Raw genomic sequence first — 72,089 nt, 5'->3', positions numbered from 1 at the left:
TAAAAAAGCAAAGATCTGTCATGATGAACTGAAAATTGAAGGGAACTGTGAATATTCAACAGGCTGGTTGCAGATATTTTTTAGATATAGTATTACATTTTTAAAGATTTGTAATAATAAAGCATGTGCTGATCATGAAGCAGTGAATAAATTCATTAACAAATTTGCCAAGGTCATCACTGATGATGACCTTCGTCATTACTGATGAAAATCTTATGCCAGAACAAGCCTATGATGCTGATGAAGCATCACTGTTTTGGCATTATTGCCCTGGAACTACACTGAGTAGAACTGATGATACAGTTCCTACAGAGAATAAGGATGCCAAAGGCAGAATAATTGAGCTGGGATGTGCTAATGCAGCAGGCACACGTAAGTGTAAACATACTGTGATAGGCAACAGCTTGCATCTTCACTGTTTTTAAGGAGTGAATTTCTTACCAGTCCATTATTATGCTAACAAAAAGGCATGGATCACCAGGAACATCTTTCTGATTGGTTTCACAAACATTTTGTACCAGCTGCTCAGGCTCACTGCAGGGAAACTGGACTAAATGACTATTGAAAGATTTTGTTATTCCCTGACAACTTTCTGCTCATTCTTCAGCTGGAATTCTCATTAAAAATAATGTTTATGCCATATACTTTCCCCCAAATACGACTTCATTAATTTAGCCATGGGACCAGAGCATCCTTCGATCAATGAAAAGTAAATATAAAAACACTTTTTGAAAAGCATGCTAGCAGCAGTGAGCACAGGTATGAATATGGAAGGTTTCAAAAGGAGTTTAGCATGAAGGATGTCATATATACTATTGCCAATGCTTGGTACACAGACTAAAGACACAGTTGTGTATGCCTGTCACAACCTCCAGCCTGTGACTGTGTTCAGTGATGATGAAGAAGATGGTGACTTTAAAAACTTTGTATGTCAAGTGAGAAAAACTAAAACCCAACTTCCTTACTTTTGCCAAAAATATACCTTCAGAGTCTATCAGCAAGCTGGAAGAAATGGATATCAAAGAAATTATTCACACCAATAATGAGGCTCCAGTTGTTCATTCATTGACTGATGGGTTCTGAATCAAGGTGATTGTAGTAATAGTAATGATGAAGATGAAGTTGACACTGCAGAAAAAGTGTCTATAGACAACATGGTGAAAAATGTGTGATGAGATTATTGAAGGACGAGAGCAGTGTGTATTCACAACAGAACAATAAATAATGTCAGTTTATAAAATCAAAGAGAGACTTCTAAGGCAAAAACCATTGTTAATGAGGCAAATGACTCTGGAGAAAACAACTTAAAAAGCCATCTAGCAAAATATCTCCTCTTCCTTAGAAGGCCCACTTCCTCGTCCCTCAATTGCTTCTGATGTTTTTTCTTACCTTAGAAATAAAATTCAGTGTACATTAAACCTTTTAATCAAAATACATCATAGGTGTATAGGACCTGAAAGCCTGCTGTTATTTGCTGTTGCTGTTGTTGAACAGTGGATACAGGTGTTCTGGTGATGCTACTGTGCTACTGAATTACCCTGAACACACTGAGTTTTCACTGCATTAATGGTATATCACTATATTAATGGTAAGTCATGTTGTTTACTGTTAAATACTTATGTGTGAATAATTGTAAGAAAGTGATTGCTTGGTAGCATATAAATTCAGAGTCAGGAGTAATGCTGATGCCAAACAACCACAGATCATCCATATGGATGGCTGAGATAGTGACGCCTTTGCTTTCTAATGGTTCAAGGTAACAAACTTTGTTTCATGCACAAAAATTATTAAGAATATTGTGTAAAATTACCTCTAGGCTATGTGTATAAGGTGTATCTGAAACATAAATAATTTGTGTTTAGACTTGGATCCCATCACCAAGATATCTCATTGTGTATATGCAAATATTCCAAAATTCTAAGAACATCTGAAGTTTGAAACACTTCAGATCCTAAGCATTTTAGATAAGGGATATTAACCTGTAGTCCCTCATACACATACACTTCACCACTCCCAACTTATGTGCAAATGAGCTCTGGCACTGAGTGCAATTTAAGAGGAGTGTTCAACCAATCTGATGAGGAGGACACTACTGTGCTTCCATTCCTAGAATATATGCTTTGAGTTGCTTTGCCATTCTGAGTGATGGATGGGTTTGCAATCAGCTATCCACATTCTTTGGCCCAAGAGTTAACACAATTGACTATGAGCACAAATGTATAGGCAGCAGCCACAGGTTAGAACTATGATCTGTGGTTATGCCTCAGGGTAAGGCTCATGTATCCTCCTGGGATACATCTAATCAATATGTCAGTGAGCAATTCTTCTGCTCAGTTTTTTCTGAAATACCTCTTTGATCGCTTCATTGCACTAGTCAAAACACTTCCATGGTCACAGGATAACAGATCAATATACAGCAGTAAAATGTATTCCTATATGCTGTAGCAAAGAATTAAAAAATGGAATTTACAAAACACTATTTACAGTAACATCAAAAAAGCATCAAATACTTCGGAGTAAATCTTTAAAAAGACATTCAAGACCTAAAAATTGTAAAATATTGCCTAGAGAAATTAAAGGGAACCTAAATATGTGGAGTAATATATCATGTTTGTGACTTAGAAGATTCAATATTGTTAAGATGCCAGTTCTCTCAAAATTACTCTACAGACTCAATGAAATTCCAATAAAAGTTTAGAGTTAAGGCTAGTCTGAAAATAGTGAGTTATCTCAATTGATTGTTCACGGTCACAGATTGAATTCCTTGTTCCCCCTTCTTACTAATATACTTGACTATTCTGAAAGATAAAAGAAATATTAGAGTTGATTCCAAAGTTTATATAGAAGTGTGATATAAATACACTTGGTAAATGTTTGGATGCGAATAGCCAAAAGAATTTTGAAAATTGGTGACAAGTTTTGGGACTCACATTACCTGAATCCAAGATAAATTACAGTGCCATAAAAATCAAGCCAGTTTGGAAGTGGTGTAAAACTAGATAAAATATATCAATAGGATAGAATTAAGAGTGTAGAGATAGATCCAAACATATACAGTCAATTAACTTTCAACAAAATATGCAAGTGATTCAATGGGGAAAGGTAAGTCTTTTTAACAAGTAATGCTGGAAACTGGATAACCCCATGGAAGAAGAAAACAACAAATAATAAACCTCTACCCCTACCTTATACCACACACAGAAGCTAATTATACGTGAATCACAAATGTAAACATAAAGCTAAAACTATAAAACTTCCAGAAGAAAACCTAGGAGAACATCTCTGAACTTGAGGGTAGGTAAAGATTACATAGGATCCAAAAATCTGTACTCTTACCAAAGTAATGTTGCACTTCATCAAAATTAAAATTTCTGTTTACCCAAAGTCACCATTATAGAAATTAAGAGGCAAACCACAAACTGGTTAATACTATTTGCTTTACATATATCTAATAAAGAATTTGAAACCAGAATGTATAAAGAACTCCTACAGATAGAGACATAAAAAAACCTTCAAAAAATCAATGACTCCAGGAGATGGTTTTTTGAAAAGATCAACAAAATTGATAGACCACTAGCAAGACTAATAAAGAAGAAAAGAGAGAAGAATCAAATAGATGCAATAAAAAATGATAAAGGGGTTATCACCACCGATCCCACAGAAATACAAACTACCATCAGAGAATACTATAAACACCTCTACGCAGATAAACTAGAAAATCTAGAAGAAATGGATAAATTCCTGGACACATACATCCTCCCAAGACTAAACCAGGAAGAAGTTGAATCCCTGAATAGACCAATAACAGGCTTGGAAATTGAGGCGATAATTAATAGCCTACCAACCAAAAAAAGTCCAGGACCAGACAGATTCACAGCCGAATTCTACCAGAGGTACAAGGAGGAGCTGGTACCATTCCTTCTGAAACTATTCCAATCAATAGAAAAAGAGGGAATCCTCCCTAACTCATTTTACGAGGTCAGCATCATCCTGATACCAAAGCCTGGCAGAGACACAACAAAAAAAGAGAATTTCAGACCAATATCCCTAATGAGCATTGATGCAAAAATTCTCAATAAAATACTGGCAAACCAAATCCAGCAGCACATCAAAAACTTATCCACCATGATCAAGTGGGCTTCATCCCGAGGATGCAAGGCTGGTTCAACATACGCAAATCAATAAACATAATTCATCGCATAAACAGAACCAACAATAAAAACCACATGATTATCTCAATAGATGCAGAAAAGGCCTTTGACAAAATTCAACAGCCCTTCATGCTAAAAACTCTCAATAAATTAGGTATTGGTGGGACATATCTCAAAATAATAAGAGCTATTTATGACAAACCCACAGCCAATATCATACTGAATGGGCAAAAACTGGAAGCATTCCCTTTGAAAACTGGCACAAGACAGGGATGCCCTCTCTCACCACTCCTATTCAACATAGTGTTGGAAGTTCTGGTCAGGGCAATCAGGCAGGAGAGAGAAATAAAGGGTGTTCAATTAGGAAAAGAGGAAGTTAAATTGTCCCTGTTTGCAGATGACGTGATTGTATATTTAGAAAATCCCATTGTCTCAGCCCAAAATCTCCTTAAGCTGATAAGCCACTTCAGTAAAGTCACAGGATACAAAATCAGTTGCAAAAATCACAAGCATTCCTATACACCAATAACAGACACACAGAGAGCCAAATCATGAGTGAACTCCCATTCACAATTGCTTCAAAGAGAATAAAATACCTAGGAATCCAACTTACAAGGGATGTGAAGGACCTCTTCAAGGAGAACTACAATCCACTGCTCAACAAAACAAAAGAGGACACAAACAAATGGAAGAACATTCCATGCTCCTGGATAGGAAGAATCAATATTGTGAAAATGGCCATACTGCCCAAGGTAATTTATAGATTCAATGCCATCCCCATCAAGCTACCAATGACTTTCTTCACAGAATTGGAAAAAAACTACTTTAACGTTCATATGGAACCAAAAAACAGCCCACATTGGCAAGACAATCCTAAGCCAAAAGAACAAAGCTGGAGGCATCACGCTACCTGACTTCAAACTATACTACAAGGCTACAGTAACCAAAACAGCATGGTACTGGTACCAAAACAGAGATATAGACCAATGGAACAGAATAGAGCCCTCAGAAATAACACCACACATCTACAACCATCTGATCTTTGACAAACTTGACAAAAACAAGAAATGGGGAAAGGATTCCCTATTTAATGGTGCTGGGAAAACTGGCTAGCCATATGTAGAAAGCTGAAACTGGATCCTTTCCTTACACCTTATACAAAAATTAATTCAAGATGGATTAGAGATTTAAATGTTAGACCTAAAACCATAAAAACCCTAGAAGAAAACCTAGGCAATACCATTCAGGACATAGGCATGGGCAAGGACTTCATGTCTGAAACACCAAAAGCAATGGCAACAAAAGCCAAAATTGACAAATGGGATCTAATTAAACTAAAGAGCTTCTGCACAGCAAAAGAAACTACTATCAGAGTAAACAGGCAATCTACAGAATGGGAGAAAATTTTTGCAACCTACTCATCTGACAAAGGGCTAATATCCAGAATCTACAAAGAACTCAAACAAATTTACAAGAAAAAATCAAACAACCCCATCAAAAAGTGGGCAAAGGATATGAACAGACACTTCTCAAAAGAAGACATTTATGCAGCCAAAAGACACATGAAAAAATGCTCATCATCACTGGCCATCAGAGAAATGCAAATCAAAACCACAATGAGATACCATCTCACACCAGTTAGAATGGCGATCATTAAAAAGTCAGGAAACAACAGGTGCTGGAGAGTATGTGGAGAAATAGGAACACTTTTACACCGTTGGTGGGACTGTAAACTAGTTCAACCATTGTGGAAGACAGTGTGGCGATTCCTCAAGAATCTAGAACTAGAAATACCATTTGACCCAGCCATCCCATTACTGGGTTTATACCCAAAGGATTATAAATCATGCTGCTATAAAGACACATGCACACGTATGTTTATTGCAGCACTATTCACAATAGCAAAGACTTGGAACCAACCCAAATGCCCATCAGTGGTAGACTGGATTAAGAAAATGTAGCATATATATACCATGGAACACTCTGCAGCCATAAAAAATGATGAGTTCATGTCCTTTGCAGGGACATGGATGAAGCTGGAAACCATCATTCTCAGCCAACTATCACAAGGACAGAAAACCAAACACCGCATGTTCTCACTCATAGGTGGGACCTGAACAATGAGAACACTTGGACACAGGAAGAGGAACATCACATACCGGGGCCTGTCGTGGGGTGAGGGGAGTGGGGAGGGATAGCATTAGGAGATATACCTAAAGTAAATGACGAGTTAATGGGTGCAGCAAACCAACATGGCACGTGTATACCTATGTAACAAACCTGCACGGTGTGCACATGTACCTTAGAACTTAAAGTATAATAAAAAAAAGAAGAAAAAAAAGAACTCCTACAACTCAATCGGAAAAGACAACCCAATAAAAATGACCACAAGTCTTAGACACTTAACAACAACAACAAATTCTATGTGAATGACTAATAAGCCCATGAAAAGATACACATTGCCATTAATCATGAGGGTAATGAAAACTAAAAGCATGATGAGATACCACTTCACACCCACTAAAGTGACTAAAATTAAAAAGACTGACAACACCAAATGTTAGCAAGGATGAGAAGCAATAAGAACTCCATATTGCTCTTGGGAGTGTAAAGCAGTTCAACCACTTCGGGAAAAACTGCAGTTTCTTACAAATTACACCTAATCTTTGACCAGTAATTCCATTTTTTAGTTATTTATCCAAGAGAAATAAAAGCATATGTTCACAGAAAGATTACACAGAATGTTTATGCCAGCTTTATAATTAACAGCCCCAAACTAGAAACAACTAAATGTTCATCAACATCAGAGAGGATGAATAAATCACGGTACAGTCTTACAATGAAATACTAGTCAGCAATTAAAAAAACAAACTACTGGCATATGCAAAACATGAATGACCCTCAAAAGAATCATGGTGAATGAAAAAAGGTTGACATAAAAGAATATTTACTGTATGCTTCCATTTGCATGAAGTTCCAGAACTGACAAAGCTTATTTACGGTGATGGAAAACACAGCAGTGGTTCTCTGTTGGGAAGTGACGATTGACTGGAAGGGGTATGAGGTGATAGAAAAATGCTCTCTGTTTTGTTTAGAGAGCTGGTTAGATGGGTATATATCTTCGTCAAAACTTAGAATTTTATACTTCAGATCTGTGCTTTTGACTGTTCACAAATTTTTCCTCCAGTTAAAAGCATAGTCTTTGAAATCAGACAGACCTCAGTTCAAATCTTGAATTTGTCACTGACTAGCTGTGTGATCCTGGAAAAATTCCTTAATCCCTCTAAGTATTAGTTTCCTCACCTGTAAAACGGAAATAATTTCGATTTCACAGGAAAGATATAAGTATAAAAATGGGAGTATGTTTTAAAGAGATGAGCACAGTGTGCACATTCAATACATTCTATCTATAGCTATTTTTACACACGATAAAAATCAAACTTTTCAGCTTTGCATTTAAGAGCTTCATAAATATGGCCTCCATCCATCTTGCCACTCTTTCTCCCACTATTCTACTAACTTCATTGTATTTAGCTACTTTGTATTAGTCTGAATATTTTTGCCCAACCAAACTACAAGGTAGTAGAGGATAGAATGCATCTCCCCAATTATTTCAGTGCTTCTCTTATTAATTCTAGAAAAACAATTTAAACTCTATGAATTTCAGAGTTCTCACTTTTAAATTAGGGTCATAGTTCCAACCCCATAGAATTGTTCTGGGATTAAATTAGAGTATATATATATTCTATGATATATATATAGAATTCTATATATGTATCTCATACACACACTCATGATTTGATTATTTAAAGAATAAATCATCTGAGCATGACTCATTAGCTATTGACTTCATGCAGGTGTCTAAGAATCTAATTAAAAGTTTAATATATTAATGTACATGTCCCTGTATGTGAATGCTACATATAAATATATATATATATATTTCACATATCCAATAAAATGCAAACATCACTTAGGAAAAGCTGAAAAATAATTTTATCAATAAAATAATGCAACTTTCTGTTTGAAAATATGAAGCAGGCCTATCTAGGTACTTCAACATTGTAGTAACTAGTATACTAATGGAACACAAATAAAATATTCTTCTTAGTTTAACACAAATAAGAGTCACCCAAGAGATATATGTGCTTTATTGGGTGTGTGAAGTTTATATATAGTGATATATACTTTATATATATATATATGTATATATATATGTGTGTGTGTATATATATGTATATATGTGTGTGTATATATATATATACACGTGTGTATATATATATATACACGTGTGTATATATATATATATACACGTGTGTATATATATATATGTGTGTGTATATATATATGTTTGTTTAAAACAAATAAGAGTATTTTAGATAGTCCTGGAGGTGATAACCCTGGTAAAAAGAACACTAGTGGGAAGTTAAGAAACCTTTTTCAATGTTCTGGCCCTGCTACTAACTAGTAATAGTAACTTAAACAAGCCTCTCACTCTCCCTGGACATCAGTTTCTTTAGAGGTTGCATGAATTGGTCTTCCACCCTTAACATTTTCATGATAGAACTTCCACTCCACTGATAATGAATAAGTGTTGAAGGACTGATATAAATTAGATCAAGTTGTTTTATCACAGCAAAATTAAGTAAGAAATTATAACACATTACTAGAGAAAGACTATACAGTTGGAAATTAAGTAATGTATAGGCCAAAGAGGAAATAAAGAGGTAAAAGTTTAAAATATTTAGAATGAAACAATAAGTAAAACATTATTTTTAAGTATAATGAGATGTAAAGTGATTTGGGGAAAAATTTATAGCATTAAACTTATTCATTATAAAGCCAACTATTCAAAAGTTAATGAGCTAAACATTGAAATTAAGAATTAGAAAAATAAAATCAATGAAGACAAAGAAAACAGAAGAAAGAAAATTATAAAGAGCAGAAATGAAGGGAGAATCTACACAGCAAAAATTTAGTACTTGAAAAGACTACAAAATCAACAAATCATCAGCAAGACTGATCCATAAAAAAGAGAGAAAGTACATAAAGGAGCCAAAGCATTTATCTGATAGAGATTAAAAAGATAAGAAGATATGGAGAACTTTTTGTATCAAAAATTTGACATTTAGAAAAAATGGACAAATCCCTAGAAAAATATAATTTACCAAAACCTACTTAAGAGAAATAAAAAACCTGGCCAATAACCAAAAAGCCATCTTAAAAAAAATCTTCCCATGCAGATAAAGCAAGCTGAAAAAGTTCTACTAAACATTAAAAGAAAAAACTAATTAGAAACATTTGCAAACTAGTTGAGAGCACAGAAAAGAGGAAATACTCCCCAACTCAGTTTATGAGGCTAGCATAATCTTGAGGGTTAACTGATGACAATATGAGAAAAATGAAACTATGGGTCGGTCTCATTCATGCAGTTAGTTCCAAGAAATCCTAAGTAAAACACTGAAAATACTGGCAAACTAAATTTAGCCATGTTTAACAATGCTTAAAAAGATGATATATTAAGATCAAGTCTGGTTTTTCCTATTTACTGGATAGGGTCGGCTAACTGCTGCACTAAATTCTAAAACGTATACTGACTCACATGATAAAAGTTTACTTTTTGCTCATGAAAAGTCCAAAATGGGTGAGCCATGTAGAGAGACTGAGAGACCCAGGTATCTGTCATCTTCTGGCTTTACTACCTTCAGTAAGTAGCATCCAAGTCCTGTGCTCATGCACATCCGCTGTGGAAGAAGAACAAGGAGCTAGGACCGCACATAGGAGGTAATTAGCCCAAGCCTGGAAGTGGAGTACATCGCTCACAGTCCCCCGGCCTGAACTCAGTTGCGTGTGCCACTTGACTGCAAGAGCAGCCAGGAAGTACAGCTTTGCTGTGTGCCCAGGGGAAAACGGAATGTATTGGGAAAACAGCTAGCCAGTATTTGCAGCATCCCAATAACAGGGTGTAATTTCTCACATTAGCCTGTGAAAGGAGAGAATGCATCAATCATCTCAACAGATAGAGAAAACAATCAGGTAAGATTTATCACACACTCATGAAAAAAATTTATCAAACGAGGAAGGAAACTGTCTTAACCTGATATAGAGTGACAGCAACAAAACTAATTGCAAACATAATACTTAATGGTAAAACACGAAAGCTTTCCCTGTAAGATCAGGAGGACCAAGCCAAGATAAGAATTATTATTACTATTTACATTCAGTGCTATATTGGAGGTCATAGTTGATATGCAAATAACACAAAATTAAATAAATGTAAAACATGTAAAATATTAGAAAGTAACAACACTACCATTTTTTCACAATTGATGTAACTGGCTATATAAAAAACCCAAGGGAAACTAGAGAAAAACATTACAATTAATAAAATTAGCAGGCTTTATAGATAAAAAACTAATATAAAAAATCAATTGTATTTTAATATACCTTCTATACAGATCAAAATACATAACTGAAAATGCCATTTGTAAAATCTTCAAATATAAAAAATGCCTAGGGATAAATCTAAGGAACAAGGTAAGAACTTTGTGGAAAAAATTATAAACTTTATTAAAAGCTAAACAATTAGATCAGGAATACTCACTGTGGCAAAGATGTCATTTCTCCTTAGTGTATCTGTATAGATTTAATGCAATTCCAATTAAAATCCCAATAGGATTTTCATAAACCTTGAGAATATGATTGTAAAATTCAAATGGAAATACAAAAAGCCAAGAAGTTGCAAAAAGTCCTATGGAAGAAGAATGTGGTATGGAGAGGGATTACCCTACTCTATAAAGGTATAAATTGTATAAATGTATGAAATTTAAGACAGGGTGGTATTGACCAAGCAAGAGACAAACAGTTCAATGGAGAGGTCCCAGAAGCAGCCTTGCATGTATAGGTCCTCCTTACATATAACAGAAGGGTCACTGCAAACCAGTAAGGAAAGGAGAGACTTGTCAGTAAATGGTGCAGACAGTGAATTATACTTATGGAAAAGAATGCAACTGAATTACTACCTAACCTAATCAGTTCTAAATTGATTAATGCATGAAGGTAAATGGTAAGTGCATTTAAAGCTAAATTGATAAATGCATTAGGCAAAATATAAAGGCAAAATAAAAAATTTTAGAGTGATATCTAAGAGAATATACCCTCAGTTTAGAGAAGGACTTCCTATGATACATACCAACTGTAAAAGAAGATTGATAAATTCAATTATGTTAAAGTTAAGAATTTTGTTCCTTAATGAAAAGAATGTCTTTTCCATTCATGAAAAGACAACACAAAGGGAATAAAAAGAAAATCCAGAAGCTGCAGCATATCACCAGTGAAGGATTATTATTCACAAAATATATAAGGAATTGCTAAATTTCTTACATCAGAATTAAACAAATGATGCAATGAAAATGGGAGAAAACAAATGGTAAATAGGCATGCAACTATTTTCATCCTCCTCAGTAAAACCACAATGAGATATCATTTTATTCCCACCAGTTTGGAAAATATTAAGAAGCCTGAGAATACACAATTGGTAAGATCAAGGAACAATGGCAACCCCTACACACTGTCGTAGGAGTTTAAATTGGCACTATCATCCTGGAACATGCCTGGCATTATCCAGTAAAGTTGAGCATGTCCTACTGAAGCCTGACAATGTCACTACCAGGACTAAGACCTAGAAAAATGCTCATATGCATCAGAAGACATGAAGAAGAATGTTCAATACTGCACTGTTTATAATGGAAAATATGGAAAACAACCCAAAGTTTTACCAACAGAAGGACAGTAACCGAACTGTGGTCAGACAATGCAATGCTGCACAGAATCGAAAATATCTGGAGTGAGATGATGTGCAGCCGTATACATAAATCTCACAAATGTAAAACTGGACCAAACAAGCAGGTTGCAGAATAACACACTCAGCATCAGTTCACTTATAGCAAGTCAAATAATATTATCATATGTGGTTTTAAGAAAAGCCCTGGGAAAGACAAATACAATGTTCACCAGAGAGGTTAACTCTGGGGAGGGAGAGGAATTAATCAGGGAGGGCTTAATAACCTACTGCTAAATATTTCATTCTTACACTGTGGTGATGTGTTCAGATGTTCATTTTTGTCTTTTTAAAAATACTTCACTTACATGCTATTAATATTCTTTTGTATGTGTAAATATTTAATTTAAATATTTTTAAAATTCTCTACTTCTCTATGCTTATTAAGAGCTAGAGATGTAAAAGAGGTCACCTAGCTCCTGCCCTACAGTTTTATAATAAAAAAGAATATTCTTCTCAGCATATCTCTCTGATAATTAAATTTATTTTCCTTTCCCTTCTTGCTTTGACAAGGGATAAAATAAATATCCTTTAGGGAAAACAAAAAATCATTCTGAATATCACCTCTATATTTTGAGACATATTTGCTCTTTATTTAAATAACAAATCAGCAGTAGCTATTGGGCCTTTCTTTGATCTAAAGAAAGTAGATTGCAAAAAGAAGAATCAAGTCCCAGTCATGAAAACCAAAGACCAGCTCTGAAATGTCTCTTACTTTTGCAAGAGCTTTTACCCCATTAAAGCAACTATTATTATGCACATTTTACCACTGAGGTTTATGAGAAACAGGGAAGAGAAATGACTTGGATAGAATTAACAGATTTTTATGAGAGCATCAAGACAAGATTTGATTTTCTGATTGCCAGTTGTGCGTCCTGGATTTTTTTTTTTCATTACCACGTTTATTGGTACAAGAAGGATAAATTCTCCAATGGTAAAACAATTTTGGGCAGCTGACAGGCCAATGAGAGATATTTTTGGATGAGAGATATTTGCCAAGAGTACCCATATGTAACCATTCTCATTATCTCCCTCCCTCCACCTCTTCCTTCTACACACCCTCTCCACCTGTTTCTCTCTGTCTCTCTCTCTCTCTCATGCACACACACACACACACACACACAAGGTATCTATCTGTTCACACATCATTTTGGCATAGAAAAATTAAACTTTAACTAGACATAAGAGGTTGTTTCAATTTCCAGAACTAAAAGATTGGCACAGCATGGCCCATGAAGGTCCTTGTGATTGGGCCCCTGCTTATATCTGCCACAAGAAGGCCAGATCCACCTTATTTCAGCAGACCTTTCCAACACGGTCTCATAATCTTTTACTCTAGTCTTCTCTCCCAGCTAATGCTTTTCTCCTGTCCTTCCCTGGAAAAGTAATTTGGTATAAGCCTCAGTTTCATCTTCTGAAAAATAAAAATACTACCTACTAATATCAAAATTTTGTTAAAAATGTTAAAGGACATTGAGTGTCTCCAAAGGAGCAACTAGAGACCATAGACAAAAAAAAAAAAAAAAAAAATCTGAAAAGAGAGTTTGGGATGAGGTACAAGGGAAATATCAAGGGTGATGAAAATGTTCTGTATGTTGAGCGTGGTGGTAGCTACACAGTCACATAAATTTTCAAATGCACACTTAAATACACACTTAAAGTGGGTTCATTGGATTGCATATAAATTGCACCTAAATGAAGCTAAAAGAGACTAGAAGGGCATACCTCTAATTATTGAAGTAATCCATCACCCTTTCTCCCCTAACTCCTAGCTTTCTAAAGGGAAGCAGGACTGGCATAAGAAAATCCAACCGTTAGCATTGTATCTCATTATCCCCCTTGGTCTATGCAAAGAGGATGGGGGAAAAGGAAGAGAAAAGAGAGGGAGAGTCAAGTCTGTGGCCTTCTGTGCAATCAGTGGTTAGGAACAGGGAAGGGTAGGGAGGTGTACTTCCCCCCAAAGGCAAGGGAAACATTGATGTTGTAAGAGAATCACTCACAGATATGAGAGTACCTACAAAAAGAGGAAGCTGGTATCTTATCACCTTGCTACATTCTTGCTGAAATGCAAAATCTACAGTCCACCTGGTATTGCCACAAGAATTAAGCAGAGCACAATGAGGAAGGGTTTGCCATATATACCCTGAAGTGTTGAGATCTAAATAAACATAGAAACTGGTGCTACTTCTTTCTGGAGATTTCTGAAGGAGGTAGGCTTCCTAGGGAGCCTGCCTCAGCAAGGTAAGAAGGGATCCTGGTTTACTACACCAGGGAAGAAGATGGAGGAAGCCTTCAATCTATCCTGTTTGACCACTGGAGCACAGGAATGATGACCCCTATGGTTCTCCGGACCTACTAGAAGGGGTCCATGGCTTAGAGGAGAACACAGGAGTCATATAGTGGCCAAATAAGGCAAAGCCCTACGTGGAGAAAGGGTTGGGAATGTGGACATACGGGAAGGGCAGATAGGAAGCATGGGTCCCCTCTCTGAGGGGTCCTTGATCATGAAGAGTCAAGGTGAAGTGTTTACACTGGCCCATCCCACCCCCATATTGCTACTCTACAGCAGAGTCAGTAGGAGCAGACAGAACCAGAACAAACTACCGCAGGGCCTAGGACACTTGGCCACCACCCTATGGCCAATTACAGAAGATCACATCTCAATTTCCCTCATCATCTGCCCCCATTCCTACCAGAAGAGCTAGCCCTTGAAAAGGAGGTGGTGGGGAATCATCTTAGAGCTGGGCCATGCCCTGCCTGCCCCACCTTATCCCCAGGTGGCCTATGCTAGAGGAAAAGGAGAAAGTGAGCTTCAAACTGAGTTTGTTTCAGATTTGAAACTAGACAGACATTTTAATAACAAAGAGCAACCCAAAAATATACCTCGTGCCCAAAATATCATTGAGGAATTGGAAGAAATGGCCACCGAGCCCTGTTAAAACAGTGACTTTAAAATAATAATAAATTCATTTCATGTTTATAGCCTACTGAGATGACATGAGACTATTACATAAGGAGAAGAGATAATGCTTGGCAAGTCCTTAACCAAGTGCCTGGCATGTCTGTAATAACCAGCATTTACCCAGGTACAGAGGAGTCATCAAAAATGATTATTTATTAATTTTTTATTAAGTAGTTGTCAAAATGTTTTCATATTTTTCTTATCTTGTTCATGAATTTAAGGCCCATTTGTTCTTCCATTTATCCAGCAAGTATTTAGTGAGCACACAGTGGGTTCTGGGACAATAAGACGATGTGGCCCCTTCCTCGGGGAGCAGGCTGTGTCCCTGGCCCCATGAGGACTCATGCTGACAGTTTTCAGCAGCATCATTTGCACCCTTGCGGCACCTCTCAGACCTTTGCCCTCCTTCCTATCCCGCCCTTGGGATTCCTTCTAGCCCACCTTTCTTTGCCCAGTAAAAGTCTCAGCCTTCTCAGTAAGACAATTCTCCTCTCATTTTATTTTATTTACTTTTTATTTTTATTTCTTCTTTAGAGACAGGGTCTCACTATGTTGCACAGGCTAGTCTCAAACTTTTGGTCTCAAGCAATCCTCCTGCCTTTGCCTCCCAGAGTGCTGGGATTACAGGCATGAACCACTGCACTCAGTCTTTCTCATTTTAAACAATGCTTTGGAAACATACATCTTCCCCCATGTATTGAGAAGGGTACAAAATTTCAAGTTACACTGGGCTGTCAGTGGGAACTCTGAGTTCTTGCCCCAGCTCCACCTCTTCCCAGTTGCTGACTTGGCTGTGGGCAGGCACCTCTGCTCAGAACCTCGTGTTCCTGGGGAGAAGAACGTCTCCACCTCATGGGGAGCTGTGAGCATTAAATGGGATAATGTATATAGAACACTTAAGCACTCCATAAATGATACTTACTATTATCATAATACAGGTAAATTTGAGCAAATCATTTAACCTCACTGAACCTGGTGCCTTTGCTTTTAAAACAAAATTATTAATAACAGACTTGTCTACCTCATAAGGTTGGTGTCAGATCCATTGAGATAACAGATGTGAAAGACGTTTTAAATGTTACAAAGCGCTATTCAACGGTAAGCTGTTGTTAGTGTTTTCTATGATACACTGAGCTGAAAGCATCTTTTAAAAAAGACTCAAAAGAAAAATGAAAAAAAGAGGGATTACAGCCATGTTGTTGCCTCTGCCTTTCTGTGACATTTATAAGGAATCTGGAAACCATCCAACTCCATGAGTTAATTTGATTCTGCTTTGAATCACACAACTGTGGGTTGGCACATTCTGGCTTGCCCTTCACGTCTCAGTCCTTGCTTGACGTGCCCAGAGTTCATCAAGAAGGTGTCATGTTTGCAGGGGGCTTGAGCCCCTCCATTTATGCCGTGTAGCAGGACCTGTGTTGGCTTTCTTTGGACCTCACCCTAGAAAGTTCCATCTCCTTCCAAGAGTTTCAAATTTTCTCATGTGAGAAACATCAGCTCTCATGAAATGAGGCCAGAGTGTAAGTATTGTTCTACTGGATACGGGAACTGATCCCACAACAGCAGTCTCATGCTCTCAGCCTGGAAATTGTCATGTGGTTGATTGCTTGAGAGAGAAGTGATTATCTGCTATGGGAAAACACTCTTCCCTGGCTGGGCCTCCTGTCCACTAGAAACATGTTTTTCAGGAGGTGGCAGGAGGTGCTCAGCCTGTGTTGCATTCCTAAAGGCTCCGGGAAATGAGGCTCCGTTGCTTATTTACCCAGGCACTGCCAAGGTCTAAACTTGTTAATTCCCAGGTTAACAGACCAATCCTTTAGCCTCTATGGTCCCAGCGTGAGTGGAGGTAATATTTGCCCTATGTACAAGGTGTCAGTGTCAAAAGATGTGTCAAGTGCTTAGAAGAATGCCTGATGCGTTATAGTTAGGGTGATCACATAATTTATCATCTACTATAATTTTTTTTTTTTTTTTTGAGACAGGGTCTCACTCTGTAGCCCAGACTGGAGTGCAGTGGTACAATCATGGCTCACTACAGCCTCAAGCTCCTGGACACAAGGGATCCTCCCACCTCAGCCTCCCAGTAGCTGCGACTACAGGCACATGCCACCATGCCTGGCTATTTTTTCTTTTTTTCTGCTAGATAGATATGGGGTCTCACTAGTTGCCCAGACTGGTCTTAAACTTCTGGCCTCAAGCAATCCCTCCATCTCGGCCTCCCAAAATGCTGGAATTACAGGCATGAGCCACTGTACCCAGCCACATCTTCTGTAATTTAATAGAAAACTTTTTAAAGTGAAAGAGGCACTGCCAAGATGAATGGCACTGTCAGGACATGATATTAGCTAATATTGTTCAGCAGTTGGATATGCAGACACCAATGACAGGGAATCTGTTGCTGTTGGTGTGCCTGGGACTGGTTCCTTGTGTCACCAGAGTCGGTGAGCACTGCCTGAGACACGTGTGGAGGTGGGTCTCTGCTGAGTCTCCTGGCCTCATAGGGACAGTGGAAAGAACAGTTTGAAGTGTGGGCTCTTTCTGTGGTTGTAGGGGAGTCATCCTGCAGCATGAGCTCCATCACAGGCATCCCTAAGGACTGGAGCTTAGAGAGCTTCAGTATCACAGAGTTCCTCTTCCCCCCACTGGTATTCCACAAGGACAGGCCAGAGAAAATATTCTCTTCTGCCTAGGCCATTTGTCGACTGGTTGGGGTGAGCATGAGAAATAAATACATCCTGATCCAGATATGGCATCTTCCCCTACTCATTATATCCCACCAAATTGGGAAGCTGGCGTGCGGAGCAGGTGAGAAGGCCACCTTCTATGTCCCCCAAACCATTCTCCATGACAGTCACAGCCTTGAAAGGACACCAAGCATTCGGCATGGACACCTCCTCTTGCAATCTACTGCCCTCCCACCCACCATTTTCATTCACTCTTTCAGCAATTAAGTATTTAAGAACTTCTAAATGCCAGCATTTGTTCCAGGCACTGGGGATATAGTAGTGAATAAGATTTTTTTTAAAGTTCTTACTGTATGAGACTTACAATCTAGAGTTGTGCTGTCCAGTATGGTAGCTACTAGCTAATGTAGCTATTTAAATTTCAAGTAATTAAAATTAAACAAAATTAAAAGCACAGTTTTCTCAGAGCCACAACCTAGGTGCTCAGTAGTCACATGTGGCCATGGCTACCCTATTGGGCAGCTCAGAAATAGAACATTTCCATCATCACAGACACTGTCTTTGGATAGCAGTCTTCTAGAAAGAGGAGAAGTATAGAAAAGTAATGAGAAAATAAATAGAAAAATATATTATAACTTGGATGGCAATAAAAAGTGCTTTAGAGAAATATTAAGTAGAATAAGGAACCCAGAGAGTACTCTGGGATAAGGGGGATGAGACCAGAGTGGTGGAGACACCACCCTGATCATCAGAGCTGATCACCACACTTACTGTTGAAATATTAAAATATATCCTTACCGACTGTTAGACAAGCATGGCCTGAAGCCACTCTACTGCTGCCCTCTCCACCACGCTGGCTGTCCTGGCTCCTGTTTTGGAATACTTCCCCCAGCTCAGCCATGAAAAGATAAATTCCTGGCTCAGGAGAGGACAGCCAGGTCCCCGATCCTGCTCTGTACCCTTGGCTGTTGTGATTGGTCAGTCCTCATGCCAAAATGTTTAAAAGATACTACAAATATCACTCTTGCTGGCATGTCATTTAAGCAGGTCTCCAAGGAAGTGAGGCCAGAAGCCATGGGGGTACGTGGAGCAAAGTATTCCAGGCAGAGGAAACAGCAAATGCAATGGCCCAGAGGCTGGAGTGTGCTTGGTGTAGTCCAGGAAGAGCAAGAGGCCGCTATGGCTCCAGCATGGTGACCAAGCCTTCTGGAATGTAGCAGATAAAGTCAGAGTTGTAAGGAGAGTTGTGGATCACATAAGGCCTTATAGGCCATTTATATCCATTATTTCTTGCCACAATAATTCTGTATTAAAAAAAAAAAAAACAAGCAGCTTAAATCAATAAGCATCTTCTACTGCTCTTAAGACTATCTATGGTTCAGCTGAACTCTGATGATCTTAACAAGGCTCAGCTTACCTCAGCTGGTCTTGCACATTGAGGATCAGGTGTTGGCTTGGCTCAAAGCTGGCTAGTCTGGGGTGGCCTCGTTCCCATATCTGACTGTTGACTGGCTGCCAGCTAGGACATGTGACTAGACCACATGTCTCTCATCATCCTGAAGGCTAGCCCAGGCTTGTTTACATGGGGACAGCAGGGTTCCAAGATGCCCAGAGGTGGCACATTGTCATTTATGCTGCATTCTGCAGGTCAAAGAAAATCACAGGGCCCGCCCAGATTCAAGGGGTGAGGAATAGACTCCACGTTTTGCTGGGAGGGGCTATACAGTGGCTTTGCAGGGGAGGCAGATATAGGAAGGGGTGGATAATTGCAGCCGTTTATGCAATAATTTACTCTACCATTGTAAAGACTTTGACTTTTATCCCAAGTATTAAAGGATGCCATTAAAATTTGGAGGAAAAGTGGGTTGTCATATGATTCGATTTATATGTAAAGTGATTCCTCTGGCAATTGTGTTGAGCATAGACTATAGGTGGTAGGGACAGAGGCAGGGACACAGGTTAGGAAGTGTTGTGACAAACTGGGAGGGAGAATGGTGACCTGGAAAGTGATGCTAGTGGTGGAGTTGATAAGAAGTAGCATATTTTGGATTAGGTTACAGTTGAGCCAATGACTTATGTGTTAATTAGAGAAAGAGAGGCGTCAAGGATGGCTCTAGGGCTTTTGGCCTGAGCAGCTAGTAAAGTAGAGTGGCTGTCAACTGAAATGGAGAAAGTGATGGGCAAAGTAGGCTTGTGAGGAAAAACTCAGAGCTTCTTTGAGACATACAGAACTTCGTATATCTATTAAACATCAAAGCGGCAATGTCAGTTACACAGTTAGACATGGTAGCCTGGATTTGGGATGGAGAAATAAATGTGGGAGTTGCTGGCATGTGGGTGGTGTTTAAAGGCATGAGAGCAAATGAAATCACCGAGGGAGAGAGGGTAGTTAGGGAAGAAAAGAAGACAAAGGACTAAGCCCTAGAGCCCTCCAATGTGAATAGGAAAAAGCTTCAAAGCCCCTGAGCAGCAACAACCAATGAGATTGAGGGAAAAGCAAGAGGTGTGGTATTGTGGAAGCCATGTGTGGAAGGCACATGAAAGAGGAGTAGCTGCATGGTCACCACATTGAGCTTCCGCTTCCGGCTGAGGAATTCTTGGAAGACGGAGGGCTCTGGGTGCTTCTCTGGAGTGAAGATACGTCTTTCCTCAATCTTATGTATATTAATAGAAAAACATATGGTTTTAATCTTTGCCAGAGGATGTCCATGAAAAACAGGGAAGTTGACCTGCTGCAGAGGAGGGGCCCTTTCACCTCCTGTTGCTAGAATCCTCCACAGGGCTGTCTACAGGTCCCAGGACAGGAACCTCAGCCCCACTGCTGTGCAGCGGCCCGTGCTTCTCCACAGGAAAGAGAAGCACCACTGCTTGGAATGTTGTAGACACCAGGAAATGTTGGGTAAAGAGCAAGGGAATGAATGAAGGAATGAATGACTAAATCAAGAGTAACCGTGGTTAGAAGCTATGGTTGATGAAAGAGAAAATGAAAGAAAACAGGCAAATATTGGGGCCTCAGAAAGAAAAAAAAAATGTGAGTGGCTTGAAGTAAAAAGTTTTCTGTAAGATTTGCATTGTTCACCGCTCTGGCCTCTACCCGCTGAGACCTTCTCACCCTCTACCCCACCCTCAGAGACCCAGCTCCCCATTCCCTGTCCTCACCCTGCAAGAGTTCCTGGTTCTTCCTGAGAGGTAGATGGTCATTAAACATGGGGGAAAACAACCTAGATTTAAAGTGCAGAAATTAGCTGGATTATAATCTGAGTTTCATGAGATCGTTGTGAAGATTTTTCTACAATGAGGTTTATGAAAACATCTTGTAAACTCTAAAGTGCTATCCAAATGGAAGGACATGTATTTTTTTTCCAGAGGTTAGCACGGGAAATATTCACTGTCAAATAGCGTCAGAAGGGAAAAGAGAGAGTTAAAAGATAGCTTCACACCAAGGGAAATGCAAGAAGGTGGAGGCATAGACTTAGGAGAAAGGTAGAAAAGTCGAAAGAGAAGAGCTAGTTGCAAGATTGCAGCCATAAATCATGTTGGGATAATGCCTTTACTCCCAACTCTTTAGTGAACTCACTGCATTGATGAGATTTGTGGCTCAAGTAGATTTTATTTACCCCCAAGTAAATTGGCAGCTTTGAGGTAGATGACATGCAATAAGGGAGGCCACGTAGTCTCAGGAGTGGAAGCCCTAAGAATCCTTAGGAAGTGAGGTTGGGAGACAGTACAGCAAAGAGCTTTTGATGGGCACTCACTGTGGAGTAGAATTCAGGCCAAAGAGTAGGAGAATCTCTGAGGGGAAAGCAAGCCTAGAGCAGAATTTAAGTCACACACTTGTATACAGTAGGGGGTGAAAGATTTGGTGTATATAATAGATGCTGTAGGACCTCAAATGAGATGACTAGAGTAATATCTAGAAGGGATTCGTTGAAGAAACACTTTCTCATTTTCTACCTTCTCTCCTATGCCCCTGAATCTATTACCATCTTTGTTTCCCTTTCATCCTCTCTCTTTTCCTTTTGTCCTGCCTGTGCCTGAAGGTGTCTACGGTTTTAAAGATTGAGTCTAAACAGCAGTCTCACCAACGCCCTCCCTGGGTCACTCCCCTCCTTTGCCAGGGCCGGCATTGTCACTGCTGGGAAAGAACTCTGTGCAATGCAAGGCAGACTACATGGACTCGTGCCTGACCCTATCCCCACCCCATTCCCATGCCATACTATTCACCCTGTCAGAAAAAAAAGGAAAAATGCTGGCACCATGCAGATGATCCAGAACAATGTCCACAGTTTCCAATATAAACTGTGCAGCTCAGGGCTCCCACCCTGCCGAGCGTCCAATAACTTTTGCTGAGCCATCCAAGCCCAAGGGAAAATAACCCACTGTGAAAGAACAAAGGCAGCCTTAGCTCAGGCCTGTCCCCACCAGTCAGGAGAGGCAGGCGACAGCACCTCTGGGCCAGTGCGGTCCCTGGAGGGCGGCCAAACAGGCTGTTCTGAGCATGACAAGGCAAGGGAGGGGCCAAGAGGCCCCAGTCAATGAGAAACAGATCTGCCTGAGAAATAATAATGAATGAAAAGGCACAGTGACAAAGCCTTGCCTCCAAGCTGGTTTGGCACACCCTCAGATCTAATGATATGTTCAGAAGGAAAAATCCACGGGCAAGATTTGGAATCCTTTAAGCCAGCTAGTCATCCGCAAACAGGCCCAATGAACTTGGTTTTACCAGCAGGCATTCCAAGAAAGGGCTCTTGGGCCTGACAGCTGTCCTTCTTCAACAGGTTCAGCATTTGTCAGTGCTGGAATGTGAAATAGCCTATTTGGGAGCAGAGGGATGGACTAGATGAACCCATGAGCTCACGTAATTCCAGGTCAAACAGGCAGTGAGAATGAGACTAGTACCTGTGACTGTGAAAACACGTACTGGTGGGGGAATGGAAGCAAAGATCAGAAGGAGGGGTCAGGAGGAGCAGGGTCTTTTTCAGTTCTCAAATATTTGCTGAGCTTTCCTTGAGACTTGAGAGCTGAGCACAGTGAGGTTAGGGGACAAAAATAACAGATGCCACCCCACCCTCAGAGTGCTTATGAGATTATCTACCTAAAAGTGCCTTAAAAAACGTTTTAAGGGGGTCAGAGATTATTATTGTCGTTACCAGAGATGCCTGGAGATCATCTGATTCTGGATCCAAGTCTGATAGCTTGGTGGAGCTGCCTGGAAGTGGGTATTGAGTTTGTGAACGCTTGAGTGGGTTCAGGTTCAGCAAAATGAATGCATTGATTCATTAGTGCTGTTTGTAATGGATGGAAGGGAATGCTACATTTCCAATGATCTGAGTTCCAATCTAATTTGGCCTATTTTACAAATAAAACAGCTGAGTTCCGGGAAGAGGAGATGGCAAAGCTGAACAAAATGGGCGCTAGATTGTCACAGCTAAGCCTTCACTCACCCTGCCCTGGGAGAGCAGGACAGATGAGCACACTCCAGGAGGTGCTGGCGATGCCGCACAATCGCACAATCGTAGGGAGGAAGAGAGAAAGGAAGGGAGGGGCTGGGAAGGCTTCTAGAGGCCACAAAGCAGCACCATGTAAACACATAACGTGGTTTCCAGTGAAACAACAGCTCCCACTTAACCCTCCTTCTCTTTTCCTGACCATAGAAAGTTGAGGTTAGGTTGCCAGGAAAGTGGCAAAACTTTCCCATAGATCCTACCCTGGGTTGAACTCTGAAAGAGTATTATAGATTTCTTAAGAAGTGAAGTGTTACAAGCCACAGCTTATGATGATTAGGTGAGAGTTAAAGCACACATTTTATTCTACATCATAATAGAGCTAGTTGTATACCAGTCTCTCTTTGTGAAATTAAAGATTTCATGAAGATATTATCCCTGCATTACCCAGCACCTAATAAAATTGTATAAAGAGTAGGCATGCAGTGAATATTTATGAATTAGACAAATAAATGAAGACATTATTAATTTCTTTTTTAGAGAATCCAAAGATTAGCAGTTCATCTTCTAGCCAGGAGAGAAAACAAAAACACACTTGTAGTATTAAGTTTATTAAATTATGGAACTGCTCACTCAGCCATTCCAGCCAAGGAGCAAATAATCATAATCATAATCACTAACATTTATTGAAGAATTGCCATGTGCTTTATGAGAATACATACATCAGGACAGATTAATTGTTTTAACAAGCAATTCTAAAATATCAGTAGTTAAACCATAATCCAATACAGATTGAGAGGGGCAGAGCGGGGAGTGCTATGCTCCAGTCATTCAAGGACCCAGGCTCCTTCCATACAGTGGCTCTGCCTTCTCTGAACCCTAGAATTCTCTTCTGGATCCTCTGAATCTACCAGTAGATGAGGAAAGAGAGGGTATAGAGGATTATAAGGAAGGTTTTGGGGATAAGCCTTCGATAATGTAGCCTGTAACTCTTCTATCCACATTCCATTGATCAGAGCTTAGTCACAAAGCCTCACTTAGATGCAAGGAAGCTGGGAAATGTAGTCTATTGGTGACTCATGAAGAAAAGGGAAAAGGTTTTTTGGGTATCTAGCAAGTCTCAGCCACAAAGCATTATCTCATTTAGTGCTCAAGACAGCCTGATAAGGCAGATGTTATTTTTATTCCCATTTTGCAGATGAGAAACCTGAGGCTCAGAAATTAAAATAATTCCCAATATCACACATCTAATAAATGACAGAATTGAAAGCTGGTCCTAGATCTGACTCTAAAGCATACATTCTAGACCCACTAAGTTAATTCACCTTCATAACTGAGGTTTTTCTCTTTTCTTTCCTCTTTTCCTTCCTCACTACACAGACTCTCACCATGTTGATTTTGGCTCTCCTGGATCTAAACTGCTGATAATACTTAGCTATTTGGCATCAGAATATACATTATCTTATCTATTTTCCATTGCATTTCCATGTGGTAGGTATTATTAGCTCTATTTTACCAGAGAGGAAGCTGAGATTAGATGGGTTACATAACTTGGCCAAGATCAAACAGCTAATGAGAGGCATATTTGAACATAGTTGAATGCTATACTGTGTCTTGCTCCTTGGCCTGGAACTTTGGAAGGCCTTCCCCTAAAAAATTTTTTTAATGACAAAAAATAAAATTGAATCCTAAAAAATGCAACAATCCACTTTCCCACAGAGCATCGCAGAGTGGTTGGCATCTGCAACGTCAGAGGCCTCAAAACTGAGGTCAGACAAGCTTTTGATTCTTCAGGTCTGAATCTGTCTACAAGGTGGGAATATCAAATACATTTTTCAGCTTCTGACCTTATTAATTGTAATTAGACTGGCATATCAATGCTTAAAGAAGTTCTTCCCAGCTGAAACCATCCAGGAAATGAAGAGTCAGATAAATAACAAGGCTGACGCAAGGCTAGGGAAATACTCCAGACTCAACTAGGGAGGGGTCTCTCCAAGCCAACAGCATTATTCATGGCTGGGTCACTGGGTGCTGATGTGGAAGCAACAGCTAGAGCAAGATTTGCCTGCTGAGCTCTCTTCTTTCCTCTCCCATCCTCACCCCTACCCTCCTCTCTCCTTGAACTATCCACTCGCAGAGTTTCTTTATCACACCCTCCCCAGGCATTCAGGAGCCATCAGACATCATGTACTGGTCCCTGAGAGGGGAAAACAGGAAGTGAATCTAATTAAAACTGCTGTACTGTAAAGAAGGAATTAATGATAAGAACAATAATGCAATCTGAGGACTTGGGCAAATTGGGCAGATAAAAGAAAAAAAAAAACAACAGTAGATTATGAGTCTTTGAGGCAGTTGACTTTACAACATCTTTAATCATGCATGCTGCACTGGTCATAGGAGCACACTGCAGAGCCCCAGAGCCCTGGAACACCAGCTCCCTCCCTTCCCAATACCAGCCCAGGTGGAATTTTTCTCTTGACTACAGCCTCAGATCTTTCTTCCTAAGGATCTTGAACCCCATCATTTACTCTCAGGCCAGTCTTCATGAGATTGACTGTCACCAGCAGTGACAATCTATGAAGATGTAATAATCCTCCCTGTTGGAATCTTTGAGATCATCTACTCCCATACCCAGGGAGGCAACCAGGGCCAGACAGTTTAAATGACTGGCCCAAAGGCAAATTGCTGGTTAGGAAGGGAGCCAGGACACGCAGGTCTACAGCCTTCAAGCTTGGAGAGTCTTTTTGCTAGACCACACTTTGGTGTACAACTCCAGGTGCATGAATTGGTAACAGATTCTACTCTATTATTTATTTTTTAAAAAATCCTACCAAGATGTTTTGGTCAAAATTTCCCTTTACTGCTTCTTGCTGGATGCCCAAGAAGCTGATGGTATCTTTTTCTATATCAGGTGAACTATAAACCTGTTCTCCTTCCCTTTCAGGCTCTTCCAGGAACCTGGGTTTTGTAATTTCCCATTTCTCCCAATCTAAACAGAGCTTATTTGCCACCTACCTAAAGAGTCTGTCTTCTGACCTAATTCTCACAGTAATGAACTCATTTTACCTCCCTCTGTATCTTTCTCATGCCCTGCCAAGGATCCATGGTCCTTATATTTCCTGGCCTTCCATGGCCTTTCCCCATTTTAAATCCTTCTAATGGAGACAGAAAATTGTCCTTTATCCACACATTTAAAAGTTTTCAGAATAAAAATAGAGTCACAGGTGATTTCTGAGGTCCTCCACTGCCAAGTTCTTTCTTCCCCACTATCTCTTGCTGCTCCTACCACATTGGCCTCTGTTTATTTTTTAGAAAACACCAAGTTCTTTCTTACCTCGTCGTCTTGAGGATGCCATTTCCTCTGGCAGAATCTTACCACAGAGCCCATTCTCCCACTCCCACTTCCACTCCTGGCAAGCTCCTTCTTATCCTTCAAGACTCACCTTCTGTATTATTTGCTCTAGGTAATCATCCCTGACTCCCCTACTTAGGTAAGGTCCCCCACAACTAACTGCTCTCAGATAATCCTGTATTTACCTTTATATCCATTAGCATAAATGGGATTATACAATTGTTTTTATGATTGCAACTTATTGTCAATGTCCTCCAACAGACTGTAACTTCCATGAGTAAACAGCCAGAAGGGATTGATGTGTTGTACATATATATTCTAAACACAGTCATCCCTCGGCATCCAAGGACGATTGGTTCCAGGACCTCTCACAGATTCCAAAATTTATGGATGCCCAAATCCCTGGTATAACATGATGTAGAATTTGCATACAATCTACACACATCTTCCCGTATACTTTAAATCATCTCTAGATTACATCTAATACCTAATACAATGTAAATGCTATGTAAATAGTTGTTTTACAGTATTGTTTGGGAAATAATGATGGGAAAAAAGTCTATATTTAGTACAGATGCCTTTTTAAAAAATATTTTCGACCTGTGAGTGGCTGAATCCACAAATGTGGAACCCACAGATATGGAGGGCTGATGGTACTGTTCTCAGGACACTAAAGCTGACACTGCTTTATCTATAATTATTTGCATATATGTGGAAGCACCCACCAAGAGTATAAATCCCATTGTGGCAGAAACCCCTACACTGATGGACATATAATAAATGTTCATTGAATGAATGGAGGGATCGATGTCAATAAAGCTCTTATAACCCTTGAGGTTTGAGGGAGTGGTGCTAGTTTGCTACTGAAATATTGACAAAAGACATAAAAGATTGTCAGTGTGCAAGTGTAAAGCTATCTGTTATTTCTCTTTATCACATCTCCATTTTTGTTTCTCCTTCTTTCCAGGAGTCTCTGTATTAGTGCTTCCTATTCCCAGCTACTGAAATCTGTGTTAGTTTCCTATTGCTGTGTAGTAATTTACAACAAATTTAGCAGCCTACAACAATGCACATTTATTATCTCAGTTTTTGTGGACCGGGAATGTGAGCACAGCTTAGCTGGGTCCTTAGCTGGGCCAGAAATGTGACCATAAAGGTGTCACCCAGGGCTGGGTTTTCATCAGAGGCTCAAATAGGAAAGGTCCTTGGATTGTTGGCAGAATTTATTTCCTTGCAGTTATAAGTTTCATGGCAGCTTACTTCTTCAAAGTCAGCAACTGAGAGAGAGAGAGAGGCCCTAGCAAGATGGGTGCTATGGGGTTACGTAATCCCGTGCACATAGTCATGTGCATCTCTTTACCTTTGCCACATTCCACTCATTGAGGCAAGTCATAGGCAACATTCAAGGGGAGAGGATTATACAAAGATACGAATATCAGACATCAAGGATCATGGGATACCTTAGAGTTTATCCACTGCAACCTTATAAGACAAAGGGACATGGATATGGATATGAATATGGATACGGATATGGATATATCTCCATCCATCCATGAAGTGGATCATTTCTTGGTACTGTAACTTTTCCACACAGGTTCATAGGCTAGCATCACTCTCCAAAACCAAACTTAAAACCAAGAGTCATTTGGTAAGAAGAAGCACATATACATATGTTTACATTTGTATGTATTTGTGTTTTGAGGGGGCTAGTAAGGGACAGGCAATGGGAGGGAGGAGAATCACTTAGATCAAAGGGAAGAAAGGAACCAGTGATATTTCAGAGAGGGGGACAGCTTCTGTTGGAAGGAAAAAGGAAGAGGTAGTTCCCAGCAGAGAGAAGCCCAAGACAGATTTTTTACACAGTAGGGTTCCCATCCTACAACACCCCTGGTACTGTTCAAGGTTTCCCCAAGCCCCTTATCTCTGATGTTACCCCCATTCCACAAGAAGCTTAGAATGAGTGCTTCCCCTAAACTGACCTTTAAAGTACTCATCCAGCCTGATTTGTACCCCCTGCACCTGTCCTCTGTCCCCAAGGCTGCCTTAGGGTCCCATCTACTTGACCCAAGCAAGTAAAGTACTGGCCCACTTAGCCAACTCAGGCCCAAGTCTTCATTCCAACAAAGCACATCCTATGTACTATTGATGGCAGCAGTGGCCCATTAGAGCAGCTGCTGCCATGACCCTGGCTGCAGTGGGGAAGATGTGACCCGGGCTGTGGGCTCCATGGAGCTGTTGGGGGCTGGAAGCAGGCAGGAGCCCCACCTTCCTGGGCACAGCTGCAGCCAGCCAAGCCATGGCTGTGGACCTGGCATCTCTGCACTCTTGGGGGCTTGGGAAGTTGGGAAGGTGCCCCCTCACCATCCCTGCAGGCTCAGAGGTGTCTGCTCCCTGCTTCTGGTACCCACTCCAATACTAGAGCAAGGTTGAGGCCAAGCACAGGCCCTGTCACAGCCCAGCTGGGTGTGTGCCAGCCCCCTGCTGCCTTGGTCCCCTCTGGACTTTGGGTGCCGATGAGCATGGGAGGGAGGCCGAGGTGGGAGCTGAGGGCAGCTTGGTGCTGGCCTGCAGGCACTCCTCAGCATGAACAGCCTGGGTGCCATGAATGGTGGCAGCAGGCAAACAGGCTCCTGGGTGGAAAGGGGACAGGTGCCTGGTGAAGCCCCACTTTCAAGCTGGGGAGAGCCTGAAGCGTGGGTACTACAGTGTGGGATGTGTGGCCTTGCTGTGTGTTCCACAGGGCCTGGGGACTCCCAAAGACCAGAGCAGGAACTTGTGGTCCTTTTTCTGGGCCAGCCCATATCCCCCCATGGACCAATCAGCACACACTTCCTCTCCTCTGAGACCCATAAAAGCCCTGGACTCAGCCAAACTTGAGGAGACGATGGATCAGCCAGCTGTGGAGAGAAGCTACCCACTCCAAGGTCTCCTCTCTGCTGAGAGCTGAACACTCATCAAGACACCTGCCCATGGAAAGGAACTACCCAATGTGGGTCTCTGAGCTGCTCTGTTGCTCAATAAAGCACCTCTTCACCTTCCTCACCCTCCACTTGTCTGTGAACTTCATTCTTCCTGGAATCAGGACAGGAATTTGGGACCTGCCAAACGGCAGAGCTAAAAGAGCTGTAGCACAGACAGGGCTGAAACATACCCCTGGCACCCCATGTTGCAGGTGCCAAGAAGGAGAGCAGAGAGAAGGAGAGAAGAGCTGTTGCCCTTCAGGGACCCCAGAGCTAGGAGCTCCCTGACTAAGCCAAGGCAGAGAAACATCCTCTCTGGGGCTCTGAAGTTCCTGGCATCTCCAACCTTCCAGGTGTCATTGTATTCCCTGGTGTCAGCTGTGGAAACTGCTTACAGTACGCCTGGTCCAGCTGCAGCCTCGCAGGGAGCCAGTGCCTGTATCAGCACCTGAAGCTGCCTTCCCTGCCATCGCCAGCATGCCTGGCTGTGCACAGTGGCTGGACCGTACACTTGCTCACACACACCTTGCTGCTCTGCCCCTGGCTCCCCCTTGGCAGGCATGGGGTCCAGGCCGGTAGCGCGAGCCAAACACAGCCAGCCAGGCCGAGTGGGCAGAACGAGCCCAGTGGTCCTGAGCAAAACTTGGACAAGGGCGCCACTGGCCACAAAAGTTTCTAGCTGGTGAAGCGACACTCCAAGAATCCTATGACACTGGGGCCTCTCTCCTTCCTGACCAGGAGGGCCGGATTCCAACCCCCTCCAGAGCTGTCTGCTGTGGCTTTAAGAGAATGACTCTGAGTTAAACAGTGAAAACAGGACATTCAGCAAGAAGAATCCTTCTCAGGCCTGGGAAGTGCCATATCTATTATTAAGGGATGAGGTCTCTGGGTACTTAATTTAGGAAACCTGCTGCAAGCCAGATGGATAATGCCAAAGGCCAGATGTAGCCTCGACTACAGCTTCCTCAGCACAGCCTTAATTTATTTTTGGTAGTTTTTTCTTTTTAATACTTCAAAATCTCACTCTTTTAAAACTGTCAAGATTAGTGACCATTTCCAAGGACAGACCTTGAATTACCATTATTGCCCATATTATGTCTTCGTTATATTTTCCTTATTTATTTTGATATACAAGAATTGGTAAGTGCATATGTCTAAACTTCTATACTAGATGGTACACTTTCGACGATGGGATTCCCTTTTTTAATTAATTCAGCTCTCTCCCCAAACTCCCAAAGTACAGTGAAATGTACAGAGAGAAAACTCATTTGTTAACCAAATAATCTATATCTGAATTAATTGTGTGCAATTGGATAAGACATTAAAACTTTATAGTCCCTCAGTTTCCCCCATTATCTTTAATATGATTTTTAAGCTCACTTTCTACTCTAGACCATAAATGCCAAGAGGTTTTGGTAAGCAGATTAAGAGTGCAAACAAAAAAGAGGAATGTTTTTAACCTATTTTAAGAGAACAAAATGCTTTCAACTGCTTAATGGTATCTATTTTTACACATATGGGATCATTAAAATATCAGGGGAGTCAGCTGCCATCAGGCAAGTGCTTTGGATGTTCTCATTGCAAACCCTTCTGACCCACTGTACTTAGAAAGCCCCTTCTCTGGTGAACAGAGCTTCCCTTGAAGTAGGTAACTTCAAAGAGGCAACATGGTACACTGGCAAGCCCTCAGATCTCTTATCTGAAAAACCAGTAAATGAATTTAATGATAGTCAGGAAGTCTAATATAATAGTAGAAGCAGCTCCCACTCAATCAGGCCTTTGCTATTCTGGTAGATCACTAAAGAACATTGCAGTCCTATACCTGGTGTGATGGGGAGCGCCAGGATCAAGAGCCACAGATCTGGGTTTAAGTGTTCCTTTCCTCTGTCACTCACTGGCTATGTGACATAGAGCAATTAACTTGCTCGCTCTGACCTTCAGTTTCTGTCTAGATTTGTCCTTCCATCCTGACAAGCATATTGTAAAGATCAAATGAGGAAATGAGGTAATGAGTAGGCAAGCTCTTTGTGAACTGAAAAGAGATACAGATGTTAGCTCTATATTTTAAAAGATCCCATCAATCACATTGTGATTTAATTAGCATAGGCCATTTCCCACAAGCTAGTACAAGTCATAGGAATTTGACTGTATTGTGTTAGCATGTTACTGGATTCTTTTGCAGACACACTGTGAAGCAATCTGGTACAATAGTTAATAGTATGCCATTAAAGGCAACTAGACTTGGATTTGAATAACAATTTTGTAATTTACTAGCTAGGACTTTGGGAAAGATACTTTACCTCTCCTAGCCTCAGTTTCCAATTCTGCAAAGCAGCATTAGTTGAAAAATAATAATAGCTGTGTTATGGACTGAATGTTTGTATCTCTCCCGAGTTCATATAGTGAAGCTGTGACCTTCAATGTAATGATATTTGAAGATGGCATCCTGGGAGTTAATTGGGGTTAGAGGAAGTCTTGAGGGTGGGGCACTTGTAATAGGATTAGTGCCCTCATAAGAAGAGACACCAGAGAGCTTGCTCATTCTCTCTTTCTTCACCTTGTGAGGACATAGCTAGAAGGGGGACATCTATAAGTTAGGAAGCGACCCCTTTCCAGAACCCAACCATGTGGGCACCCTGATCCTGGGATTCCAGCCACCAGAACTCTGAAAATAAATCTCTGGTGTTTAAGCCTTCAGTCTGTGGTATTTTGCTTTGGCAGCCCAAGAAGACTAAGACAATCTACTAGAGTAAAAAATAACCAGAAAGATAATAATCACTGAATATGAAAACCAGAGGAACTTTAAACCAAGAAATTAATTACCCAAGTGCTAGAAGAGCTGAAAACTCAGCAAGGGCCAGTGAGGCAACTCAGAGATCAAGAGCAAGCCACTGCTGCTACCCCGAGACTGCAAGGACAAAGGGAGGCTGTGGGGTTACGAGAGCTCAAGGTTCAGGTCACCCATCGGAAACTGAAACCACAGTGGGGCTGTCTGGGGTAATCAAAAGATTCAGAGGAGGTGTAGCTGCTGATGCAAGCAGAGAGAGAGAAATGCCCTTAATTCTCCCTTCCTCCCACCCTCAGACTCCTCTCAGTGCTTCTCATTGCCTGTAGCAACCAAGTTCTAGTGACATTAGAACCTGGGACGCACAGATCTTGATGATGAGGACACCCTGTGTACATAGCATAATAGGGAGTGGAAGATTGGCTTCAGTAGCAAATAGGCCAAGGACCAGCACCGTCACCTTCTTGGGATTCATATTAGTTAACTGAAGATTAATATTAATTGTATGAGCAATCCTAGCTATTCAATTAAGTATTTAATTTAAAAACTCAGTGCTGACTTATACCATGGTTCCGTTAGAGCCAGATCTTTCTCTTACTATATTAGACATCCTGAGTATCGATAGGCTCTTTCACATGTTCCAGGCACTTTCATATATGTAATCTCATTTAACTCCAAAGAATTTATGCTTTTCTCCATTTTCCTTCCTATCTGCTCAGTGGTCTTATCCCTAGCAACTGAAGGGTGCCAGGATGTGGGGTTTAAAAGTTGGCCCTTCTCAATGTAGCTCCAACCTAGTTGTCCACGGAAATGCCCGCCACCTCTTCCGTGAACCCTATGCTGCAATCACTTTGGAGAACCCCCTGCCAGTTCCCAGAATGCTCACTCTTTCCTGCTTCCTGGATAGCATTCATACTGTCCTTTGTATAGCCTTCTTTTCAGGACCAGCTCATTGTCACCTCCTCTGTGAAGCCTAGAAACTCAGCTCACTGGCAGAATGCAGCACTTCCTCCTCCATCTCACTAATGTGCCCGAGGCTCCTGAGATTATTGTAGGGGTTATCTGGTTGCAGGAGTAGCATCCTCTTCTCCTGCTAGATCATGAGATTCTGGTTGGCAGCTCAGAGAATCTGGAGACTGAATCCTGGAGGAAAAGGTTACACCCAGTGTGGCACAAGGATTTAGAGCCCAAGAGACTTAAGTCTGAGCGCTAAATCTAAGTCTGATGCCAGGAGACCCACTCTGATCTCTACCAATTCCTAGCTGGGAATTTAGACAAGCGAATTAATCCTTGAGCTGGTTTTCCCTCTGGCTAAAATAGGGATGACAAGTACAAACCATCTCTTAGGGTTATTTTAAGAATTAACTTAGATAATCCATGTCAAATGCTGGTAGCAGTAGGAAATTTTTACCAAAGGCTGATCTCCTTCCCTTTCCTTCTCGCCTACAGTTATCCTCAGGGCAGTGAGGCCCAGGAGTCATATCTGGCCTGGTGCAAGAAAAAAGGACAAGAGAGAAAATATTTTAGGCTTTATGGGGAGCATTCAGCTCCTCTCACATATTCTTCTTTGTTTTAGTTATAATTTTTTTTACAACTCTTAAAAAATGTAAAAACCATTTTGCAATCCAAAAACAGGTCATCAGGATGGATGTGACCCACTGGCTGACCTGTGTTCTACTACACGGCTTAGCAATCTGTTTAGCCTTAGCCTGAAGCTTCCCCTTACTGTTTCCTTTCTTCTTTTACTTGTCTTCTTTTTTCTTTCCTTTCATTTTATCCACGTTCTTTTAATGGAGAAGTTAAAAACCCAAGTGTGAAGTCAGCCAAGCCTGGGTGCAAATCTCAACCCCAATGCCAAATGTTGAATAACTGCAGACAACTTACTTAATATCTTGTAGCCTCTGTTCCGGCACCTTTAACGTGATCCTGTAAAAACATCCTCCTAAAACTGTTGGGAAGTTTGAGAGGGAGGATGTGCCTGCAGTGAAATACTGGAGACAGTTCCAAAGGCTTCTGAGAGCTGATTGTTAAATTCTCAGGAAATTTACAAGCCAGCTCTTAGGCTGTTGGTAGCTTGAAATCAGCCATGGTGAGCATACTTACACTACAGAAATTGGCAAACACTACAAATCAGTCTTCCTCCCCACTCCCCAGCCAGTTGTTAAATGTTTACAGCACACCACTGTATTCTAAGCACGTTTCCCCCCTCAATCTTCTTACCTCCTTGGATCTCCCTGTTTCCAGTTTCACACTGCAAGAAATTAATGATATACCAGGAGGAATCTTGAGAGAGGAAAACATGCAAGCCTCCCAGGAAACTCTTAACAATAAGATCTTCACAATTCACACATCCTTTTAACGACCGTTGTGTTTTTCAGGCTGCAGAGTGCTACCCACTCAGTTAACACCCGTTATGTTGAAAAGCATTTGCTTTTCACAAGGAGGCATGTAGACTTTCCTATAAGTGCCAACAGAGAAAAAAGTAGATTGCTCCGTGATTTCCCAAAATGCTAAGTGCAGCGAGACTGAGAGCTAGTAGAGTTTCTGAAGATGCCATGTAAAATTGATAGATTCTGTTAATAAACCTAAGAGGAAGAAAAAATTTGTGAAAGGAAAACATTTAACTTAAATGAATGGGCATTTCAAACCAGAAAATCTTCTGGGAGATATTCTTCTTCCTGAGTGGGGCATTAAATTTTAATTATTTTTTTATGGTAGAATAAAATATTCTTCTTTTCCTTGACTTATAATCTTTTAGGTTCACTATTTGACCCAGAAGATGAAGATGCAAGATTTAAATTCTTTTCAGAGAATCCTTTGTTTTTTGTTTTGTTTGTTTTGTTTTTATTCAATTTAACAAAGTATTAATACTCTACCAGCTAGGAGTTGTGCTTGGCTTCTAGCCACAGAGACCACAGGACAGTGATTTCAAGGAGATAAAACTTTGTTTCACTGAAATGTGAAAGAAGTCTAGAGTAATACAGTCTAAGGCTGACATGACACCTCTTTCTATTTTTGTTTTCCTTAAACTATAGCACCAGGCATTCATCCTTAATGTTCCCTCATGGTCCAAGATGGTTGCCAAAGCTGTATTTACCATATCCACACGCTCTCCAGAAAGGTGGGAGAAGGTGGGAGAAGAGCTGTCTATGTTTCTCTCCAGAGATTTTCCAGAACTCCCACCAATCAGCTTCTGCTTGGTCTTATGGACCACTCCTAGCTGCAAGGAAAGCTGAAAAACAGCCTTCAAGCTAACCACATCACCACCCCAAATAAAGTCAGAGCTCAGTCACTAAAGAAAAAAACGGAAGGGTTATTGGATGGGTAACCAGCAATGTGCATTTGCTATAAGTGTTCTTTGCTCAAACATTTTGTGTGAAGGAGAGAGAGGATGAGGTGGGGCGGGGAGGGGGGGCGGTAGGAGAGGTGTGTTGAATTTTGGGGAAAAAGTAAAAATACATTTTTAAAAAGAGATTAAGACATTCCATGGTCTCAGACAATGTGTGATTTGGTCAACAAAACTCATGGTCAAATACCCACAAATACTCAGGTGCACATGCACAGCCACAAACACATGCATAGCAGCCTTTGTAGATGAAGTAACTAAATGAATTTAAAAAGCACAAAGAGCCATGGAAACACTATGTTAATTCATATTGCCAGTGTTCCAGAGCATATGATGCCTAAACTCTTTGCTTGGTTTCTCCCTATTTGGTCTAGAGTTGAGTGAGTTTGTATGTGTATCTGTGAATGTACTCATTCTTTTTTGTAAAAATGAAAGTGGCTAGAAAATGAAATGGAGAATTCTTTCCCAATTTATTTCTACTTCTGTCCTTCATTTTCTATGTTGAACTAAGAAAAAACAGTGTAATGCCATCATATATGTATATATGTATTTTTCCTGTGTCTTCTTTTAAAAAATATTTAAGATCTACAGAGATAGACGTAAAAACAATTTTAAAACATCAGGAAATGGGAGTAAAATGAAAATCATCAGGAAAAAAGGCAACGTAGAAAGTAGTTAAGAGCTAAGATTCCAGGACTTTGTTCCAACCTGGCTCCCTTCTTTTCTTAGCTACACAACTTTGGGCAAATAATTTTGTGCATAAAACAAAGTTTGTGTTAAGTACTTATTTGTGTCATTTTCCACTTGTGGCATCATAGCAGCACCCAATAAGTTTCAGATTTTGGAGCATTTTGAATTATGGATTTTCAGATGGGGATGCTCAGCCTGTAGCTATACGAAGTAGGTAATGTTTTTATCACCATTTTGCAAACAAACAAACAAAAACAGCTGAGGCTCAGAGAGACAAAGTCTCCTGCTGAGCTTCATGGCTAGTTAAATGCTAGAATGAGGATTTGAACTCAGGATAGGATGTATTTCGCTGCTAATGTCTGAATGCCATCACTGACAGGTCTTCTTTGAGTGGACAGAATGTGTATGGGGGACTTGTTAGTTTGGTGTGGACTCAGTTTTCAGAGGAAGGAAGTGAAGGGTGATTCAGAGCCCAGGGCTTCCTGGAGGGAGACAGATCTGGATGGCAGCTGGGAGGAAAGTTGAGATCAGGGAGAATGTGGGAAGCTACTGGGCAGACAACAGCATAGAACAAGGAGGTGCAAGCATTCATTCATTTTTGCAATTTGTAAATGTTATCTACAAATTTCCTAGGTGCTGGGGATAGTAGTGAGAGTGAAAGAAAGAAATGGTCTCTGCCCTTGCAAAGCTTACAGTCAAATGTTCAGAGATACTATTTATAGACTATCACAGGTAACTGTAGAATTACAGCTGTGATAAGTGAGTGCTTCAAAGAGGTTGAACATGGTGACATAAGATCCAGGTCAAGGACTTTGGATTGTGGGTAGTATGTCATAGCAATTCAAGCTCGCTGAGCTCCCACCCCATTTGCAAAGGTTTCCAAAGCAGGCACATGTCATTTACTAGGACTTGTTGGTAATTCAAAAAACTCTAGGAAAGCTAGACCAGTCCACCAGTTCTGGAAAGAAAGAAGAGACACTCTCCACGCGGGGTCATAGACTGCGTAAGTTCTTCTCATGAATGCAGGCTCAGTGTGAAGTCACATGGAAATATTCAGGCACTGTAACAGAAAAAATGCTCAAACCAATGCTGGGGACAACCATGCCCCCATAAGCAGCTGGGCATATTTCCAAGTAACCTGACCTTTTGTTACATGCTTCTGGAGGCAAGTAGAAGAACAGCAATGAGCAGAAATCACACAAAAGTGCCTGACCTTGCTTGTTCTGGGGAGATTGTTTGACTCCAAAACACCTGCACTCAAATTATTTCAGGCTGTTGCTGACTGAAAATAGAGCTCTGGAGATAAGTTCTCTTCAATCCTGTGATTTAAAATCCTATCAAAAAAGATGCCGGGGAAAATTACACTGAGCAGCACAAATGACTTAAGAATCTAGGTCAATCTGTGAATGAGGTATTTACAAAGTACAGGAAGCTTGAGCCTCCCTGGCCACCCATAATCCCCTGGATGTTCATCCCCTGGTATCTTTGCATGTCCATGGATCTGACCCTCTCACCCCTTCTGGGGGGGTCCTCTGGAACTCATGCTGTGTTATCAGAAAAATGTCTCTGCATTTTCAACTACTCTGAATTTGTCCTTTCCACTGTGGATGTGTCGCACACCCTAGGAAGGTACCACTTACGTCATCTTCTATGTAAATGGTATCCTATCAAGTTGGACAACGCCGGCAGCACTGCCTCTACCTGTTGCCCTGCTAAATCCTTACTCTTCTAAGTGCAGGCTATTTTTGTTTTCTCTTTCACAGCTCATCCTTGCTTCCAAGTTTAACTTCAAAATAGTTTTCCTCCTGACTTCAAAATCCCCAGGCCCTTCAGTTGCCCAATAGCCCTCTTTGTTACTGTGACACACAAACCCCAGAGAGCCCCCTTCTCCAGTGGCTTTAGCACCAGACTGTCCTTCATTGTACTACTCACATCATTCTTGCACACTTCAATATTCATGTGTATAATCCATCCATCACTCTGGCCCCCCCTTTCCTCAATCTCCTCACTTTCAACTATCTGTTCCTTCATCCCACCTCATTTATATAACCCTATAATCATGTCCTTGACCTTGTAATCTTCTCAAAGATCTCAATTTTGAGTGCCCTGTTTTGTTTGTTTTTTTCTTTTTTATCACCAGCTCTTGTACTTTAGGCTCACTTCCTCTAAATATTTTTACTCCAAAAACTCCTTAGTCTCATCAAGATGACCCATCCGTTGGAGCCACATTCAGGGAACCAACTCCACTTTCCTTCTTCCTTGCCCAGTGAAGAGTTCATGGTCATTGTGATCATTTCTTTATAAACACTCTTAAATCACCAGCTTCCATTTCTGCAGAGCCAACCAGACTAAGCCCAAACCTATTAAACCCTACTATCTCTTACTCTAAACGTGCAGTCCACACAGCTGAATGTTTCTAGACAGAAACACACCACATGATTGCGAATCTCAAATAGGCACTAAAGTAGACATCTATAATTTTTCACTCTTCAAAACTGTTTCATACTTTTTTCTCTCTTCTCAAATTTCATGCACCTGTGCACTTCCACTCTTGACCTTGTGTTATATTTCACTAAAAAAATAGAAGCAGACATTAAACAAAGAACTTCTTCCCACCTCCAAATTCCCACCCTGCCTGCACTGGAGATGCTCGCTTTCCCCTCATGTTGGTTTGAATGAAGCGTCCCTTCTCCTGGCAAAGGTGATCCCTATGCTTTTGCCCTGGACCTCAACTTCTCACCTTTTCCTAGAATCTGCTCCTATAATTATCCTTTCTCTCTTTTGCATTATGGATCTTTCCCTCTCTACTAATTTATCCCAGTCAGCACATAAGAATGCTGTAGTATCCTTGTCTTAAAATGAATAGCAAAAGAGCTCAAGCCCACATTTCTTCCAATCTCTGCCTCATTCCCAGTTTTCCCTCTATAGCAAACTTCCTCCAATACAGTAACCACTAGCCACATACTTGCGCTGTGTATTGAGATGTGCTGTGTAAACACACATACCAGATTTCAGAGCTTTTGTAAAATAAAAAAGTAAAGTATTGCCAGGTACGGTGGCCCATGCCTGTAGTCCCCACTACTACCAACGCTGAAGTGGGAGGATCACTTGAGCCCAGGATTTCTTGGCTGCTGTGAGCCATGATCATGCCTCTGCACTCCAATGTGGGTGACAGAGAGAGACCTTGTCTCTAAAAAACAAAATAAGTATCTCACAAGCAATTGTTATATTGATTACATGTTTAAATTATATTTTATTAAAATTAATTTACCTGCTTCTTTTTACTTTATTAATGTGCTTAATATGGCTATTTATTACATAGCTACTAGAAAATTTAAAATTACATACATGGCTCACATATGTCACTTGCATTATATTTCTATTGAACTGTACCCATCTACACAGCCTCCTCTGTGACCATTAGTCCCATGGCTCTAAATATCCTAAATATGATCTATAGGAAGATAGACGTCCCTTGAGTCTCAATATTTTCAGCTCTGGTCTTTCTTTAGAACTCCACTTTGCTATGCCCCATTATCTATTCAATAGTTCTACATGGATGTCTAAAAGATATCTAAAACTTACCAAGGATGAAATAGAACTACTGCCTATCCTCTACCCTAAATTGTCTTCTTCTCCAATTCCCCTTATCTTAGTAAATAGCACTACTGGTAGTGCTAGCTAAAAATATAGGTGCTATCCTTGATTCATTCCATTTCTTCTCTCCTTTCCTCAGAGTCACCTGCAAATTCTATTGACTCTCTCCAAAACACATCGTGAATTCATCCATGTTTCTCCTTCTCCACTACTGCTAATCTAACACAAGCCCCACTTCATCTCTCCCTAGTAAGCTTGGAACTCATAACCCTGCTTCCACTTTCCCACCTTTCCATTTTGCACACATTATTCAGAGTGGTATTTCATAAACATAAGTCATATAATGTGCCTCCCTGGTTAAAGCACTCCAGCAACTTTTGATTACACTCAGAAACTAACACCAATCCATTCACTCTGACTTCCAAAGCCCTGGCTGATCTGAACTCTACCTACCTCTCTGGTTTCATTTAATTCCTTCCTTCCTTTCACCCACCACATATCAACTGCTTGACCTTTCATCTCCTCTAACCCGCCAAGTTTGTTTCTGCCTCAAGGCCTTCACAGCAGCTGGTTCCTCTATCAAGACTGTGCCTTTGCAACCCCACTCCCATTTGCATGACTGGTCTCTTATTCACAGCTTAAATGCCAGTTCCTTAGGCAAGTCTTCCTTGACCCTTCAAACTAAAATATTCCCTGTATTATCACTCTACTTCTCTAAATAGCACTTACTGCTCATTTTCCTTGTAAATTCATTTATTTCTATATTGTCGCTCCTCCTCTTACAATACAGATGCTCTTTGACTTATGATTAAGTCTTAAGTGGGGTTACATCCCAATAAACCCATGGTAAGTTGAAAATATTACAAGTTAAAAATGCATTTAATACCCCTAACCTAGTGAATATTGTAGCTTAGCCTAGCCTACCTATTACCTTAGTAGTATATGTTAGAACAATACTCATCTAAAGTTTTTTTTTAAGTTTTAAAATTGTGGGAGTTTGTGTTCTAAGAAATCTGCAACTACTCCCAAGGTAGTAAAAATATTTTCCTAGAAATTTCGTAGTTTTCTTTTAAATTTAGGTCTATGATCCACTTCAAATCAATTTTTATGATTCAGGTGAGGTAGGGGTTAAACATCATTTCATCCTATATGAACTTTCAGTTGTTGCAAGAATATTTGTTTAAAAAAGACCCTCTCTTTTCCCATTGAATTATCTTGACATCCTTGCCATTGGTATTTAGTTGTGAAGCACTAAGAAGTGGATGTGAAGTCTTCTGTGCACTAGAATGACTTTTTGGCCAATAGGTTTCACAGCAGACCCACTGAGTAGCAAGTCAGCTTTTTTATTAGTGAGTGTCCTAAATGTTATTTAATTCATAGGTCTTGATTCTGATATCTTCTGGGTTCTCCAGGGAAAGACTCACATTCTCTTGCCTATTAGTACAAGGCTAGCCTCAGACATTCTGGGAGCTGGATTGGGGAAGCAATGTTGGGGATTCACCATTCAATATAAACTTTGTGTTCAGTACAGTCTGTCTCCTTCTTTGTGTCTGGTAAGTTGGGTCTATTTTGGTTTCATTTCACGAAAGTATAAGCTTCCCATCTCTCTTGGGGTTGGAAGAAAGATTAACATCCAACTATGAGTTGGGAAGTATTGTTTTAACTTTTCTTGGACAGACTTCAGACCTAAGGACCATAGGGCTTGCTTATTTGGATGTTTCCCTTTACCATCAAGGCTTATTCCACTCTGCGAAGTTCTTGCCATTCTACTTTGTCTTTGGATATTATGTAGTTGTGTTACAGAAGTCTCTCAATTTTATTAAAATTTCTGTTATAATTTCTTATTGTCTGTTATTTTTGTGTGATGTCTGTGAGGGAAGAAGAAAAATGGTGGCATCACTTAAAAGTGTAAGTCATGATTTCACATTTATAGAGGTTATTGGGCTTAGAGGGTGATGAACTGGAGGATCCTATTGTGACTCAGGTGAATTTGAAGACATTAAACACAACCAATATGTTGATTTGTACAAGATGTTCCATTCATTTAAGTATGTTTTTTTTGTTTAAAGAGATGGTCCATTACTCTCTGTCACCCAGGCTGGAGTGTAGTGGAACAATCATAGCTCACTGAACCTTGAATTCCTGGGCTCAAGTGCTCCTCCCATTTCAGCCTCCCAGGTAGCTGGGACCACAGGCAGATGCCATTCTTGGCTAATTTTTTAAACTTGTATAGAGATGGAGGTCTCATATGTTGCCTAGGCTAGTCTTGGACTCCTGGCCTCAAGTAGTCCTCCTGCCTCTGACTCCCAAAGCCCTAGGATTACAGGTGTGAGCCACCACAGCCGGCTATAAATATGCCTTTTTTTTTTTTTTTTTTTTTTTTTTGAGAAGGAGTATTGCTCTATCCCCAGGCTGGAGTGCAGTGGTGCGACCTTGGCTCACTGCAACCTCTGCCTCCCAGGTTCAAGTGATTCTCCTGCCTCAGCCTCCTGAGTAGCTAGGACTACAGGCACGCGCCTCCACGCCCAGCTAATTTTTGTGTTTTTAGTAGAGACAGGGTTTCACCACGTTGGCCAGGATGGTCTCAGTCTCTTGACCTCGTGATCTGCCTGCCTCAGCCTCCCAAAGTGCTGGGATTACAGGCGGGAGCCACTGCGCCCCGCCAAATATGCCTTTTAAACCTAAAACAATATCACACTGTTGCCTGTTGGGTCAATCTTAACGATTCCCTGCATAACCTTTCTGATCTTTTGCCCTTACCATCTTTTAAGTAATTCTCCTTTATCTTTCTTTCAGCCAGCAGTTTTGAGCACTTATTATGTATTAGTCACCATACTAGAAAATGGGATGTAATGATGAACATGATAAACATGTTTCCAGCACTCAGCAGATTATATTCCAGTAACAGACAAGAATAGCAACCAGACAATTATTATATGAGTAGGTAAGTGCTGTCATAAAGGCACATCAGACCATTATAAGAGCGGCTGGAAGGTACACTTAATGCTAGACTTGAGGGCTTGAGTTTCAAGAAAATCACACAGAGAAACTTAATCTATGAGACCCAAAGGGAGAGGGGTAGTTAGCCAAGCTGGGAAGCAGAGTGGAGGTAGAGACCTGGTAAGGAGAAGAATGATTCAGCCTGAGACAACCACCTGGGAAAAGATCCAGAGATAAGAATATTATCACTTAAAAGAAGGCATTGAGAGCAAATTCTTAGGCTTCAGTGCTTCATTTGCTATAAAGCACTTCTCTAGAAGTGGTCCGCGGAACCCTGCTTTATTTATTTATTTTTTTTTTCTTTTTTTTTTTTCCTGTTTTTTTTTTTTTTTTTTTTTTTATTATACTTTAGGGTTTTAGGGTACATGTGCACAATGTGCAGGTTTGTTACATATGTATCCATGTGCCATGTTGATTTCCTGCACCCATTAACTCGTCATTTAGCATTAGGTGTATCTCCTAATGCTGTCCCTCTCCCCTCCCCCCACCCCACAACAGTCCCCGGAGTGTGATGTTCCCCTTCCTGTGTCCATGAGTTCTCATTGTTCAATTCCCACCTATGAGTGAGAACATGCGGTGTTTGGTTTTTTGTCCTTGCGATAGTTTACTGAGAATGATGTTTTCCAGTTTCATCCATGTCCCTACAAAGGACACGAACTCATCATTTTTTATGGCTGCATAGTATTCCATGGTGTATATGTGCCACATTTTCTTAATCCAGTCTATCGTTGTTGGACATTTGGGTTGGTTCCAACTCTTTGCTATTGTGAATAGTGCCGCAATAAACATACGTGTGCATGTGTCTTTATAGCAGCATGATTTATAGTCCTTTGGGTATATACCCAGTAATGGGATGGCTGGGTCAAATGGTATTTCTAGTTCTAGATCTCTGAGGAATTGCCACACTGACTTCCACAATGGTTGAACTAGTTTACAGTCCCACCAACAGTGTAACTATACTACAAGGCTACAGTAACCAAAACAGCATGGTACTGGTACCACAACAGAGACATAGATCAATGGAACAGAACAGAGCCCTCAGAAATGATGCCGCATAGCTACAACTATCTGATCTTTGACAAACCTGACAAAAACAAGAAATGGGGAAAGGATTCCCTATTTAATAAATGGTGCTGGGAAAACTGGCTAGCCATATGTAGAAAGCTGCAACTGGATCCCTTCCTTACACCTTATACAAAAATTAATTCAAGATGGATTAAAGACTTATATGTTAGACCTAAAACCATTAAAATCCTACAAGAAAACCTAGGCAATACCATTCAGGACATAGGCGTGGGCAAGGACTTCATGTCTAAAACACCAAAAGCAATGGCAACAAAAGCCAAAATCGACAAATGGGATCTCATTAAACTAAAGAGCTTCTGCACAGCAAAAGAAACTATCATCAGAGTGAACAGGCAACCTACACAATGGGAGAAAATTTTTGCAACCTACTCAACTGACAAAGGGCTAATATCCAGAATCTACAATGAACTCAAACAAATTTACAAGAAAAAAACAAACAACCCCATCAAAAAGTGGGCAGAGGACATGAACAGACACTTCTCAAAAGAAGACATTTATGCAGCCAAAAAACACATGAAGAAATGCTCCTCATCACTGGCCATCAGAGAAATGCAAATCAAAACCACAGTGAGATACCATCTCACACCAGTTAGAATGGCCATCATTAAAAAAATCAGGAAACAACAGGTGCTGGAGAGGATGTGGAGAAATAGGAATACTTTTACACTGTTGGAACCCTGCTTTAGAATCACCTGAGGCCACTAGTTAAAATGCAAATTCCTGGGTCCCATTCCAGATGTACTAAATTCTAATCTCTGAGGATGAAGCCTGAGAATCTAAATTTTTATTAACTATCCAGGTGATTCTTGTACATAGCAAAATTTGAACATTTGTGAAATTTGGGGCTGGAAACTGGTAAACAAGATCTAGATAAAAGAGTGTTGTAAGCCACATTAGGGAGTTTAGAAATTATCCTAAGAATACAGTCATTGGAAGTATCTTCTGATCCATTGCAGATGAGTGACCACTGCGTATTTTTACCTTGGATACACAGCATGTAGCATAAAGCCTTTCAAGAATTCAGGTCATTTTATGATATAAAAGTATAATCATTTTTTAAAAAGTGTTGCCAAGAAAAGGGAAAAAAGAGAAATCAACGTTTGAAAAAAGGAGGAAGGGAGCAAAAGAGAGGAGAGAGAGTTGTTAATAAAAAGCCTAGATACCCTATTTTTCCCTTTACCCTAGTGAAAATCATTGCCTCACATCACAGTTAATCTCTTCCCAGAAACACTTCTCACTGAAATGGAGCATCTGTAGTACAGATTGCTAGTGCTTTCCCATTTTGTCTTCCTCTCCACCAGGGCACAGTGGACATTTTTGTTTTCCCACAAACGATCCTGTGCCTGCAGTTGGATAAGACCATATGACTACTTCTGGCCAATGGATTGTGGGAAGGGGCATTTAATTACCAATATAAGACTGTATCTCAGCCAGGCACGGTGGCCTGTACCCATGCCTGGCTGAGAGTAGTCTCAGCTACTTGGGAGGCTGAGGCAGGAGGATTACTTGAGCCCAGGAATTTGAAGCTGCAGTGAGCTATCATTGTACCACTGCACTCCAGGCTGGGCAAAAGAGCGAGACCCTGTCTCAAAAGAAGAAGAAGAAAAAAATAGATTATATCTCATTCTCTTCCCTTGCTGTGTTGATCATGCATGAAGGAATTCTCATGTAAAAAAGTTGGTGAAACTCTAAGATCAAAGCAGCGAAGACTGCTGAGCCCACATGTGGCAGCTTTCTTAGGGAGTCTCCGGAAACCTTAATGGATCTGTGTGTGAAAAACGTTTGCTGTTTCATGAAACAGAGTGGAGGACATTTGTCACCACAGCATAGCCCAGCATATTCTGCCTAGTGTAACATCTATTCTTTATTATGTACCTCTGTTAACAACACTTCTATTTCAATTATGATCCTCCTCTCTCCACCCAATCTCAACTAAAATTCAATGGTGCTTAGTGGAGTTAGGGAGTCATTCAATTTCCATTTGCCCAGTATTTCCTGATTGCTCTCTAAACTTCCCCAAGGCATCAATACCATGAAACCAACTATTTAATTTCAGTGAAATGGCTACTCAATTGTATCAGAGTCATTTGAAAAGAAGTATGAAATAGAAAACTGTTATGTGATAGCAAATGTTAAAGATGTTCGGAAGAGAGGAAATAGAAGTGTAAATACAAGCACATATAACCTGAAGTCCTAGGGAAACAAAGCACATATATTCAATCAGCTACTTTGTGTTGAGTTCATCCAAAGTCCTATTGCCCTTTCTTTAGGATGGCAATTCCCACATTTCAGTGTGCATAATAATCACCTGTACAGCTTGTTGAAAACTTAGATTTCTAGGCTCCATCCCCGGAAGTTAAAATTCAGTGCATCTGGGGTGGGCCTAGGAAATCACATTTTAATACGTGGCCTCAGGTGATTCTAAAGCACAAGTCTACAGAAAAGTGCTCTGCAGAGTTGAAGCACTGAAGCCTAAATATTTGCTACCAATGAGATCTTATTGCAGCAAACCCAAATGGGCTCAATAATCTCATTGAGTTTAACTCTTAAGGAGCTGCAAAGCTCAGCTAAACAAAATAACTTAATCCTAGGGGGTTACTTTGTGGGTCAAAATGACCCTCCCTTGAGGATTCCAGAGAACTAGTGTTTGAGTAATTGTTCAATGGTGTGGTCTCAATCATATGTGCCATGGAAGTTCAGAAAAGAGAGATTAAAATCTGGGTTTGGGACTAATCACAGAAAAAGTTACTATGAAGATTCTAGGATATAAAATACCTGTGATAGTTTTTAAAAATAGGGGAATTTTTATTGATGAGTGGTAGAAAATTGAGTGTCCAGAAAGTCCATTTGGATAAGCCAGTGATTTTGGCCAGGGCATGAAAACTAATCAAAAGAGAAATACTAATGAAAACGAGTAAGTATCTGTTTCCACAACTAATCTCCTCTTCCTTACTCACAAACTATTTCTCTGCCACGTGGTCCTTAGATAAGGAGTAGACTATAACTCAGGCTACTGACTTCCCAGAAGATGCTAAATAAAAGGATCTCAGTCCAATGCAACCCAGGTATCAGATCCAGCCCCAGCAGAGAGAAGATGCTTCCACTGGAGACTGGAGGAAAGAGAATGCCAAGAGTCAACTCATACCATAGATTTTCAAGTATTCTGGGAGACTCAATCTAGAAGAAAGTATACTCCAAGACCTCATTTGAATGCCCATTTGCTTTAAGTAATAATCAATGGTTACAGATGAAGTATTAAAACAATGGTCTCTGGTGACAAGGACCTCCTAGAAATTATCATGTATAAATGAACTGTTCCCACTTAATATTTGACATTGATAAACTTCTAACTGTAACTTTGACAGAAGAATATTTGTGCAGTGTGCCAGCTATTCCCAGGAAAGCTTAGTGCTGAAGAAATTCTTTAATGTCTGAAGCATTTCCATTGGTGAAGAGTGCCTACTTTAATTATCAATTTATAATTACATAATATAACGTATATACACACACATATATATGTGGGTATAAATATGTGTGTGTGTTTTTAAGATACATGAAGAAAACACTTTTTCTTAAAACATTGTGAAAGTTGATCATATGAATTGGGCCATCTTGCCATACCCAACTAAAACAAAGTTGAGAAGCCGGAGAGAAAAAGCACTCAGCACGCATAGCATCACTCCAAAAATGCAATTATCTGCAAGCCTGGCTGCTGAAACTACCTGCTGTAACCTGGAACCAGTTTTATCTGATAGCTACTGAAACAATCTGCTACAACTCCAAGACAACTTTTGCCCACAGTGTCACTTACCAGTCAGAGCTTGCCAGCTCCCAAAACTTTACTAGTGCCAGTGAACTTTCTCAAAGAGCGATACGTAACATTTCTCTTTTTAAAGTAAAACCTCTAACCTTCTCTTACTTTTTCAGACATATTGAAGGCCACCCAGTCTGTGTGTATGCCCTGAATTGCAATTCTTTCTTTCCAAATAAAATATTTTGGAGACTTGTCTCCTTATTTTATTTGACTTTTACACCATTAACAGTGATTACAAACTTAATTCCTTTAAAGTATTTCAGGAACAGATGTAAATTTAATATGATTGATTTATTTAAACACTTCAAATCCCATAAGCAGCAAAATAAACTATATAAAAATACAATTACCACAGAACATAGAGCACTAATATTTAATCCTGCTCTAAAGAATCAACACTTAGGGTTTCATGAATTTCTTCCTTATTTCTGTACTTACATATGTTGCTCCTATTTATCTGGCTGCTTTTCCAGCATGCCAATAACATATTTTGACACCTTCCCAAGGTTGCAGAAATCTTTCTAGATACAAAGAAAAAAAAAAACCTTTTCAGGCCACCCAAGCTTATAGGATCTGGCTTATTTCCCAACTCTCAGGATTTTGTTATTTCTTCCAAGGTGATTCAAACCCAAGCCACTTTTCAACAAACTGAGCTTCCTTTTTCCTTGTTAAATTTAACTTGTTGGCCAGGCACCGTGGCTCACGCCTGTAATCCCAGCACTTTGGGAGGCTGAGGCAGGCAGATGAGGTCAGGAGCTCGAGACCAGCTTGACCAACATGGTGAAACCCCATCTCTACTAAAAATACAAAAATTAGCCAGGCGTTGTGCCACACGCCTGTAATCCCAGCTACTCAGGAGGCTGAGGCAGGAGAATCGCTTGAACCCTGGAAGCAGAGGTTGCAGTGAGCTGAGATCATGCCACTGCACTCCAGCCTAGGCGACAGAGTGAGACTCCATCTCAAAAAAAAAAAAAAAAAAAAAAAAAAAAAAGAAAAAGAAAAAATTTAACTTGTTACATTAATAAGAATTTTAAGGTCCACACTTTGACATAGCTTCTACTGTTTTGTAACTTATGTCTTGCCATGAAACAATACATTAAGTCTTACTTGGCCATTGTTACCAAATCAAATGTTCCATCATCGCAATATATAGTTTTGATAGCATTATAAAAATGTTTATACTCTTTATTTTTTCTTATAATTTAATGGAATCTATCAAGCATTTTTATCTTCTATGAGATAAGAGATAATATCTACATACTTATCTTTTCTCCTGAGGGCATTTGGTTAATTTATCTCCTTGGAACACAATGTTGAACCTATTTTTTATTTAATGATGGTATGTGGCCGCTGGCACTATTTACCTGTTCAATCCCCTTTCTACTTAATTATTAGGTATGACTACCAATGTTGATCAGTCCCTCCTGTTCTTGATACAGTTTCTACCTTTGCTTGGTGTTCTAAGAAGTAACTCTGCTTACACAAATAGAAACAATTGCACACTTATATTTTAGGAACAACCATGTGCTTAACTGAAGATATGAAGATAGAAAATTATGTATACACATGTGTGTATGTAGTAGGTATGTATTTACTTGTAAATTGCCCCCTTTGTCATTTGAATACCAATCCTAATGACTTTCAAGATATTCTAATGTAGTTTGGAAACCATAGATTATAACTGGAATCTACAGAACTTATAATGCCACTTGCTAATTGAATGTGATCTTTACTATGTTTGGAGTTCCTTATCTGTAAACTGAGAATACAAAAGCAGACCTTCCTCACTAGGGTACTGTAAGGATGAGAAGTAAATTGTTCTAATTCTGAAAACACAAAGTCAAAAAATAATGTAGATGATAACCAAGATGAAATTCCTTTTTTTCTTATATCCCAGAAACTTCTCCCACAAGCCCAGTATTCAAATCTCTAAGTTAGTGAATGGCCAACATGAAAAGGTCTCAAAGACAGTGAACCTAATGGCTAAGTTTCCAATCAATAGAACTCACTAGGTAGTCTTAAGAAAGGAAGGCCACATCTGCTTTTGTTCCATGTACCCAGGCTGGACTATCTGAGAGAGCTGTCTGGCCTCTCATTTCTGTTTTTATTGTGGCGGAACTTCAGAACCCATAACAGTGCAGGTCAGCCCCAGAAAAAGCATCAACTGACTTTGCCAGAGAATTACAACAATGCAGGTCTCAGAATTCTTTGACTCCTTCCCATTTCACTTACAGTGGAAGCCAACATCTTCATGATGTCCTCCATGGTCTATCATGCTCTAGGCCTGTGTTACCCTTCCAACTCTTAGGTCTTAGTTCTCTTCTCCTTGATCACTGGACTCCAATCATTTCAGCCTTTTTGCTAAGCATTAAATGCTCCAGGATCCCAGCTTAGGGTCTTGGCAGTGCTATTTGCTCTACCTGAAATGCTTTCCTCCAGAAATTCGCAGCCTTTGAGTCTTTGTACAAATGTCATCTTCTTAGTCAATCCATCTTGACCACCTAATTTAAAACTGCAAAAAGCCTTCCAGCTCTTTGCACTGCTAATCTCCTTTACGCTGCTGGAGTAGACACTGTTGATATCCTGCCCATAATCCTTCAGCCCATCCTTGGCTATCACCTGTGGCTATGGTGAACAGTTCCCCACAAGTTGACAGCTTTCCCCATTAGGCATCTCACATTTCTGTTTCACTTTCTGAGGGTTTTCTCTACCACTGAAGATTGCAAGGCCCATTGGGGGCAGTTCTGAAGAGGAGAGGATTTAATGTCCTTAGAGGTACCCCTCAGGTAATGAGGGATGGAGTTGGTCCATAAATAACCTAGATTTCCCAGCCCTCAGGATTGGGAATTATTACACTATTTTACACTATTTTTACACTATTTTTCAGTGAGTCTCCAGAAGGATTGAGCTCCCTGCTCATTAACAATTAACTGGCTTTTCTACCTTTCCTGCCTCTATTTCTCTTCTCCCTTATGCGTGCTTTCTGGGATCATCTCCTAATAAGCTAATTGCACCAAAGCCCTTGTCTCAGGATCTTCTTTGGGGTGAACCCAATCTGAGACACTGCTCTACATTTTTATTGTTTCACTTATTGTTTCACTTATCATCCTCTAACATAATAAGTAATTTACTCATCTACTTATTTATTGTCTGTCTCTTTTCCACTAGAATATAAGTCCCTTTGTGCTATCGTGATACAATAGTGATATTGTAATATAATAAGAAATAAATATTTGGATTTTATTCTGGGTTCCTGACATAAGACCTTCTAAGGCCCTTAGAATCTCCACAGTAATAGGAGTGTCTTTTTGCTAATGAGATGGCTGATAGTCCCTAGATAGCCTCAGGATGGGAGCTGGTTGCCAGAAAGACCAAGGCAGGATTAGAGGGTTAGAACTTTCAACCCCCAACCTCTGACCTCCAGGGAGGTGAGAGGAGCTGGAGATTGAATCAATCACCAATGGTCAATGATTTAATCAATCATGCCTATATAATGGAATTGCCGTTAAAAACTCTAAATGATAGAGTTCAGAGAGCCTCACTATCTTCTCATTCCTGCGCACCAAATAACTTCCTGATTCCTGACTCAGCTCCCGGGATCACTCACCACTGCTAGGGGCCACTGGCATTCTGCTCACTAGAGAGTTAAACAGATGAGCCATGTGTCTTACTCAGCAGTCTCTTGTGAGTTCTGTAATTCTTGTCTTCCACCAAAAGTCTAGTCATCTCTGAGTGTATTAATTGCTCCAATTTTGGTTTCTGTAAGGATAGGTAAATTGTGTAGTAATTAAGCACACTAGCTTTGGAGTGAAAAGACATTTGTTTGAATCCCAGCTCTACCAGGTATTAGCTACGGATCTTGAAGCAAGCTGCCTGACCTTCTGAGTCTCATGTAAGTTGGAGCTAATAATACTCATTTAACAGGTTTGCAGTCAGGTTTAAATAAAATAGTGTGTGAAAGTGCCTGGCATGGGTGGCAGAAGATGCTGAATGAATAGATGCTCTTCTGGTCAAGGCTGAGAACCAGAACCTTAGCCCTTTCTCAAGTCACTATCTTGCCAGGCCATGCTAGTCAGACAGTCAATCAGCCTTCCCCTGGCAGTTCTCCTACCCCATCACATAGACCCTTTTAAGTAACTTCAGCATGTTGATGTAATAGTGTCTGTTTAAGGATGGTTGGGCCAATGGAGTGTGTTATTGCTCCAATATCAAATTTGTCTTGGCAACTGACTATAAATCACAGCAGCAGGCTCTGTCCCCAATTTCACACAAATACATTTGCGAGCACAGTATCCCATTGCCCACAGAGATAATCCATGCAACTTCCAGGTTGGACAAAGACCTACTTGGCACCAAGATAAGAGACGGACCCTTGACAGCAAACAAAAGAAACTGACTGCATGTACTGGCTGACCTCAGCACCTTGTTGTTGCTATGCTGATTCTGAATAAGGGGGTGGTTGCCCTACAAACCTATGCTGGCTCTCTCCAGCATTTAAAGAAAGAAAAAAAAAATCACAATTCTACAGTATCTTATTATATGATACTGAACAAGTGACAGTTCATCTGAGATTTTCAGACAACCTGATAAAGTATGTGCAGTTCTCGATAAACAGCCTCCCACGGTCCCCACCCTTCATTGCTGACAGGTGGCAGAAGGAGAGAAGGAGGCAGGAGGAAATAGAAAGGCCACAGGATTTCTCCATTCTATTTCTTTGGGCTCAGGCTCAAGTGCCTACAACTTTTGTCAGTTTGGAGTTGTCAAATCCACTGTTTCTATTATGTTAGAACCAATAAATTCCTTCCAAAAATCACCTTCGTGATAATTTTCTGGGTAAAAATAAAATATAGGAGCACCAACAAGTAGCAGTAATTCTGTTCTTTCCTCCTTTCTCACCAAGAAGATAATCTCCACCTTCCTCCTAACTGCTCCTTCCATTCCTTCTTCCATTATGTCCAATCTGTCCCCTGAGCTCTTAAACTCATAGGATTCTCTTTATCAGAACTATACTTTCTGACCTTCATTTGAACCTGGGCTTCAGAAAACCCTGGAATCTTTGATTGGAAAGACCCCTCATTCTGACAGTACCTTCCATCTCTCAGGGCAGGTCCAGTAGAGCATGGCTATCAGGATAGCAGATGGGGAGAAGGAGGCCAGGGCCCAGGGAGGCCGCAGGCAGCCTGAGTCAAAACCGAGGTGAGACCAGAAGCTTTGCTGAAAGGAGCCATGGTTATAGCCAAAAGCAGAGTCAGGGGCCAAATATGAAGATTAGGGTGAGACTAAAAATGAGGAATAAGAAAATAACACAGTGAGTTGGAACATGCAGAAGGCAAATAGAATCAGTATTGGAAATGGGCATATGTAGACCATCAGGGCACTGGACCCCTTGTATGGGGTGCATTTGGCCAGAGGGGCCTGGACAGTTTGAAGCAGCTAGGTAAGATGGAACCACTTCTTCAACCCCTGATAGATCAAACCTTACATTTTAACAACACTTGCCTATATTTTCCTCCCCTGGGTAATTGGGGCCTAATACTTGCTCTGTATGAAAGTTCCCCACAATGTGGGACGGATGAAAGCGATGTGTTCTTGGAAACTGGAGAGTGGTGGGGTGAAGGCACCCAAAATTCAGATTTGCAAATCCTGGAGACATGCAAGATTTGAGCCCAATATACCTGAAAATAGAGTCTGGACAGTTTTCCAAATTAAGAGTCCGGAGCTAACTATTAGAAACCCGTGAGCAATAGCCTGTAAAAGGAGTGAATAACAGAGTGTGGTACTGGAAAATTATTTTAATTACCTGGGCAGATAAGGAATGAGGTCTCCAGGGCCCTTAACAAGTCAGGGGAGCTCAAACTGTAGAGGGTCTGTGCCAGCAAAAGGGCCAGGGAATAGAACACTTCTTGTCCTCTCTACAGTTTGTTTTAGAAATAAGGAACCAGGTTTAGGGAGTGTAAAGTAATCTCCATGTCATTGGGATTGTGAGGAGAAGCCAGATGACCCTTAACCAGTAGCTACAGCTTGAGTACTATGAATATGGCAATGTCTTCCCTCTGAAACTAATAAAATCCCTATTTGATTGTATTAAAAATAATGATAATAACCATGAAAATATTAATATTGAGCCTGAAGTTTTAGGCAGGCAGTGTCATTCAGACAGTAAAAGTCACTGTGAGTTGTTTCCACAGAGGGGCATGAGGAGTTGAATTTGGCTATGTTTCTCCCCGGCAGGTCCAAGGGTCCTGTTTTGTTCTGTGGGGTTGCTGGGAGTGGACAGTCAGGCTGGTTGTAATTAACAAAGAGCAGCAATACTGAGTGCTGAGAACACTGGTGCACAGCCCATAACTGAGGTCTCTAAACAAGCCATTCTTCCACTTGAGTATTTACTAAGGACCTAATAGAAATTGGAAGGGTATTAAATAGTGAAGTAGAATTCTCTGTCTTCAAGGGGTTGTCACACACAGGTAAAACAGTGGGAAGCCTTCAGTTCTACCATTAGGAAGTGACTATAAATACAATTGTTCAATGAAAGCAGAGATAGTATGGGTCAGTACAGTTCCTTCCCTCCCTTGCTCCCTCCCTCCCCTCCTTCCTTCCTACCTTCCTTCCTTGCTTCCTATCTAAACTTTTAAAATATCTATGGAGAGCCCCGCCAGGCACTGGATATTCAGTGAATGAGGCAGATAGAGCTCTGCCCCAGAGAAACTTACAATCTTGGCTGGAAAGCCTATAGCCTTGAAGAGTGGAGAAGGCTTAGAGTTTCTAAATGGAGGAGGGAGAGCATTATGGCAGGGTCAACTACAGGAACACAGGCAAGATTGGGAACGATGGTGGAGGAAGGAAAGGGAATCATTGCATACGCTGCAATATCGTTTTAGGACATTGGAGCCCTTTTACAAGAACGGTGAGTCAAAGAAGCTATTGAAGTTTGTTCATCCACTTATCTTTTTTCGGTCTTCATTTCTACCTTCTTCAAGAGAGTGGTTTCTTTCTCATAGATCTGAATTCCCAGCTTGGTTTTTACTTTCCTTGCACTATCTGATTTATGTTCATTGCTTACAGTAAAACATTGTAGTTCAGGATGCGGCTAGCCATAGTGGAAAGAGCCCAGCCTGAGAACTGGTTGACCTGGATAAATGTCAGTGAGTGTGGGAATATGGAAATGCAGGAAGGGGGAGTCACCCAGACACTAGAACCCAAACCTGGCAGTGCAGCAGTTAGGTACCTCCTCACTCGCAGTCAGTTGCCAATGATGACTCAGGCCCATCAAACTACATCAATTAATCTACACTATGTACTGTTATGCTAGACCCCTATTGACTCCAACAGGGATGGTACCATGTCCAAGAGGCTGAAGAAGAGACCAGGAGCCAGCAAACAAGACATGGGGTTTATTGTGGACTTACATATGGGGCCATTCAGTGGCTGTGGACTGGACAGGAGAACAACTACCATTTGTAAAAAGCATGTAGTTTGTATAGTATTTTCACTTAGCTCCCTCTACCTAGCAACCTTCACCTGGCAACCCTCATTTAACTCAAAACAAAGGGCCTCGGTCGCCAGTACAGCCTGTGTTCCAAGGAATGGGTCAGGGATTTGAATGTCCGTCATAGATACGGACTAAATCTCTAGGTTGGCTACTCCCATGTTCCTTAGCTCGCAACTCTGAACACACATTCTGCTTAGACCATAGGGTCATTTTCAGGGTATGCATAAGTTATTGCTGTCAGTTGCATCTGCCATACATGTACCAGGGACACTGCTAGGCAAGTTAGGAGAGAATCACTGTAGCCTCGTTCCAGTCTCCATTTTTGCAAAACATAAGCACCTGCAAAAAGATGAAAAATGTTTTAAAATCTGAAGTTTCTTTGTGGGAATAGAGACAGGGAAACCTGTCCACTTTAATCAGGAAGGAGACTTAAGTGTCTAGGCCAGTCTGGTCTTTGGGCTAGACTGGAATCTGTAAGCATTCTTTAGGCACACCATGCATCCAGGCAGCACTTAAGCTAGGCCACCTCCTAGGCACAACTAGTATGTATTCCATCCTGGGTGCCTTACATGTGTAATCCAAATGTCAGTTGGGATCATCTAACCACTTAAAACCCACACAAAATTTATTGGAATGACTATTTCATGTCTTGTAGAAGTTCAAAGGCTTTTAACATATTTCTGCTAATTCTTGGGGGATTTATGTTGCCTCCAAAGTACTCTCTTTGTTTCAAACTAGAATAATCCAGACAAACCTCATGACCTTCCTTTAATTAGAAGACAAAAGCAAAATAAAATAAACTCCTTAAACACAGAAACATTTGTGAATACCATAATTATGATTCTAATATCCCAACTAAAGAGCCAACAAAAACAATTTTAAATTGAACATTAGTCATCTCCCTTCTTAAATTATTCTTTAGCTTCTGAACTATCGGGAATTTGCCCATGGTAGTCTCCCATAATCCACTGCTTTCTCTCAATATTGACTGCTTGCTCTTAGGCTCTCTCTCTCTCTCTCTCACACACACACACACACACCCACTCTCTCTCTCTCTCTCTAGTTCTTGCTCCCTCTGTTCCATGTTTTCTTCTGAGCTCCTTTTTCTGATTCTCCAAAATTCTGATTCTCCTAAATTCTTCTTTCTTCCCCTCGTCCTCCTCTTCTTCTTTCTTTCCTCCTTCTCTCCCTCTCTCCTCTGTCTCTCATATGTCCAGAAAAATTTACTTTTGAAAGCCCTGGCTATTTATAGGGACAAGTCATAAAAAGAGGCTCCTGGAATCAGGGTGAGAGTGGCTCATGAATATACCCGAAAATGTTGACTTCCAATTGTTGTGTGCTGGCCTCTAGCATGTTTACCAGGTTTAGGTGAAGTGTTTAAAATAAAAGATGCCATTATTTGGCAGTAACCCAAAATATATTTATGCTTTTACTTCTTTCCTCTTCCAAACCAAAATTTCATCATCTCAGATCTCACTTTCTGCTTTCTTTTTCCTGATAATGAGTGAATAGGCCAGGAAGTCAATCAGACACTGAATCACAAAATGTGAACATGGGAGAGGGAAAGGAGAAGCAAAGACCAATCAACCCTCATCAAATACCTGCTGTGTGCCAGGAAGTTTATTAAGCTACTTTTAAGGGATCTTGTATGTCCTCTCCACACTTCTGGTTTGACAGTTGAGAAAATAGATTCTCCAAAGTGAAGAGAGTCATCCAACATTTGGTTGCAGTTGGTGTCAAAACGAACACAAGTAACTTTTTTTTTTTTAACTCAGCCTAGTGTTCAAATAGGACTCATTCTCAAGAAAATCTCTAAAAAGGACACTGAGGGTATGATTTTCAGATGATATTATTGGGTGGCTTGGATAGTTTAGGGAAAGGAGAGGGAAATTTCTTGTAACGTTTGAAATCATACTATATAGGTGACTGTCCCTCGTAGCATTAAAATAGTAAACGCCCATTAAGAATGATTTGGTGTGGTGCTGGTGATGAGAACAGACAAGATCTAGCCCATAGCGATAAGAAAACTCCAGGAGGTTACTGTGCCTGTGATGCATTGGCTTGTGCAGGAGCATGGAGGCATTTGGCCATTTATGACATTTCTCTTTTGTCTAGTGTTAATACTGGCACATTTGACTTTTGGCTCAAGGGAACACAGCTCATCTTCCCAGAGTAAGCAGTCAATGAAATTAGGTCTCTCCCAAATAATTGTGTAATGGAGTTGGATGGGCTACGCAAGTCTATAGCCTCCTCCAAAGTAGTAGTCTTTGTACAACAAAATCTCCTTAAGGCTAGTGGCCTCACTGAAATTTGGAGAATCAGTGAGGTTTTAGACAGTCTCAAGAAGCTGATTTCTTCTCCAGCAGTTTCAGCTCTCCAAGAGAACATGTAGTTCACCAGGCAGAATAGACTCAGTGAGATGACCATTGGTTCTGGCCAACCAGCAACAGCAAAAGGAAAAGCACTTGACCCAGACCTGGCCAGTTAGAGACCAACATCCCTGTAGCTAGAAGAATTGGCTCAATGACAGCCATATGACCCATGCTGGACTAACCTGTAAGCTCTTTCTTCAAGTAGAGGTAATGCTCTACTATACGCAATACTTGGCTGAAGCTACGTTGAGTCAATTCCTGTCATTTTCACTGAGAGTCCTTAAAAGTAGATGTCCTAGTTTAAAATGTAGAGAATGGTGAAAGGTCAGCTGAGCTTTATTTCCATTTATCCTGAGTCACACATTCTTCTGCCATCCCATGTATGCTAGGTCTAGTAGTAGTAAAAAGAAAGGTGTTGAAATTTTGAGTTTGCCCCTTGGTTATTGGTATAGTTTTGCCTCACAAAACAGAAGTACAAAACTTACTAGCCTCAAAAGTAAATGGAGAACCAAATTCAAATTAAATTTAAGTGGCAAAATGTCCTGGGTCACCTTTACTCAGCTCTGGCATTGCTGTTTAGAATTATATAATGAACTCTTTAAAAGCAGGGATTATCTCTTGCTCATTTCTGTAGTCTTCACAATGCCTAGAATAACAAAGTCATCATTCATCCAATGTCTACTAAGCACTGTACTAGGTGACTTTCATATGTTAAGATATAGTTTTAACAAAATCCTAAAAGACGAAAGTTATTATGTAGGAAACAGTGATTCTAGAAGTTTCTTAAAAATCATGCAACTAGTAAATAGCAGGGTCAGAATTTGAAACTAGGTCTAATTTTAAACTTATGTTCATGATATTACATTGCACTGTACAGTACTTAGCAAAAACTGGGTACACAATAAAGCCTTGTTAAATTGAGTTGAAAATAAGAGCAGTTTGTGAATAGGCAGAAAATTTTAATCGTAAAACCAAATAGCTTCCAAAACTAAATAAATTAGCTTCTAATTATTTCTGGTGTTTTAATCTTGTTTCCTTAACCAAATCAAAAATACTAGGACACTAAATTCCTGATGTTTATAATGTAGTGTTTTCAAAAGAGTGTTATCATACAAACATAGTAGATATTCTGGAAATTTTTATTTAGTTGAAGGGCTCTGAGTGTAATCAGATCCCCTGATGTTTAGTGATATCAGTTCTTTGCAGTGGATATCCAGCAGTCACATGCTAGAGCACCATCAATAGTTAAACTCAAAAAAGAATACAAAGCGTTGCCTAGCCGTCTCCACCCCACTCCCCAACCTGCCCATCCACACTCCCCTGCTTTCAGTTAATGCCCCCATGCTGCCCATCCACACTCCCCTGCATTCAGTTAATGGAGTTTTCAACACATCCTTAAGCATATAACAAACCTTCTCTGTCACATGCCTGCCAAGGCCTGTATTACAACCCGGAGGCTATTGTTTCACTTACTGCATTTGCCATAAACATTGCTGACTTCATCAGCAATTGAGAAACTGAGCTCAGGTCTCAACAGGTAGGAAGGCTTTGAACTTGCCATCTGTAGCACTGCAGACTACAATTTTCAGGCATTTCGACTTTCTGGCTGCAGGGGCTTAATTATTGATTCAGGTAGTTGAGGGCAAGGGGGCTGGGGCTGGAGGTGGGGCAAGCCCTGGCAAAAGCAGGATGTGGAAGAAGAAAGGAAAGGTGATGCCCAAACTATTGGAATGTTGGAAAGTTCCAACTCTTTGGGAGGAGTCAAGCTTATCATTTTGCCATTAACCAATACAGTCAATCTCTAATTTCCCAATGCCCTCTTTTTTTTTTTAATTATACTTTAAGTTCTAGGGTACATGTGCACAATGTGCAGGTTTGTTACATAGGTTTACATGTGCCATGTTGGTTTGCTGCACCCGTCAACTCATAATTTACATTAGGTATTTCTCCTAATGTTATCCCTCCCTCAGCCCCCCACCCCCTGACAGGCCCTGGTGTGTGATGTTCCCCTCCCTGTGTCCAAGTGTTCTCCTTGTTCAATTCCCACCTATGAGTGAGAACATGCAGTGTTTGGTTTTCCATCCTTGCGATAGTTTGCTGAGAATGATGGTTTCCAGCTTCATCCATGTCCCTGCAAAGGACATGAACTCATCCATTTTTATGGCTGCATAGTATTCCATGGTGTATATGTACCACATATTCTTAATCCAGTCTATCATTGAAGGACATTTGGGTTGGTTCCAAGTCTTTATTATTGTGAATAGTGCCGCAATCAACATACGTGTGCATGTGTCTTTATAGGAGCATGATTTATAATCCTTTGGGTATATACCCAGGATTGGGATTGCTGGGTCAAATGGTATTTCTAGTTCTAGATCCTTGAGGAATCACCACACTGTCTTCCACAATGGATGAACTAATTTACACTCCCACCAACAGTGTGAAAGCATTCTTATTTCTCCACATCCTCTCTGGCATCTGTTGTTTCCTGACTTTTTAATGATCACCATTCTAACTGGCATGAGATGGTATCTCATTGTGGTTTTGATTTGCATTTCTCTGATAACCAGTGATGTTGAGCATTTTTTCATGTGTCTGTTGGCTTCATAAATGTCTTCTTTTGAGAAGTGTCTGCTCATATCCTTTGCCCGCTTTTCGATGGGGTTTTTTTTTCTGGTAAATTTGTTTAAGTTCTTTGTAAATTCTGGATATTAGCCCTTTCTCAGATGGGTAGATTGCAAAAATTTTCTCCCATTCTGTAGGTTGCCTGTTCACTCTGATGGTAGTTTCTTTTGCTATGCAGAAGCTCTTTACTTTAATTAGATCCCATTTGTTTGTTTTGGCTTTTGTTGTCATTGCTTTTGGTGTTTTAGTCATGAAGTCTTTGCCCATGCCTATGTCCTAAATGGTATTGCCTAGGTTTTCTTCTAGGGTTTTTATGGTTTTAGGTCTAACATTTAAGTCTCTAGTCCATCTTGAATTAATTTTTGTATAAGGTGTAAGGAAGGGATCCAGTTTCAGCTTTCTACATATGGATAGCCAGTTTTCCCAATACCATTTATTAAACAGGGAATCCTTTGCCTATTTCTTGTTTTTGTCGGGTTTGTCAAAGATCAGGTGGTTTTAGATGTGTGGTGTTATTTCTGAGGCCTCTGTTCTGTTCCATTGGTCTGTATATCTGTTTTGGTACCAGTACCATGCTGTTTTGGTTATGTAGCCTTGTAGTATAGTTTGAAGTCAGGTAGCGTGATGCCTCCAGCTTTGTTCTTTTGGCTTAGGATTGACTTGGCTATGCAGGCTCTTTTTTTGGTTCCATATGAACTTTAAAGTAGTTTTTCCCAATTCTGTGAAGAAAGTCATTGGTAGCTTGATGGGGATGGCATTGAATCTATAAATTACCTTGGGCAATATGGCCATTTTCACAATATTGATTCTTCCTATCCAGGAGCATGGAATGTTCTTCCATTTGTTTGTGTCCTCTTTTGTTTTGTTGAGCAGTGGTTTGTAGTTCTCCTTGAAGAGGTCCTTCACATCCCTTGTAAGTTGGATTCCTAGGTATTTTATTCTCTTTGAAGCAATTATGAATGGGAGTTCACTCATGATTTGGCTCTCTGTTTGTGTGTTATTGGTGTATAGGGATGCTTGTGATTTTTGCACATTGATTTTGTATCCTGAGACTTTGCTGAAGTGGCTTATCAGCTTAAGGAGATTTTGGGCTGAGACAATGGGTTTTCTAAATATACAATCATGTCATCTGTAAACAGGGACCATTTAACTTCCTCTTTTCCTAATTGAATACCTTTATTTCTTTCTCTTACCTGATTGCCCCAACCAGAACCTCCAACACTATGTTGAATAGGAGTGGTGAGAGAGGGCATCCTTGTCTTGTGCTGGTTTTCAAAGGGAATGCTTCCAGTTTTTGCCCATTCAGTATGATATTGGTTGTGGGTTTGTCATAAATAGCTCTTATTATTTTGAGATACGTTCTATCAATACCTAGTTTCTTGAGAGTTTTTAGCATGAAGGAGTGTTGAATTTTGTCAAAGGCCTTTTCTGCATCTATTGAGATAATCATGTGGTTTTTGTCATTGGTTCTGTTTATGTGATGGATTACGTTTATTGATTTGCATATGTTGAACCAGCCTTACATCCCAGGGATGAAGCTGACTTGATCGTGGTGGATGAGCTTTTTGATGTGCTGCTGGATTCGGTTTGCCAGTATTTTAAAGAGGATTTTCACATTGATGTTCATCAGGGATATTGGTCTAAAATTCTCTTTTTTTATTGTCTCTGTGCCAGGCTTTAGTATCAGGATGATGCTGGCCTCATAAAATGAGTTAGGGAGGATTCCCTCTTTTTCTATTGATTGGAATAGTTTCAGAAGGAATGGTATCAGCTCCTCTTTGTACCTGTGGTAGAATTCGGCTGTGAATCTGTCTGGTCCTGGACGTTTTTTGGTTGGTAGACTATTAATTATTGCCCCCAATGCCCTCTTAATGACACTCTATATATTGGATGACAGCAATGACAACAGGAGGAGCAGTCGAGTGAAGGAAGCAGAAAAGTAATTTTAGGATGAACTGATGCCCTTACTTCTCTGTAGCAAAAGTCAAAAGACGGAGAAGGAAGAAAAGAAGGAGAAAGAATAAAAGGAGGAAGAAGAGGAGAGGGAGAAGACAATAAAGCACAATTTTCCTTTGAATCTAAATTTTGTGTCAATGATCTCCTGGTAACATTGTCAGTGCCAAAAATGTAATCCCAAAGATAGTGTAATGTGATCCAGCTTCAAACAAGATTACAAGGAAATAGGAGGCCTAGATCCTGCTTAGATATTAAGTAGCCAGCTTGGGTGGTCTCTTCACCTCTTTGAGCCTTGATCTTCATCTACCACAGCCAAGGCCAAACTAGCTCTCTGCAAACTTTGTTTTTAAGTTTGGAGAAATGTGTTTTGTGAAGCAGCACAAATAAATTAAGTAAATAAAAGCTGAACTACTTTTGCCAGAGTAGGGATGAAGGGCTGACATTGCCCTGGATTTGCCATACTTATTTAACCTTCCAACCACAGGGGCTCTTGAAGGGTTCCAAAGAGGAGTTGAAGTCTTCTAGTTTAATGATTTATAATGCCCCTCCCAGGGATAATATTCTATGATTAGTAATCTGTGTCTGGGATCTCACAATTCTTTGAGGAGGTGTAGTCTAGTTGTAGTGTTTGGAAAAGTCTGCACTCCCAGCCTTGACCTAGTGTAGAAACTACCCTGGCTGAGAAGTACGTGGGAAAATGGACCAGAAAAACACCCTCATTACAAATACTGGAATAAGTAGTTCCAGTCCTGCTCTGCAGATCCATCACAGATTATACATAGAGCTCAGTTTGTTTCTCATTGAGCATGCCCAATGGTATCATTCAGGGCCTGGCTTATGAGTATCTTTGAAAGAATGAATAAACTACAATGAATTAACTCCCAAAGGCTGTGCACACTTGCCAATTGGGCTTACTCTGTGACCAGTGAGGAGACACTTTGCTATGTGCAGTGACTTGGCTGAGTATGTGTGTGCATGTGTGTGTGTTTGTGTGCAGACATAGTCCCTATTTAATCCCATAAGCAATCTTCTCACTTACTTCTCTTCCACCTTATAATTCTCTGAATAAATTCCAGCAAATTCTCTAAATATCTAAAAAAAATTCCCCAAAATACATCTTTTAAGAGCAGCTGAAGTCTCATGTCTCCCACAAAGCCTGCTGTAGGCATTCTGCTTTCTCCTGTAAACCTAGCAGCTGCCACAATCATTCTATGCCTAATCTCTTCAGCAATGTAATCTTACACTGTTGTTTAATTTTCCATCAAAGACAACTTCATCCCCCACAAGCAAAATTAAACCTTCACAAAGTCAAGGAAATAATATGTTTTTCAAAAATTCATAGTGCTATGCACAGAGCAGATACTGCAGTATAACAGATAAAGCACAGTTTTCTGAATCCAAAAGACCTAGCCCTGCCATTTTCTAGCTGTGTGGCTTTGACTTAGTTTAAATTATTCTGACTTGCCCTGAATTAAAAATTAGTTATTAATGTCTATTTTACAAGGATCAGGTAAAAGTAAAAAGATAATGCACATAAAGTGACTAAAACAGTGCCTGGCATATAGCAGCTGTTGTTATTATTTTTGAGTCAATGCACTTATGGTAATATTTAAGTAATGCCGTGAGGAACAAAAGAAAAAATGCTGAACGGATGTTAAGCTTTGTGTCTGTCTCTCATGAAATGAATTTTTACTTTCTTCCCTGTGAAAAGAGGGCTTCCAGGTGTGACATAAAATTTAAGATGGACATAATGTGATTAGTCAGAGGCCCCTGGTAAGGTATATCTTAGATAGAACTGGAATAGGGATCCAATCTGAAGACTTTTCTAGAGGAAACAAGGTGTAGCTGGGATATACCATGAGGAGAAAGGATAGTCTTGAAATATTTCAGTACAAATTGGCAGTTCTTGAATCCCAGGGATTTGTTGCAGATCTGGAAGGTGATGGGGAAAACAGTATGGCTATGAGTAGCTCATAACAGAGCAGGTTTATCTATGTTAAAATCAGAAAGGGTCTTACGAGCCATTGAATCCAATCGTCCTTCCCTTGTTCCAGGATCCCAGTGCCTTCTTCCATCTTAGTGAGTGTAGCTACAGCTTTGAGGCTAAGCAGATGCTGATTCTAGAAGTTTCATGCAGGCTAAAGTCATACTGTCGTGAATTCAGGATTGATGACGTTCAGAGTTCTGCCCTGTCAATCTCTTTAACCACTGGGCCAGAAAACCACCAAAATCCTAAATGATTTGACATGACAAGGCTTAGGCTTGTATTGGATTTTTAGTGATGATAACAGTAGTTGTGGTCATCACTATTATAAGTCCTACTGACTCAGAAGGCTGGAGATCTGCTACATTGCTGATTTTTAGACATTCAAAAGGCCTATAACTTGAGGCAAACATAGAGAAACTTTGCTTCCTTGTAGCCACCTGAAGTTGGTAATTGCAATAGTTTGTACTGTGATAGTGATCGACACATTCATTTAGAAGGGCAATGTCACTGGTTTTTAGAGTGAAGGCATAGGACTTAGTTCTAAAGATCTCAAGAAATTAGGAAATCCAGGAAGACTGTATGTGTATGGCTGAGGGAGATGAGCCATCAGTTAGAGAAGAGACTGCGAGTTGTTACAAGGGAGGTCTGTGCCTTGGAGTCATCGGTTCAGCACATTATCTCAGTGGAAATGGGGAAATCAGCCAACAAACATGTAAAGAGCTGCTAGGCTTCACTCATAACTAAAGAAATGCAAATTAAAACAACAATGAGATACCAATTTTTTAACCTATCAGATTGGCAAAAATCTCAACTTTGATATATCCATTGCTGGCAGGGATATGGACCAAAAGTCATTTTCATATGCTTTTCATGAAGTGTAAGTTGATGCAAGCTTCTAGAAGATAATTTAGTATTATCTATCATAATTAAGCAAGTACATACCCATTTAGCTGGTAACTTTCTTGCTAATCATTACCCTATGTTATGGTTGTATTTGCAAGAGTATGTTAATATACATATATTAAGATAGTCTTAGCTGTAATGAATAAGACAACAACAACAGAAGCAACCCAAACATCTAACAATAGGGAAATGATTAAACAAATTATAGTGCATCTATAATGTTTGATACTTGAGTTGAATAGATGGAGCTGAGAGTATTGGGAGGAACCAAGGTGGCTATAGTTCACAGCACAGGGTGTAGGAGACATAAGAATTTTGCAGAAAAAAAACTGAAAATCGGCTGCAGTTTCCCCTCAGGTAATGAGCAAAGTATTGATCAATACATGTGGGCAAAGATACTACCCAAGGCTGGGAAAAGAACTATTCAAAAGGATTAGAGGAAATAGCAACAGCATTCACACAGGGCTTGGAATAGTGCCATTAACTAGACTGAGAAATCTCACAACTCATTTTAGGTAGATTTTTTGGAAAGAGCTTGCAGTAGTGGGGAGTATTTAACCCTAGACTAAACATAGGTCTCATCCCACCTAACAGTCTTTATAGGAAGGCCCAAATGGATCAAACAGTCTCTAAGAAACTCAACCATGTCCCAGAATAAAACTCAAAAGTATTTACAAAAATATAAAATATGCAGCACCCATCAAGGTAAAATTTACAATGTCTGGCATTTAATCAAAGATTACCAGGCACACAAAGATGCAGGGAAATACAACCTATAATAAGGAGAAAAATCGACCAATTGCAGCAGAACTGAAAATGTGAGAATTAGTGACAAGAACTTTAAAATAGTTATTATAATTGCTTTCTATATGTTCAAAATATAAAAGACATTGAAGATGTAAAAAAGAACCAAATCTGACTTTTAGAGACATGAACAAGGTGCAGAGCAACTGGAAGTCTTGTATACTACTAATGAAAATGTAAACTGGTATGCTACCTTAGAAAGCAGTTTGGCAGTTCCTTAAAAAGTTAAACACGTATTTGCCATATAGTCTAGTTATTCTACTTCTAGGGATTTACCCAAGAGAAAAGAAAGATGTGTCCATACAAAAGTTTGTACACAAATGCTTATAGGAGCTTTATTTGTAATAGCAAAAAATTTGAAACAATCCTAATGTCTGTCAGTGGGAGAATGGATTGACAAACTGACATATTCATACAATGGTCAGCAATAGAAAGAAATGACTAGTTGATATACCTGTCCGCCCCTGAACACATATCCTCACTGGGGAACCTGTAGGTCCAGATCACAGGGGAAGGATTAGACCTTACCTGGTGCTGAGATGAACTTAGAGAGCTGCATGAAATGGGAAGAGCTCTGTGGACACTCTCAGTCCCCAGAGAAGCCATTTCTGACTTTGTCTCACAGGGGTCCTTGGGGAAGGCTGCCAGTGAAATTGGGGAAAGACCACAGGGAAAAGGAAACCTTCAGCTGAATTTTGTAACAATTTTGACTGAACACCAAGTTTCCTGGACAGAATCTGGGGGAGAGGTGAACCAGGAGTGCAGACACAGCACCAAAGTTGTGGCAGGCAGAGAAGTGCGAAACCTGAAAGCCCTGCTTGCTTTCCCAGTGGGGATGCCTGGTGCCTGGGGCAAGTCCTCAGTCCTGCTCAGGCAACCATAATCCCCCTGGGAATTCACTGGCCTGAGAAGCACACCCCCATCTCCTACAGCAGCTGCAGCAAGTTCTGCCCAAGGACAGTCAAAGCTCAGACATGCCTAACTTTGCCCCCACCTGATGGTCTTTCTCTACTCGCCCTGGTAGCTGAAAACAAAGGACATAATCTTTTTGAGGTTCTATGGCCCCACCCACTGACTGAGAAACTTATCCACGGCATCCTAGGGCAAGCTTACATCCTCCCTATGCTACTGCAGCTGATGCTTCCTTGAAAGTGCCACCTCCTGGCTGGAGGCCAATCAAAACAAAACTATCAATACAATAATCAAAAATACAACCAAGGCCCTCACAGAGTCCACTTCACCCCCCTGCTACCTTCACTGGAGCAGGTGCTGGTATCCAAAGCTAAGAGATCTGAAAATGGATCACATCACAGGACTCTTTGCAGACACTCCCCAGCCCAGAGCCTGGTAGCTCCACTGCGCAGCTAGATCCAGAAGAGAAACAGCAATCACTGCAGTTTGGCTCTGAGGAATCCACATCCCTGAGCACCCACATGTAGGGAGCACCCCATGGGATGAAGGAACCTGAACAGCAGCTTCATCCCTCTGACATAGTCTACCCAAACGAGATGGAACCAGAAAAAACAATTCTGGTAATATGACAAAACAAAGTTCTTTAACACCCCCAAAAGATCACACCAACAATGGATCCAAGCCAAGAAGAAATCTCTGAATTGCCAGAAAAAGAATTCAGAAGATTGATTATTATGCTACTCAAGGAGGCACCAAAGAAAGGTGAATACCAACTCAAATAAATTTTTTTAAATGTTACATGATATGGATGGAAAAATCTCCACAGAAATAGATAGCATAAATAAAAAACAATCACAACTTCTGGAAATGAAGGACACACTTAGATAAATGCAAAATACACTGGAAAGTCTCAGCAATAGAATTGAACAAATAGAAGAAAGAACTTCAGAACTCAAAGACAAGGCTTTTGAATTAACCCAATACAACAAAGCCTAAGAAAAAATAAGTTTTAAAAAATGAACAAAGCCTCCAAGAAGTTTGGGATTATGTTAAATGACCAAACCCAAGAATAATTGGTATTCCCGAAGGAGAAATCTAAAATTTAGGAATATATATTTGAGGGAATAATTGAAGAAAACTTCACTGGCCTTGCTAGAGATCTAGACATCCAAACACAAGAAGCTGAAAGAAGACCTGGAAAATTTATCACAAAAAGATCATTGCCTAGGCACATAGTCATTAGGTTATCTAAAGTCAAAATGAAGGAAAGAATTTTAAGAACTATGAGGCAAAAGCATCAGGTAACCTGTAAAGGAAAACCTACCAGATTAACAGTAGATTTCTCAGCAGAAACCCTACAAGCTAGAAGGGACTGGGGTCTTATCTTTAACCTCCTTAAACAAAATAATTATCAGCCAAAAATTTTGTATCCAGTGAAACTAAGCTTCATAAATGAAGGAAAGATACAGTCTTTTTCAGATAAACAAATGCCAAGAGAATTTGCCACTACCAAGCCAGCACTACAAGAATTGCCAAAAGCAGCTCTAAATCTTGAAACAAATCTTCAAAATACACCAAAATAGAACCTCCTTAAAGCACAAATCTCACAGGACCTATAAAACAATAACACAATGAAAAAAATAACAAAGTATTCAGGCAACAAATAGCATGATGAATAGAATAGTACCTCACATCGTAATACTAACATTAAATGTAAGTGGACTAAATTCTCCACTTAAAAGATACAGGATGGCAGAATGGATAAGAATTCACCAACTAAGTATCTGCTGTCTTCAAGAGACTCACCTAATATATAAGGACTCACATAAACTTAAGGTAAAGGGATGAAAAAAAAATATTCCATGTGAGTGGACCCCAAATTGAGCAGGAGTAGCTATTCTTATATCTGACAAAACAAACTTTAAAGCAATAGCTAAAATAGTTAAAAAAAAAAACAAAGAAGGATATTATATAATGATAAAAGGACTTTTCCAACAGGAAAATATCACAATCCTAAATATATATGCACCTAATGCTGGAGCTCCCAAATGTATAAAACAATTACTATGAGGCCTAAGAAATGAGATAGACAGCAACATAATAATAGTGGAGGACTTCAATACTCCACTGACAGCACTATACAGGTCATCAAGACAGAAAGTCAACAAAGAAACAATGGAATTAAACTATACCCTACAACAAAGGGACTTAACAGATATTTGCAGAACGTTCTACCTAACAACTGAAGAATATACATTCTATTCATCAACACATGGAACATTCTCCAAAATAGACCATATGATAGGAAATGTAAATCAAGTATCAGGTACTCGCTCAGACCACAGTGGAAGAAAATTGGAAATCAACTCCAAAAGGAACCCTCAAAACCATGCAAGTACATGGAAATTAAATAATCTGCTCCTGAATGATCATTGGGTCAACAATGAGATCAAGATGCAAATTTGAAAATTCTTTGAACTGAACGATAATAGTGACAAAACCTATCAAAACCTCTCAGACACTGCAAAGGTGGTTCTAACAGGAAAGTTCATAGCCTTAAATGTCTACTTTGAAAAGTCTGAAAGAGCACAAATACACAACCTCAGGTCACACCTCGAGGAAGTAGAAAAATAAGAACCAACCAAACCCAAACCTAGCAGAGGAAAAGAAAGAACAAAGGTGGAGCAGAGCTAAATGAAATGGAAACAAACAAACAATACAAAAGATAAATGAAATTAAAAGGTGGTTCTTTGAAAAGATAAATAAAATTAATAGGCCATTACAAAAATAACCAAGAAAAGAAGAGAGAAGATCCAAATAAGCCGAATTAGAAATGAAACAGGAGATATTACAACCAATACCACAGAAATACAAAAGACCATTCAAGGCTACTATGAACACCCTAACATGCATAAGCTAGAAAACCTAGCAGAGATGGATAAATTCCTGGAAATATACAGCCCTCCTAGATTAAACCAGGAAGAAATAGAAACTCTGAACAGACCCATAACAAGCAGCAAGATTGAAATGGCAATTTAAAAAATTGCCAACAAAAAAAGTCCAGGACCAGATGGATTCACAGCTGAATTCTATCAGACATTCAAAGAATTGATATCAATCCTATTGTCACTATTCCACAAGATAGAGAAAGAGAGAATCCTATCTAAATCGTTCTATGAAGCCAGTATCACCCTAATGCCAAAACCAGAAAAGGACATAACAACAATAACAACAAAAACTACAAGCCAATATCCCTGGTGCAAAAGTCCTCAACAAAGTACTAGCTAACCAAATCCAACAACATATCAAAAAGATAATCCACCATGATCAAGTGGGTTTCATACCAGTGATACAAGAATGGTTTAACATATGCAAGTCAATAAATGCAATATACCGCATAAAAAAATTAAAAACAAAAATCACAGATTATCTCCATGGATGCAGAAAAAGCATTTGACAAGATCTAGCATCGCTCTATGATTAAAACCCTCAGCAAAATTGACATAGAAGGGACATCCTTAATGTAATAAAAGCCATCTATGACAAACCCACAGCCAACTTTATACCGAGTGGGGAAAAGATGAAAGCATTCACCTGAGATCTGGAACAAGACAAGGATGCCCACTTTCACCACTTCTATTCAACACAGTACTGGAAGTCCTATCCAGAGCAATCAGACAAGAGGAAGAAATAAAGGGCATCCAAATTAGTAAAGAGGAAGTAAAACTCTTTCTGTTTGATGATGATATAATCATATACCTAGAAAACCCTAAATACTCATCCAAAAAGCTCCTAGAACTGATAAATGAATTCAGCAAAGTTTCAGGATACAAAAGTAATATACACAAATCAGTAGCTCTCCTATATACAAACAGTGATCAAGCTGAGAATCAAATCAAGAACTCAACCACTTTCACAATAGCTGCAAAAAAATGAATAAAGAAAAAAGAAAAAGAAAGAAAGAAAAATACTTAGGAATACACCTAACCAAGGACATGAAAGACATCTACAAGGAAAACTACAAACCACTGCTGAAAGAAATCACAGATGACACAAGCAAATGGAAACATGTCCTGTGCTTATGGATGGGTAGAATCAATATTGTGAAAATGACCATGCTGCCAAAAGCAATCTATAAATTCAATGCAATTCCCATGAAATTACCTCCATCATTCTTCACAGAACCAAAAAAAAAAAAAATCCTAAAATGCATATGGAACCAAAAAAGAGCCCGCATAGCCAAGGCAAGACTAAGTAAAAAGAACGAATCTGGAGGCATCACACTCCCTGACTTCAAACTACACTATAAGGCCATGGTAACCAAAATAGCATAGCATAAAAATAGGCAAATAGACCAATGGAACAGAATAGAGAACCCAGAAATAAAGCCAAATACTTATAGCCAAATGATCTTCGAAAAAGCAAACAAAAACACAAAGTGGGGAAACATATCTTATTCAACAAATGGTGCTTGGATAACTGGCAAGCCACATGTAGAAGAATAAAACTGGATCCTCGTCTCTCACCTTATAAAAAACAAACTCAAAATGGATCAAAGACTGAAATCTAAAATCTGAAACCATAAAAACTCTAGAAGATAACATTGGAAAAACCCTTCTAGACATTGGCTTAGGCAAAGACTTCATGAAGAAGGACCCAAAAGCAAATTCAACAAAACAAAGGTAAATAGATGGGACTTAATTAAACTAAAAAGCTTCTGCACAGCAAAAGAAACAGTCAGCAGAGTAAACAGACAACACACAGCGTGGGAGAAAATCTTCATAATCTATTCATCTGACAAAGGACTAATATCCAGAATCTACAAGGAACTCAAACAAATCAGCAAGACAAAAACAAATAATCCCATCAAAAAGTGGGCTAAGGACATGAATAGACAATTCTCAAAAGAAGATATACAAATGGCCAACAAACATATGAAAAAATGCTCAGCATCACTAATGATCAGGGAAATGCAAATCAAAACCAAAATGCCACACCACCTTACTCCTGCAAGAATAGCCATAATCAAAAAAATTTAAAAAAAAAATAGATTTTGATGGGATGCTGTGAAAAGGGAACACTTCTACACTGCTGATGGGAATGTAAATTACTACAACCACTATGGAAAACAGTGTGGAGATTCCTTAAAGAACTAAAAGTAGATCTACCATTTGATCCAGCAATCCCTCTACTGGGTATCTACCCAGAGGAAAAGAAGTCATTATATGAAAAAAATACTTGCACACGCATGTTTGTAGCATCACAATTTGCAATTACAAAAATATGGAACCAGCCCAAATGCCCATCAATGAATGAGTGGATAAAGAAAA

The sequence above is a fragment of the Symphalangus syndactylus genome, chromosome 6 (assembly GCF_028878055.3).
Source record: "Symphalangus syndactylus isolate Jambi chromosome 6, NHGRI_mSymSyn1-v2.1_pri, whole genome shotgun sequence".
NCBI lineage: Eukaryota > Metazoa > Chordata > Mammalia > Primates > Hylobatidae > Symphalangus > Symphalangus syndactylus.
Note: the sequence above shows the minus strand (reverse complement) of the source record.